General features: G+C 37.8%; 10 protein-coding genes across 10 annotated transcripts; 6 read left to right on the forward strand and 4 right to left on the reverse strand.

The window, feature by feature from the left end:
• Positions 1-1,290: 1,290 nt before the first annotated feature.
• Positions 1,291-2,584, reverse strand: PG994_009773 (uncharacterized protein; the record flags this gene model as incomplete). Its single annotated transcript, XM_066861182.1, has 3 exons — positions 1,291-1,630; positions 1,674-1,701; positions 2,044-2,584. 3 exons carry the CDS (start codon positions 2,582-2,584, stop codon positions 1,291-1,293), a joined length of 909 nt encoding a protein of 302 aa, XP_066713352.1.
• A 7,740-nt stretch (positions 2,585-10,324) lies between these two features.
• On the forward strand, positions 10,325-11,681 carry PG994_009774 (uncharacterized protein; the record flags this gene model as incomplete). Its single annotated transcript, XM_066861183.1, has 3 exons — positions 10,325-10,504; positions 10,610-10,844; positions 10,930-11,681. 3 exons carry the CDS (start codon positions 10,325-10,327, stop codon positions 11,679-11,681), a joined length of 1,167 nt encoding a protein of 388 aa, XP_066713353.1.
• Positions 11,682-13,733: 2,052 nt separating this feature from the next.
• PG994_009775 (Methylphloroacetophenone synthase) lies at positions 13,734-21,642 on the forward strand (the record flags this gene model as incomplete). The annotated part of the gene is made up of 5 exons (XM_066861184.1): positions 13,734-14,366; positions 14,424-15,401; positions 15,461-15,889; positions 16,053-20,607; positions 20,672-21,642. The coding sequence occupies 5 exons, from the start codon at positions 13,734-13,736 to the stop codon at positions 21,640-21,642; spliced, it is 7,566 nt and encodes a 2,521-aa protein (XP_066713354.1).
• Positions 21,643-22,050: 408 nt separating this feature from the next.
• PG994_009776 (uncharacterized protein) lies at positions 22,051-22,719 on the forward strand (the record flags this gene model as incomplete). The annotated part of the gene is made up of 1 exon (XM_066861185.1): positions 22,051-22,719. One exon carries the CDS (start codon positions 22,051-22,053, stop codon positions 22,717-22,719), a length of 669 nt encoding a protein of 222 aa, XP_066713355.1.
• A 957-nt stretch (positions 22,720-23,676) lies between these two features.
• On the forward strand, positions 23,677-24,922 carry PG994_009777 (uncharacterized protein; the record flags this gene model as incomplete). Its single annotated transcript, XM_066861186.1, has 4 exons — positions 23,677-23,687; positions 23,789-24,066; positions 24,229-24,605; positions 24,686-24,922. 4 exons carry the CDS (start codon positions 23,677-23,679, stop codon positions 24,920-24,922), a joined length of 903 nt encoding a protein of 300 aa, XP_066713356.1.
• A 518-nt stretch (positions 24,923-25,440) lies between these two features.
• Positions 25,441-25,924, reverse strand: PG994_009778 (uncharacterized protein; the record flags this gene model as incomplete). Its single annotated transcript, XM_066861187.1, has 2 exons — positions 25,441-25,703; positions 25,873-25,924. 2 exons carry the CDS (start codon positions 25,922-25,924, stop codon positions 25,441-25,443), a joined length of 315 nt encoding a protein of 104 aa, XP_066713357.1.
• Positions 25,925-27,292: 1,368 nt separating this feature from the next.
• PG994_009779 (BAG domain-containing protein) lies at positions 27,293-29,356 on the forward strand (the record flags this gene model as incomplete). Its single annotated transcript, XM_066861188.1, has 2 exons — positions 27,293-27,418; positions 28,169-29,356. The coding sequence occupies 2 exons, from the start codon at positions 27,293-27,295 to the stop codon at positions 29,354-29,356; spliced, it is 1,314 nt and encodes a 437-aa protein (XP_066713358.1).
• An 806-nt stretch (positions 29,357-30,162) lies between these two features.
• PG994_009780 (60S ribosomal protein uL13) lies at positions 30,163-31,668 on the forward strand. Its single transcript, XM_066861189.1, has 5 exons — positions 30,163-30,455; positions 30,711-30,846; positions 31,021-31,074; positions 31,190-31,448; positions 31,526-31,668. Exons 1-5 carry the CDS (start codon positions 30,435-30,437, stop codon positions 31,662-31,664), a joined length of 609 nt encoding a protein of 202 aa, XP_066713359.1. The 5' UTR covers positions 30,163-30,434; the 3' UTR covers positions 31,665-31,668.
• Positions 31,669-51,388: 19,720 nt separating this feature from the next.
• Positions 51,389-51,681, reverse strand: PG994_009781 (GMC oxidoreductase; the record flags this gene model as incomplete). Its single annotated transcript, XM_066861190.1, has 2 exons — positions 51,389-51,615; positions 51,672-51,681. 2 exons carry the CDS (start codon positions 51,679-51,681, stop codon positions 51,389-51,391), a joined length of 237 nt encoding a protein of 78 aa, XP_066713360.1.
• A 13,167-nt stretch (positions 51,682-64,848) lies between these two features.
• PG994_009782 (uncharacterized protein) lies at positions 64,849-66,759 on the reverse strand (the record flags this gene model as incomplete). Its single annotated transcript, XM_066861191.1, has 1 exon — positions 64,849-66,759. The coding sequence occupies one exon, from the start codon at positions 66,757-66,759 to the stop codon at positions 64,849-64,851; it is 1,911 nt and encodes a 636-aa protein (XP_066713361.1).
• Positions 66,760-72,089: the final 5,330 nt, after the last annotated feature.

Below are 72,089 nucleotides of genomic sequence, written 5' to 3' on the forward strand. Positions count from 1 at the left end.
CAGCTCTTACTTCCTCGCTTTTCCAGCTGCAAAGCAACCAGCTACACACATTTCTGATCAACCTGTTCGCTATTAGCAAGGAAATTCACCGCAATGCCTCATCCTCCTAGACCTCCGACCCCCGGCCCCCAACCACGTCCGGGACCTCTTGGGCCGCCTAGACCCCCTGAGCCAACTCCCCCACCTTCTCCTCGTAGATAGGTCACCCCCTTCGAGTACTGTGGCGTGCCGAGACGCCTTCACTTTACTTAAGACGAGCAGATGGCCAATGCAGGTTCTAATGGCAATGCTCACCCAAATGGGGGTCTGCTAAGTGATAGCAGAGATGATAGAGAAAATGTCTGGGCGGCGAGGTGGGCGGATGAAGCGCTCCAATGGGCATCTCTATCTAACTCAAGCCCAGAGCTAGGATGGCTAATCAATAAACACACCGTTGACCGCCCAGTTTGATAATTTCTTCCATCGAGACTCGTGATCGTTTCTTATATCTAAAGTCCGACTTCCTATCTCGATGCTGAAGTAGTTAAGCAAAGATGAGGCATTGCGAACACGGTTATCTCACATGGCAATTATCCATACTGTCGTTATGAGAAGGAAAGGCCCACGCATGGTCATCGTTATTCGAAGAATCTCCCTCAGTCTCCCCTTCCCCTGGCTGGGTCGATCATTAGGCCCCTATAGGGCTGACTGCCTTGCTTTCATGGTTCAAAGATATGAGTCCTAGAAGGAAATCTGCACCTGTGTCAACTCATCGTATGAGTAGCCTGTGTTTGTGATGGTGGAATTTCTGACGCCTGCAGGCTCGTCACCAGGTGAGTCAACCCGCTGAGATTTCTCGATTCCGTGTGGGTTTGTTTAACCGAACATCAATTAAAGGGCATTGAAGAGGATTCAACCTTGACTGCAGGGTCACAATGGCGATGGGAAAGGGGTTATTGTGTCAGAAAATTATAAGCCTTGCAACTTGCAGTCGGTTACGTGCTGCTCGGGTAAAATTCCATTGACTCCCAGTTCGACTAGCGAGCATATCTGTCACCTCTCGCGGGGAGGTAATAGAACAGTGGGCGGCCACTGGACTCACAGTCATCGGTTGAGCACTCATACCACAATGGCATATGCAGTCAACGTTTATATTTATCTGCCGCTTGGTCCCCCACTCTTCTTATAATTAACGTATCAGCAATCGACAACTTACTCTCAACACGTCTGGCTACTTGACCCTTCATACTGATTTGGGCTATCCGAATAGGGCTCTATTCCAACTCAAACTTCCATCGCCTGTTCAATATGCTACTTCTCGGCGTGACCGTGGACTTGGTGAATCGCAGCGAACCCCGTGTGGTGATCGGATTCCCGAATGAGAGGTTCGCTGCGACGTATCTGGCTTGCATCACGACACGATCGATTCACACAACGGCGCGTATCGACGGCAGACAGTATGCCAACTGGGTCAGTCTGCGCTTGCCGAGCGAGGTACGCAGTGTGGCGGCTAGCGATGACCCGGCGGGCTTCTACTTCACCTTTACGGACAGGGACATGGCGCTCAAGTGGGTCGACAGCTTCTTGATCTGGGAGTTGATCAAGGTAGTGGGAGCAAGGTGTTTGTGACGAGGGGATGGACCAGAGATCCCTACAGAGGTCCCTAGAATCCAAACTCGGTATGCCCACCTTACCGGTAGCTAGCCAGGTCCTGCATGGTCCCTGGGTCCGAGTATATGGCTGAGATAGGTGGGATATACCCACAAGCCCGATGGTAAACCGACTTTGAGGACCTGAGTCACGCGTATCACCTTTGAACGGAAATCAACACAACAACTTTTACTACCATCTATATAACATTCCGTAACATAACCAAATACAGTTCTCAATAAGTGAAATATAGCTAGAAACCTTTTCTATTAGGCTCCACAGACTGTCCTCTCCCCACGCATAATCCTGTCGACCTCAGCCTTCCAGAAACCCAAAGATGTAATCTGGGTCGCCGTGATCTCTTTGCGACCACTCCTATTGACCGCATTATTCGTCAGAGGGCCCCTGCCATACGATCCCTAGCTCCCAGGTGCGCTCTATCAATATCAAGATCCTCATCTGGCTCGACCGTTATCTCTTGTTCCATCCGCTTCACCCAGTTCGTCTTGATGTATTCTTGCGCAGCGCCAATGTCGAATCCAGACCTGCCGGTAACTATTTTGAGTTCCCCGACGAGTGTGCTGAAACGGGTCGCCAGTTCGCTGGCGCCACCGTCGTGAGCAGGGATGTTTGTAAGAAACCTTTTTAAGGCTGTGATGAGGGGAGAACATCCATTTGGTGAGCACTCACAAGAGCAATCATCCATCACATCCGCAATAATGATCGGCGTCATAGCCTTTGCAGCGCTGTAATAGCCGTGTTTTAGGGCATTGTTGACTGCACAATGCATAGAAATCCCGATTCGAAAAGCAATATGGTGAGCAGTAGTGGAGCCGGGAATCAGATCACGGATACCACATCTCTTCATATCTTCAGAAGCCTCGTTCGATTGAAAGTCAATTTGTCCATAAGTTTCGATACCATGCTGATAAAGCCAAAGGAAGTAGTGCCACATTCTGTCATGCCACACCCAATGAGACAGGAGGAGGCTATTGCAAGCCGACAAGTCCCTGAAACCGAGACTGTACAACAACTCTGCGTCTTTAGTGTTACAGACAGAGTAGTGAACAGACTCGCCGTCAAAGCTGGTTCTCGCCAATGTTATTTTGAATTCGAGGGGATATGTATCGCTTGGAGGGCCGCTATAGCCTTGCCAGAGTTTGCATCAAGAACTGCTGAGGAGTTCAGACCCAGGTCATTGCATTGGGCATCAGTTAGGTAAAGAATAGCGATCCGCTTTAGCTCCGTGCGCCACCGCAATAATGTATGTGCATAGACTTCGACAGCTGGCGGAGTAGGATCTTCAGGCCTGGCATTGTAGGGGGAAAAGATGTCATGCAGCTAATGTGGGCAGCCGGCTTCAAGAAGGATCTCGAGGGACTCTGCGCAAGGACACAACGTCCTTGCTGTGGTACCATAAGCCCTTGAGCATCTCCTGTCGCAGCACATACTGATAGCGAGCTGGCATGGCGATCGACCTCCGCGGTCACTCTTCTCCAATATGTGCGGCTTGGCGTATCGGACAAGTATACGCAAGAGTCTTGGTCGGCCTATTGCCCAGTGAATGGCGGTGAACCCCCCAGCTATCAACTCGTCCTAGATGTAAGATGGGTTATGACACAGCAAATTTATCACTCGTGTCTCATCACCGAGTAGTATTGCTTTGAAAAGGGGGTTACATTCGCATGCTGTGTCGATCAGTCAGTGGCTTCAAGGGCTAGGGGAAGGGGGTTTGCAGGATTTTGCCCACCTTCAGCTAACGCTGGAATATCTGCAAGCCTCTGAAATGCCATTTCGGGTTCTATAGGAAACTGCCCCAAATGAATAAGTGACATAACTTCACCATCTTTTGTCGAAGTAAGAAGATAGTGAAAGCTCGTGCGCTTTCAAAGGACCAAAACTCTAATTACTACGAGGTTGAGCGGTGTTCTGAGAGGAAATTAGCAATATGCAAAGGATTATTGCCAAACCTGTTCAGTTGAGCAAGGGTGCGTTACCCTGAACGGTTGACTGTCGTTATCGGTACTTTGCAAGCTAGCAGAGACTGAAGTAAGGTAACCATACTCCGTAAATGCTGGTCATTCACAATAGGCCTTATCTGTGCAACTTAGTGGCCGCGAACTCGCCAACGTGAATGTAATTAGGATTCTCACCATATATGCGACATGATGAATCAGGGACGAATGAAATTGGTCAACGTCTGTCGGGTGGCTTCTCTCCTGATGGAATAATCCCAATAGGGTTGAGAAGCAGTAGCAGACAAGGTGGTCCAAATATCCAACGTCTGTTCGATGGGATGATTCTTCCTCTCGAGAAAAGCTACTCACATAATGCAACCAATACCAAAGAATCCTCAATAGCCTGAAAGCAGGAGCCTGGTGGTCGTCTACTATGGCATACATAGTATTGTATAGCTGGGCCGATGCTAGCCGCGCCCACTCTAGAGTACAGATGGATTGAAACCTGCACTGCTTTTCGTATAATGCGCTGGAATCCGCCAAAGGTAATACCATAGGTGCGAGAGCTCTCATTAGAGATGATATGTGGAATTTGCAACCCGGCAGGCGATGCCTGATCTCCTCAATTTGAGTGAAGAATGTAGTTGATCCCCAATGTCTCTGAGTTTGCCGGCGTCTTTTGGAAACGGAACAAGTGCATGGATTTAGCTCTTCGTACTGCTCAGCTTCTCTGGCAAGTGATCTGAGGCTTTCTGGCTTCGAGACAAGCCGACCCACGATCAAGTCAGGCAATGGCTATACCGAGTAAATGGGTCAGCCCTGAAGTTCGCGATTTTTCAAGTTGCTTACCACGTGGCGAGTGCTCATGTATGAGTTTAGCAGGCCATGTTCTTCTATTGTGCTTCCCAGTCTGGTTCCCTGAGCCAGTTCCCCAATGTATGTCGAGATAGCTTGCAGTTGCTGAGCTTGTGTGTCATGGTATGACTGGAGCAGCCCCTCAATCAGGGGCCGAATACTTGCTATGTCTGTTTTCAGTCCAGACACAGAATGTTGGATCGCGTGCGGGGACAGCGAGATTGCCTGGGTTCCAGTCCGAGTATAGGCGACATCCGCCTGCACTCTATCTACAGACTGCGCTGTAGATAACAACAGGTCGCTGTGACACTTTGAGCTATGTTCTTCACTTTGGGTCAGACATTCAAACTAACAGTATCGCCTCCTGTAATGAGGAGTGAAGATTCTCGCGCAGCTTTTGTAACCGAATCTCGAGCTTCCGGACTTTTGGTCGATGTTTCAATGGGTATAGGAACTGGTGTTGTGTTCCTTTCAACCTCTTGGAGAAGTCGGCGACTGGGTCTTGTGTGTTGCTAGACGGGCTCTGTGGATCTTGGGACGTGATACATGCTAGAATGTCGCCAAAGCTGCCCAATTCGACGCGGCATGCTTCGATGCGGCGCTTCAATCTCGTGCTTGCAGGGTATTGCAAGGCTGTCAATGCACCAACCGAAACCACCATGATTAGCAACCAACCAACCATACAGCCTTGGTGAGCCACTGACCAAGAGCCTTTTGGTGTATCACACCAATCAACCAAGAGATTGCCTTGGTGAGCCACCTAGTGGTTTGGGTGTATTAGGTTAATGTAAGGCTTTTTTTTATTGAATTTAGTTATATATTATAATAAGTATAGGATATAAAAAAAGGATATATATAATTTCGATAAAACTAGGTTTTTTATAAGTTAAATCTCGTTCGAAATAGTCGTAACCACCTCCGATCGATGCGGAAAGCTTAAAGTAATATAATAAAAGAACCGGGAAGAGGTTATAATTATTTAAAGCGTCGGATCGTACGGTTACGCTATCCCTCCGTATATTATATTTATCGAGAAAACGCACCTCTTTTCTTAATATAAAAACAGCTCATTACTAAAGGACTAAGTAATCGTAATTACTAAAAACGGCTAAATTACGAACGAGAGAAGCGAGGACTAAATTCGATATTTCGATAAATATACGAAGTCTCGTACGAAAAGTATTTATCGCCTATTAGTTCTTAACGGCTATAAGAGTTATTATTCGATAACTTTTGAGCTTTATTATAAAAAAAACTCGATTATTATATTTTATATATTTTTTTATTCATCTTATAAGTTTTAACCTTTTAATATTAGCTGTTTTTATACGTTAAAAAAGTCGTACGAGAAAGAAATCGAGGGTTTTATACGGGCGTATATTACTTATATCTTAAAGGAGGATTTCTTACTAACGTTTTTAAAAGCGTTCTAAGCAGCTTCTACCGTTTTAAATATTTAGGGAGGTTTCCGAAAGGCAGGACTTATACCGTACGATCCGGAACATATTATTTTATAATTAAATATGAAACTATATACGCCGACGCTTCCGGCGACCTTTTCTAGCCTATTTATATTTTAAGAATTAAAAACCTTAAATAATTTAATTAAAACTTAATTTTAAACCGAATACGTAAGAAATCGAATCGCGCGGTATTAAAATAACTCTTCGATATTAATTTTTATTAAATTTAATTAAATTACGAAAAGTATAATATAAATTATACACCGGCTCGCTTTTTTAAAAGGTGAGGTAACCGTATTACGAGAAGTAAATAAAATACTTAGCCGGCGCCGCCGTACGAAAAAAAACGGCTATAAAATAAAGGATTATTTCGTATATAAGCTAAAAAAGACTTATAGTTTTAAAAAGATATTAATAAATAGTTATAAAACGAATCGCGGAGGAGGAGTAATTATACGAGGACGTTTAAGACGCGCTCACAACGCTATAGAATCTACGGAGAGCCCGGGCATAATGCTCGTACTTATTAAAATAATATAGAAACGTTTAACGAAAACGATTTTAAATAGTTTTAATTAATTTTAAGCGTAATAATTAAATAAATTTATATTTCATTATACGAGGTCTTAAAAAGTGTTTAATTAAATTATATATTTAATTAAACCGTGGACTACGTTACGTTAATAATTTAAATAATAATATAATAATAAAATTTATTAAGCGAATTTACGCTTTTAAAAAGAAAAAAATATTATCATCATTATTTAACTATTCACGTATAAAAAACGAACTTATAGACCGCTTAAAAAAAGCGAAAACCACGACACGGTTAAATATTAAACTAAGGATTAAAATAATAGAAATAAAATTAATAATATTAAACTTAATATAAATTAACAGGGTATTTTAATTAAATTATTAAAAGTTATTAAAAACACTTTAAACGCGATAGTATAACTCTTTTAAGAAAATATACGAGGTAGTTATATAATCGACTTTTATAAAAAAAAGCTAGCGAGGTTAAACAAATACTTATATTAAATTAAAGTAATATCGATTAATTAATATAATTATAAATAAGCCAGCTAACGGTGCTACGGTCACCCCATACAACGGCGACCCCTAAATTTAAATAGCCCCTAATAGTACCACATATAAATCAATATATAAACTAGTCAGCTTTTGATTTATAATTAATTAAATAATACTATCGTTTTCCTTTCTTTTCCTCTTTCTAATAGGCCGTAAACTTAACGAGTTAGTACTGTAACGCGCGATTTAAGATATTATAAATAGCTCGTTAATAAAACAAGCCGCCGAGAAGTATAATATCCCTAGAATAACTTTAAAGGCTCGGATTCACGGCCGCAAAACTATAAAATAACGGAATAAGTCCTTCCAAGCCTTAATAATAGCGGAAGAGTCTTAGATCGTAATTTAGTGCCTTATATAATATGATCTAGGCTGCTTACCGGCGCACGTTATTTTTTAAATATTCGCTTAACCGATTTTTTAAGTTAACGGGATTAATATAATCCTTAGTAAATATTAAGTTAAAAGATTTATTACTCGCTATCTATCTATTAGTACTACTTTTTCTAAAAGGATAAATTTTTTAAGGCTTAACGTAACTTCCGTAAAAAAAATTATCGAGTTTTTCGAACGGCTTAATAATCTTATTCTAGAATTGATCCCTTTAAAGTTTCGGTTTAACGTTAACGAGATCGGTAACTAGCTCGGTTATAGAATAAATATAATAATTATTAGACCTACTAAAATAAAGAGAATATTAATTATAGACTCTTTTAACCGAAAATAGGCTTTTATGGTCGAATATAATAACGCTTTAAGCCGAGCTTTACCTCCTTTTATTATATTTAAAAATTAATAAGTCTAGTAGTAATAGTTTTTAGAAAAAGAGGACTCGTTAACGGATACTATAGAGGATTAGGTTTTTACGGTATCCCTTAAAAGCTAGACTAATAAGGAGCTAGCCCTGGTATAATTAAATAAGGTTTTCATCCTTTATATAAAGCTTAAAAATAAAGATTAATAGCGGCTTATTATCCTAAATAATTACGTTAGCTACGTAAATAAAGACTTTATTATAACGTATTTAAAGTATAAAATATAACTTCTCTTTTTTCCGGCATACTCGTCGCACTTATTATAACCTTTAAATCTTAATCTTTTTAATATATTAAAAAATACTTACCACTAAAAAATAACCCTATACTATATAAAGCTTAATAATATAAATATAAATAAAAGAGATTTCTTTTAATATTATAAACTAATTAAAAGGTTTACTTTTCGGCCGTATATAATAATTAACGGCTAAGCCGTAACTAATATATTCCCTCGCGATATTAATAAGCCTCTTAATAACCGGAACCGGAGGATAAAAGACCAGGTAGAGGCAGGACTATCTAAGCCTCCCCCTCGACGTTTTTAATAAATAATTCTCCTCTATAGCATTATTAATACCTACAACCAGCCGCCAAATTAAAGAGTTAGCGGATACGCTTAATAGTAATAATATTATTTTCGATAGCGCGACGCGCCGGGTTTTATTCCGGAAGCTTTAAAAGAGTTTAAATATTTTAAACGGCTAGATCGGCTAATTAGAGCACGAGAAGTTAGTTTTAAAAAGTAATTTAAAGAAAAAAAGAAATAAAAAGAGAAAAAGAGTAATACCTAACCTTAACCAGAAATTTACGCATATATAAGATGCTATAGCAATTAAAAAGGAGATAAATAGCGTTGTACCGGAACCCTAAACTATTACTCCTCTATCGTCGACGCCGGAAGCCGTTATAATTAAATCTGACTCTAAATCTGAAATTAAGAGTGTTATAAAAGCGTTTCGGGACTAAAATAATATTTTTAAGATTTTATATTAATTTTTAATTAAATTATTCGTATTATTATTATATAATATTATTATTAGTTTTTAAGGTCGCCGTTACATGGGGTGACCGTAGCACCGTTAGCTAGCTTACGTATAAAAACATTTCTTTTTTAATATAATAAATAAATAATATATTAAATAAATAATAAATTAAATAAAAATATTATAATATATAAACATTTATAAAAGTAGCTTGTTTTTTTATTTAAATAATAATACGATTTATTATAGCGATTAGTTCATTAAATATACACTAGTCCTTTTATTAATATAATATTAATTACTTTATACTTTATATTATAAACGCCGCTTTAATTACTAAGGATAAAAGATTAAACATTTAAAAAAAAGCCTTTAAGTTAATTTATAAAAAAACACTATTAGTATAAGAGATCTCGAATAAAAACTTATTAATAAAAGTAGATAACTAATTAAAAATAAAATATATAAAGGCTTAAGGTAATAAGTAAGCGACTTAAGAATATATAATAAATTAGCGTTAGTTACCCTTTCGGCTTCGCCGCCCGGGCGTTAATAAATTATGTGTGTATACTCTACCTTCGTGGAACAACGGAGCCCTCATTTCGTTGGTCCGTAGAAACCGGCAGGGGTGGGTGACCCCTATGCAAGGTGCCGTGGCCTGATTTCCTTTTCTCTCGATTTCGAACCATTATCCCGGGACATCCCTTACATATGTACTGGTATAATTCGGGCGCAAGGAATCACTTCCCCTTCGAAAGAATGAGAATCCCAGTAAACTGTCTCGGTCAGGTGTATAATACAGCATACTAGATCAACATTCTACCGAGTAAGTGTAGCGGACACTTTACATATCCCTAGGGACGTGAGCGCCAGCCGCGGCGCGGCGACGTTACATATTCCCAAGCAAACAAACGGGGGTGCGCCATTTTGATGGCAAGTTGAACTTGACAGATGGGTGTCCATGGACCACGAGGTAAGGAAACTCTACATACATCCTCGGCTACACACTGTCAGACATGGGGTACAAGGCGAACTTACCAGGGTCTGTGTAGCAGTTTGCGCATTCTCATCCACTCTGTTCTGGACGATATTAGCTACCAAAAGCCGTAGCGGATAGAAATAGAAGACCAGTATAACTCACTTGTTTTGAGCTGCTATTCGGGATTCTCCACCCCGCCTTGCCCCGAAATATATTTCGCGAGGTTACGATACTTGCCAAGTTGCCAACATTCGATCCCGACCAGAATGTTTCCGTAAATGGTAGGTGATTGTTGTAGCGATGCTTCGAGCGCACAGAAACCCCTGCAGTTCCACGTCGGATGAACAAGATGGAGGCCTGGATACTTGGTTCACTGGGAAGACATTGTGCATACACCTGCCCACGAGGTCTAAGCAGGATATATGAACAGTAGTGTTCTCCCCCGCGGGTCGTAACCGACACCCTATATCGTAATGGTCTGCGTGGTCTCGTGGAATTTCATCCTTACATTCGATACTTTCCACCACTTGCTCTTCAGCCTGCAAACATGTCGTCCAGAAAGCCCATTGACCCAGCCCGCGCAGCGGAGAGCAACCTGGGTTGGATCATGGGGGTCACCGCTGCGTTCCATGGCCTAGCGCTAATATTTGTTGGCTTCCGCATCTACATCAGGCTAGCCATCGTGAGGTCGTTCGGGAAAGACGATGCCATGATATTGATGTCTGCAGTAAGCAAGCGAACCGTTCTTTTTTGCCAGAGCCCCCGAGTCTGCTTTCATCCTCGCCATGAATAGTCACTGCCAGCGGCGATGTTGCTAACTCATGGGTGCTAGTTATGCGCCCTCCTTGGCGGCATGGTTACGTACATCATCGCCGCCTTCCACGGACTAGGGCGGCACGCGGACACGGTACCGAAAGAAGACTACAAAGAGTACATGAAGATGAAATTTATACAAGCCGTCGTGTCCACTATCGGCTCGCTTGCATGTCTGAAGATCTCCATCGGTTTCACGCTCCTTAGACTCAGCCACTCTCGCCGGTACTCGCAGATAATCTGGGGAATGATAGGTGTGTATTACTCTGTCAAACATCTTATTCACCACGAAGTGCAGCAACACGACTTACATGCACCTTCACTCGGGGAATCTTACAGGGTTCGTATGTGTCTACGCAACCGTCTCGTGGATCGAATGGCTCGTCAACTGCGACCCGATCGCAGGCTTCTGGGACAAGTCGCTGCCCGGCGTCCGGTGCCTACCCGTCGCGACGCACAAGGGCTTCGCCCTGATGAACACGGCCTGCAATATCCTGACCGACGTCGTCTTCGCAACGCTACCCGTCTCCATCATCTGGCGCCTGCAGATGGCGCGCCGCGCGCGCGTTTATCTGGTTAGCATCCTGAGTCTGGGCTACGCCGCCGTGCTCCTCGGCGTCGCCAAGGTCGTCTGCCAGAACGTCTTCCGCGGCGACCCGGACCAGTCCTTCACCAACTGGATCCAGTTCTTCGGCTTCCTGCAGGTCAATGTCGGCATCATGGCCGCGTGTGCGCCCAGCCACAAGCCCCTGGTCGGCGGCGCCCTGCGCCTGAACTCGACGATGAGGTCGGGGGCGAGGTACGGCCGGAGCGGCAGCGGCGGCCTGGGCTCTAAGTACGGCCCCGGCGCACAGCCTTCGGACCGCCGGGCTTCACGAGGGATGGTCATCAGTGGCGCGGCGGGTGGTCCCACTCGGAAGGGGTGGCTCAAGTCCAAGAACGAAACCGACGAGTTCGAGATGACGACCGATATGTTCGGAGCACTGCATGAACAAAAGGGATACCATGGGGTGAGAGCAACGGCCGTCAGCCCATCGGGAAGCGAGGACGATGACTGGGCTGCCAAACCCGCGGGCGCCAGCATCGGCTAGGTTCCATTCCAGGGGCTTACACTTGCAGGGGGATGCTAGAAGACCGGTGGATTTGCAATCCACCGCATCTCACATCATCATCCGTTGAGAGTATTACACCCCATTGCGGGAAGTATCCCGGTGCCAACACTACTGTCTCTATCTCGAGCACATGTGGTGACGGATCCAGAGCTCAAACTCGGCGCTCGCTAGAATAAAGGCTCTGTAATACCGCTCGTCTTGCGATCGCTGCCAGGATGGGAATTTGAGATACCGTCGATCGAAGCCGACCTGTCAACGCTGCGTAAGGCAAGGCAAGGAGTGTGTCTACAGCCCGCCCAGAATCACACCATGCAAGCCAGAGGCACCGAATCTCTGCAACTCCGGTCTGTCGTTCAATCTGACTTTAGTCCGCAGAGATGACACCTGCACTTATAATCGGATGAAACTGGATTGGTCCAATCGTAACGCACCTTTGTCAACCGCCAAGAAAAACGAAACATCAGCTGAAGTTTCCGGCATGAGCGCAACACACGATTCAATGCAAGCCCCAAGTCCGGACGGAACGGACTTATCGGCTCAACTCGCTCACCGGCGAGGTGATTCCGTTCCATGTAAGACACTTAGACAAGAAGCTCATATATATACGGCCGTAGATGAGTAAAAGTCGTCGCCTTTTCATAGGCAATTCTACCAACATCAAGGTTCTTAAACCCCTGACTTTGGTTATTATTACGACGACTTCGAACATCCGTACAAGACTCTTAGGAACGCGTAGAGCAACGAATGATCAGACTTTGATCGGCATGCCGACACGTCTGTATTATACCAGATATCACAATCGCAAGCGTGTCTGTAGATGATGCCGCAGTAGAGAAGAATCTGGAGTTGCCGCACCCGGCTCCAGGGTGCGCCTATCATCTTCAACGGCTACTTTAGTCTAGGTAAAGTAGCTAGCTTGCCGCTAGTATGCGGCGCGGCGGCGGTAGCTTCAAGGGATGGCGCGTTTCGCAAACTGCACGCCCCGAAGCAGCTAGTTAATCCCGGCGGCGACAATAGCCTTGCATGGCCCAGCATGCTACTGCATCACAAAATATGGCCACATATCTGACCCCGAGCACTAGTCGGGCGAGAGGGCTAGGAGTTGTACAGACACAAGGTGACAGTCGGGGAGGACATTCTATTTTCTTGGGGACGAACCAGACAGTATGGTATCATGCGCCTGGTGTTGGCCCAAGATGCTCAGATCGGCTACCAGATCAATTTATCCAGTTTACCCAGTTTCGACAATACCACGATGCATCCTGTTCTAGGCGGTTCTTGATCCTCTCACGATGCTTCATACAAAGGCTGAAGGTGCCGAGTTCAAATTCCGTGGCATCTAGCTTACCAGCTAGTCCATGTGATCAGGAAAATGTCTTACATGAACCTGTTCTCGTCATACTATGGTGTTATGCATGGCTCCGGGCTAAGGATCAAACGGGCGACTCCGTCTCCACAACACAGTTCTATAGACTATCGTGGCTTCTTTTGATTCGGCCGTGACTAGTAGCAGGTTTGTCTGCCCCGAAAACCTGCATGGGACTGAGCAACGTCGTTACAGATTTGGCTAGAGCAGGCAAAGGTGTGATGTGAATGGTCCCCAACCGGCCCGAACAACTGGAAAGGGAAGACACCGCGGTTCTTGGGGTCTCACGTCCGGTCCATACGTCCGACCAGATATCGGCATTAGCCGAACGTTGAAAGAAACGGGCCTCTGCAGGAAAGACTGAAGTCTAATGTGGTTTTTTCTCAGCAGATCTTGCCATTTGCATAGTCATCTACATAAACGAGTAGCATCGTAGTCTTGTCGTATCCCTTTGCATATTTCATCATGCACGTCGGTGGGTTCTCCTGCACCTCCTTGCGTTCTCATTTTACCGGGACAAGCCACAATAACATTTATTTATAAGACTCCGTGGTTTCTCGTTCCGGTGACAGTCGAGGTTCTCAATCAACTTAGGGCCTGGAAGTCCAAGCCGTTTTGCAACCCACCCAACATCTACTTTATTCCGGTCTGTGACCGTGAGTGCTATGACCGGTACTCTTCCATCCCTTCTGGTCTTCGGGCCGCAGGGTGACATTGCCCTGGAAAAGGCCCACCAGAGTTTACATTTGGAGCTCAGTAGCAGTACTCGGCTGTCAGCTCTCCGGGAAGCGGTAGATGACCTCCCTCAGTTCTGGGAAACTCTGGTTGACTTCGATCCGAGTCTTCGTCAGGTCCCCGGCGCTAAGTACCTTGGCCAGCTCAAACAATGGCTCAATGGCGCAGGCCCGATCCCACATTCACAACAGGCTGATCTGCCTAACCACTACGCTCTTGCCATCTCCGTGCTTCTGCAAATTACACAGTACACCCGCTACCTTGACCATCTCGGCCACGACTCGCACCGCAGACTTCTGGACAGCACGAAATCCGGAGGAGTGCAGGGCTTCTGTGTCGGTTTCCTGAGCGCTGTCGCCGTGGTAACGTCAAAAGCCGAAGCTGACATTGGCGCTTCCGCTGCCACGGCCCTTTGCCTTGCGGTGTGCATTGGGGCCTACGTCGACTTGGACGGCGCATGTTACTCGACCCCCACAGAATACCGAGCAACTGCTCTGCGCTGGAGAGCAGGAAATGCCGAGGACAAGGCCGAGGTGGTTGCAGTCCTGGAAACAACGCCTCACGTGAGTTACATATAGCCATGTGCCCTCTTGTGGCAGCACTGACCATTTCTCCATCAGGCATATATTTCCAGCGTCAATGATGTCGCGAGTGTCACTATCACCACCACAGCCGCCGACGCCAAGGGTCTCATTGACAGGGCACGCAAGAGCCATCTGCGTACCAGCGCTGTCCATGTACACGGTCGCTACCACACGCCCGACCATGCCCATGCAGTTGATAAGCTGATGAAGTTTGCTTCACTCTGCAAAGCTGTTCAATTCCCGGAAGTTCAGGAGGTTCACATCCCGATATGCGACACTGCTACGGGCGAAATAGTATCAGGTGGCTCGTTGACTCGATTAGCTCTGGAAAACACCCTACTGCACGTGGCCAACTGGTACAAAACACTGCAGTCGGCCATCAAGCAGCTCCCTGAGTCCCATCACACTATTGCATCCGCTGGCTTGGGTAATCCAATACCAGCATCCATATTGGCGGATGGCAATTTTGCCATAATTACTCTCAGCGACCTAGAGGACTTGAATCCGATAGCAGGGAATATGCCCTCCAACGGTCGTGTGAACAGTCATGTAAATGGAGAGAGTGGAAATAATGCTACCAATGGCGCCCATGATGTTTCCAGCATTGACGGGTACGTCGACTTGGATCAATATCCTCCTCACTCCATCGCCATTGTCGGCATGGCGGGCAGGTTCCCGGGCGCCGACTCTGTTGATGAGCTATGGGACCTAATCATGGAGGGAAAGTCAACGGTCGAGCCCGCGCCTCTTGGTCGCCTTAAACTGCCCCAGACGGGAGAGCACGCAAACACCAAGTGGTGGGGCAACTTCCTCAAAGACCCGGAGGCCTTCGATCACAAATTCTTCAAAAAGCCGTCCCGCGAAGCGCTGGCATGGGATCCCCAGATGCGGATCCTGCTCGAAGTGGTGTACGAGGCCCTGGAGTCGTCAGGCTATTTCGGCCCCACGGACGCCCCCGAAACCCTCGACTACGGCTGTTACATCGGCGCCGTCATGAACAACTACGAAGACAACGTCGCGTGCCAGCCCGCCACCGCCTACGCCACCGCCGGCACGCAGCGCTCCTTCTTCAGCGGCTGCATAAGCCACCACTTCGGCTGGACGGGGCCGGCGCTGACCCTCGACACCGCCTGCTCGTCGTCCTGGTCGCGCTGAATGCGGCCTGCCGCGCCATCTGGACGGGCGAGTGCGCCCGCGCCGTCGCGGGCGGCACCAACGTCATCACCAGCCCGTACGACTACCGCAACCTGGCCGCCGCGGGGTTCTTGAGCCCGTCGGGCCAGTGCAAGCCCTTCGACGCCGGCGCCGACGGCTACTGCCGCGCCGAGGCCGTGTCGGTCGTCGTCCTCAAGCCGCTGGCGGACGCGATCAAGGAAAACGATAATATCCTGGGCGTCGTGGTAGCGTCGGCGGCCAACCAGAACCACAATCGCGGCCATATCGCGGCGCCGCAGGCGGACTCTCAGCTCGACCTTTTCCAGAAGGTGATCAAGCTGGGTGGTGTGAGCCCAGAAGCTGTAACCTACGTCGAGGCGCATGGGACCGGAAGTGAGTATCTCCTCAGCCCCCCTCACCTTCTCTTTCCTATTTTAGAGTAAATTAGGAGAGGGAACCCCGTCGCTACAGCATACACTGACTTGCAATTTACCCCTATAGCTAGTGTAGGTGACCCAATCGAGGTGCAGAGCTTACGTGACGCCTTCGGCGGCCCGCAGCGAGACTCGCTTCTCCACTTCGGGGTCTATCAAGGGCAACATCGGCCACCCCGAGGCGACCGCCGGGGTAGCCGGCCTCGTCAAGGTGCTGCTGATGATAAGGCACCGGAAGATTACGCCGCAAGCCGGGCTCACCTCTCTGAACCCGAAGCTGCCCGAGTTCGGCAAGCACCAGATGGCCATAGCCCGGCAGGCCATGCCCTGGGCGGCGCCGTCGCTTCTGGCGTGCGTCAACAGTTACGGTGCGGCCGGCAGCAACTCGGCCGCGCTGATCCGTCAGGGGCCGTCGTACGCCAAGCCCACGGTGCTCGCGCGGTGGGCGCAGTATCCGGTCTTCATCTCCGCGGGCTCGCTTGGTGGTCTCTCCCGGTTCAGCAGGAAACTTCTGTCGTGGGTGCGGAACGCTAAGGCCGAGGGCCGTCCGGATCTACTGGCCCAATTAACGTTCAACCTTGCAGATAGGGGTAACCACTTGCTGCCCCACTGCCTGGCCACGACCGTGAGCACAGTGCGGGATCTGGAGGCTAGCCTGGAGGCGGCCGCAAGCGGATCAGGCTTTAGCCAATCGCCAAAGCAGCCAAAGCCTATCATACTCGTGTTTGGGGGTCAGGAGAGCGACTTCATCGGCCTCTCGGAAGATGTGTACCGGTCATCGAAAATATTCCGCACGCATCTGGACTCCGTCAACGATCTCATGGTCGCCGACGGCCGGGAAAGCCTATACCCCTCTGTATTCCAATCAACGCCGGTCCGGGATCTGGTGACCTTACACTCGGCCCTTTTCGGCGTCCAGTACGCCTCCGCAAAGGCCTGGCTCGACTGCGGGCTCAAGGTCGATGCGGCTATTGGACATAGCTTCGGCCAGCTCACGGCGTTATGCGTTTCGGGCGTCCTTTCGCTCCCCGACGCCTTGAAGCTGGTTTCAGGACGGGCCGCCCTCATGCAAAACCACTGGGGCCCGGAGCCAGGTTCCATGCTGTTTTTGCAAGCTGACCGTGCGACCGTGGACGAGATTCTTCGGGCCCTCGAGTCCAACAAGGGCGGTGAGCACTATGCCGAGATCGCATGTCATAACGGGCCTAAAAGCCATGTCGTGGTTGGGTCTTCCAAGTCGATCGAGTTCCTGCAGAACCACGTTGCGACCACGCGGCATCTTCGTGACTCGGTTCGCACCAAGAGACTCAACGTCACCAACGGGTTTCACTCCCGATTCACCGAGCCGATGCTGCCACATCTCGATGCACTGGCAAAGCAGCTGGAGTGGGAAAAGCCCCAGATCCATCTGGAGACGACGGACGAAGTTCAGAGCAATCCGGCGCCGGACCACAGAAGCGTGTCGGAGCACACGAGGGATCCAGTGTTCTTCCAGCGGGCTATAGAGAGAATCGCGGCGAAGCACTCACAGTGCACATGGATCGAGGCAGGGCGGGGCTCTTCGGTCATGCAGCTAGTCAAGGGTTGTGTCGCAGATTCTCACGCCGCCCATACATTCCACACGTCTCCGCTCACTTCGGCCAATGCGTTGGACCTGCTCACCGACGTCACGGTCGATTTGTGGAAGAGCGGATACAGCGTGGAGTACTGGCCCTTCCACCGGATTCAGAAGCTGGACTACGAATACATTAGTTTGCCTCCCATCCAATTTGAGAAGACGCGCCACTGGCTTGAATTGACGGAAAGGGGTCCCGCGGAGGCTGTCGATGCGAAAGTTGTGCCGGACGAGGAAGAAAACACACGAGCTTCTCCGTTTCGTCGATTTCAAAGACGCCTCCAAGAGCGAGGCTGTCTTCCGGATCGATCCGCAGTCGGACCGCTTCCGGGACTTGCTCGGCGGGCATGTCATGGCCGGACAGAGCTTGGCGCCAGCATCCCTATACTTCGAGGTGGTGGCCCGCGCTGCTCTGTTTCTGGGGATGATACTCAAGCGACCAACTACGTGCCAACCGTCGAGGATTTGTTCATGAAGTCTCCCATCGGTCATACTATCACCAAACACATTACCCTCGTCCTCAAAAAAATCGGGGGTGAGCCGCATCCTTCGTGGTCATTCTCCGTCACGACCCATGACACAGAAGGCCCCGAAGCGCAACCACTCGAACATTCCACCGGCACGGTCTGCCTGAAGAGACGGGATGACACTGCGGCCGCTAGAGAGTTCAGGCGTTCTGAGACTCTCATAGGCCCACGCCGTTGCGAAGAGATCCTGGGCCACCCAGATGCCGAAAAGATGCGAGGCAACCACCTCTATCGGGCCTTCAACACCGTCGTGCACTACGGCGAAGCATTCCACGGCATCAAAGAAATATCCTGTCTCGGCCTGGAATCGGCGGGCAAGGTAAGAATCGCGCCGGGAGCACCCGAAGATCCGGTGGACCAGCGCCTTTGCGACACCCCTATGACCGACAGCTTCATGCAGGTCGCCGGCCTGATGGTGAACTACTTCAACAACCCGAGCATGGACGATGTCTTCGTCTGCATGAAGATCGAGCAAATCCAAATCGGCGGAGGTTTCGATCCCGATGCCGAGGAGTGGCTTGTCTACGCCACCATGAGCAACACGGGCGAGAGCGACGTTGTGGCGGATGCGTACGTATTTGGCGTCAGGACCAGAAAGATGGTCATGGCCGTGTTCGGGCTCCGTTTTGCCAAGATGTCGCAGAGTCTGCTGGGCCGGATGCTGAAGAGCGTCAACAAAGTTGCGAACACCAAACCCCCTGTGGTCATAACGGAAGAGAAGAAGAGCACGGAAGATTACAATCCCCTCCCTAGTACCCCACAACGGCCGACTGCGTCGCCGACGCAGAAGACGTCTGGAAAGCGACGGGAGGTGCTGCAGATCCTGTCTAATATTAGTGATGTCCCAATCGACGAAATCACAGACGATATATCCTTGGACGATCTTGGAGTCGATTCCCTGATGGCGACCGAGATGCTCAACGACGTTCGGTCGGTGTTGGGTATCATCATTGACTTGTCAACCTTCCTGTTCTTTCCCAATGTCCAAGCCCTCGTCAAACATGTCGAGGAGAAACTTGGCATTGTTGGTAGTGTGGAGGAAGACGGCGAACCAGATACAGATTCTGGAGTTAGTGATATTGGCACACCCAGCGACAGACCCGGGACCGCCACATCGGCAGATGATATGATAGAAAGAACGAAAGCTGCTGGTGCGATTGCTGCTGTTGCTTCTGTTACTTTTGCTGATACCCCGGCCATCTCGGCGCTGGAGGCATTCCAAAAAACGCGTATGAACTTCGACCGGCGGGCCGAGATGACGCAGGCGGTCGGCTTCTGGGACAAGGCGTACCCGTACCAGGCACGACTGGTTCTGGCCTACGTCGTCGAGGCATTTGCCGAGCTGGGGTGTTCCATGAAGCAGCTGCGAAGCGGCGAGGTGGCGCCGCAGATCAAGATTGTCGGCAACCACAAGCGGCTAGTGCGTCAGCTCTGGCGCGTGCTCGAGGACGGGGGCCTCGTCACCATGTCGACTTCGCCTTCCGGAGCCGACCGAGAAGAGTTCATTCGGACAGATAGACCAGTGGATCCTGCCGAGGCCGAGTCCATCTACCACAGCATCATTGACCTGTACCCGCAGCACGCCATGGTGAACAGGCTGGTGCGCGCGGCTGGGTCCCAGATGGCCGCGTGCCTGCGCGGCGACAAGGTGGGGATGCAGGTGCTCTTCGGCGACCGCGACGTCAAGAAGATGCTGCAGGAGTTCTACGAGCATTGGCCGCTCCTAAGAACAGCCACTCTCGCTCTAGGCGACTTTCTGTCCGAGGCATTCTCTTCTGCCACAGCAGCGACCGGCGGAAGAAGCGGCGGCAAGTTCCGCATCCTCGAGATCGGCGGCGGGACAGGCGGCACGACCCGCCATATTGTCGAGCGTCTCCGGAGCCGGGGGGTCAACTTCGATTACGTCTTCACCGACGTCAGCGCCTCGCTCGTGCACAGCATGGCGCGACAATGCAAGGACGTGCCGGAGCTGTCTTTTGACGTCCTGGACGTCGAACAGCCGCCCAAGCCCGAGTACGCGGGCGCCTTCCACTGCGTCATCGCCACCAACTGCATCCACGCCACGCGGGATCTCGAGGCGTCGCTGCGGAACGTGCGCCCGCTGCTGCGCGAGAAGGACGGCGTGCTGGCGCTGGTCGAGGTCACGCGGAACATGTTCTGGTTCGATGTCGTGTTCGGCCTGTTCGACGGCTGGTGGCTGTACGATGACGGGCGCGCGCACGCGGTCGTCGACGAGCGGCATTGGGAGCGCAGGCTTAAGGCGGCCGGGTTCGAGGCCGTGGCGTGGAGTGACGGCGATACGCCCGAGTCCAAGTCGGTCCGCGTCATCGCTGCGTTCCCGACTGGGGATGTGATTGCTACCCCTGAGCGGACAGTCAAGGCGGCGATGGAAACCTTGACGTACAAGACGGTCGAAGATCTGGAAGTTCAGGCCGATGTCTATTATCCCCTGGAGGACCAGGTAGTAGCTAGCAGCAAATTGCCGGTTGGTTCGTAAACGAGGTCATTCTTCTACAAATACAAGAAGCCCAGCTACTAATACCAAGCACGCAGCTCTCATGATCCACGGGGGCAGTCACATTCTATTCAGCCGAAAGGATGTGAGACCCGCGCAGACTCGCTTGCTACTCAAGAAGGGATTCCTGCCAGTCAGTCTAGACTACCGGCTCTGTCCCGAGGTCCCCCTGATGGAGGGCGCCATGGTGGACGTGTGCGACGCCCTCGACTGGGCCCGCCACCAGCTGCCCAAGATAACGCTCCAGCACAACCCCGGCCTCCAGATCGACGGAGAGCGCGTCGTGGTCGTGGGCTGGTCGTCGGGCGGCCAGCTGGCCATGTCCCTGGCGTGGACGGCGCCGGCGCGCGGCCTGCGCGCCCCGGAGGCCGTGCTGGCCTTCTACGCCCCGACCAACTACGAGGACGGGTGGTGGCAGCACCCGATCGAGCCCGCGGGCGCGCCGTACAAGCCGGGTGAGCAGCAGTGCTACGACGTCCTCGAGGGGGTCCGGGACCGGCCTATCGCCAAGTACGAGATGGTCGGGGCGTGGGAGGAGCCCGTGGCCGACCCGCGCAGCCACAGCGATCCGCGCATTAGGATCGTGCTGCACATCAACTGGAAGGCGCAGACCTTGCCCGTGATCCTCGGGGGCCTGCCCAGCCGTAAAGCAGCCGCAGCTGCGGATTCTTCTTCTTCGGACGTCGTCGACGTCGACTGGAACGCGCTCCCGCAGCCGTCGCTAGAGACTATCCGGGCGGCCAGTCCGTATGCGCACATAGACCGGGGCACGTATCGCGTCCCGACCTACTTCATCCACGGTACTGCGGATGATCTCATTCCGTGGCAGCAAAGCCAATGCACGTACAAGTTGATGAAAGAGGCGGGTATCGAAACTGGGATGGTGCTTGTGGACGGCGCTCCTCACATCTGCGACCTGAGCGGTGACCCTAGGTCGGAGGCTTGGAAGGCCGTCGTGGAAGGTTATGATTTCATTTGCTCTTTCGCATCTGGAGGGATGGGAAAATAGTGAAATCACTGTATTATAGAGAATGAATTAGTAGTGGATAGTGCCTAGTAAAGTACGAATTGATATATTTAGATGCTATACATACTTGGGGGCACCTATGCTTTTGTAAGCACGCTCTAATAGGGGCTGCACATCGGGCTAGGCAAATCATGGATGCCACTTCCGGCAATTTGGAATGGGCTGCCCTAGCGGATTGTGGACATGATTACTGCCTTTTCTGAGGAATTGTGTCATATCATTGTAACCTACACCCAGCAGAGACCCACGAACCAGTTAAGCCTTCGGTGAGCCTTCTTGAGATGCAGTCTTACCAGGATGTGCCTGGGTAAGGAATAACCTGCCCTAGCCCCCAATCTCAAGATCTTTATAGACTTCCACGCGAGGCTTGAAGATTAGATTGGGACCATCATGTCCCGCAACAAAGATTTCATACAGCTGATACTCGTTCGGCCGCCCTCTGCCATCAGAGCGGCCCCGCTTTCCAGCACCATAACTGCCGAGACCGAGCTATATCGCCGCAACCGGAACGTAGCCCAGGACATGAGCCCCGCAGACACCGTAGACATCCTCGCTTTTCTGGACCTCTACTATGACCCCACGATGGCGTGTAAAGAGGCACAATGCCGGTATAACCAAGTGTTGGTCGGCCCCGTTACCTCCCTGGATCTGCCCGACAGTGAAGAGCTTCGTGTGGACCTCAAGCACTTTCCCATGCTCTCCGGTTTCGCATTCGCGGCCGCCCAAGTGAAGAGTGCCCAAGGACCACACAGCGCCGCGAGTGGGGCAAGTCAACCGGCCGTGCTATTCCGGCAAGCTGTGGATCCCAGGGCACGCGCGAGCATCGTCGTCAATGCCTTGGTAGCAAAGTTGGCGCGCGCATTGAGTGTTGCGGAGGATGATATTTACAAGCGGCGTCCGCTGTCCGAGTGCAGTGTGGACTCTCTGATGGCTATCGAGCTGCGAAACTGGTTCAAGCACGACTTTGGGGCCGCCGTGGCGGTATTCGAGATCATGGATAGCGGCGTACCATTCATGGGCATTGGTAAGCTGGTTGCGGACAGGGCTGCTTCTACATGAGTATCTTATGCTGCAACATTGGCTTAGAAGTGTATAACCGTCTCCTTCTCGCCTAACGGCTAAACATTAGCGTCTATTCTGCGGATCACAGTGACACTGGAAAAGGAGTGCGTCGTTGTAGGTATGCTTGTGAGGGCTATAACATACAGCCACGTTTTACTTGCCACCCTCAACTAGAAGACAATGATCCAATAGGAGCTCAAGGCACTGTTCGGGCCTGTGTGAGAGTACCACATATACCTGCTATTTTCCCTTTGGGTAAAATGTCGAGTCCGTTCAACGTCAGCCCTAGTATCTCATGCGCCCACTACAATTTCAGCTTCTTACTAGGTATCCCTTACCACGTGCACGTAACTATATAGTTTATCAGGCAAATAAAACCTAGGGCAGCGGCACCTTGGCATTGCGTAACCACTTCCTCCCCGCGCCTTACGACCATATTCCTTTACGGTGTATGCGTAACTACACAAGAGATGAGCCAATATGGCATCATCATAGATTACAGGGTTACTACCTAGGTACGAGACATTTTCCTGACGCAAAACCGAGGGCGGAGGCCAAGGCGCCAATGCAGGTTTGAAGAGGTATAAGTATCGATAGCTTCCACAGGAAGATGTTGGTTTGGCATAAATGTCCATCAACTAAAGCTTCAAATAAATAGTTCTTCGCGAAATCCGAAATTCAAGCAAAGCATGTATCATTTCTTCTTGAGGGCAGCGACGGTGGCGTCTTTGATGTCTGTGCTTCCTCTGCTTTCCAATGTCGCTGCCGAGCCTTTACCTCATCCAGTCGAACAGTTGCTGAGGAGACAACTCCTGCCAGCCCCAAGGGTGTCAAGACAATCACAACACCAAATAACGTGACAGTTAGATATAAAGCACCGGGCCCGGAGGGTGTCTGCGAGACAACCCCGGGTGTCAAGTCCTATTCGGGATATGGTGGCTCATTCATAGTGTTATGACTAACACGTCTACCAGCCATCGGCCCTTGCAACGTCACCGCAAACGGCACCTCGATCTTAAACCCCTACTCATGGACTGAAGAAAGCAACATGCTCTTCCTCTCGCAGCCGGTCGCGCCGCTTCCACCTCTGGACCGAGAGCTACGGCGGCCACTGGGGCCCCGGCTTCTTCCGCCACTTCTGGGAGCAGAACGAGCGCATCCGGAACGGGACCACCGGCGGTCGCGGCGTGCAGCTCGAGATGGGGTCGCTCGGCATCATCAACGGGCTCGTTTCGGCGCGCGTCCAGTACCCCTTCTACCCCGAGTTCGGGCGCAACAACACGTACGGCATCGCGGTCAACGAGTTCACCTATAAGCTGATGAAGTTAAACATGGAAATGACGGGTGAGTTGCACTGTGTTGCTCATCCCATTCAACCGTCCAAGCTTGAGCCAATCCTTAGAACATATATCAACATCATTAGTCAACTTACTTTACCTCCCCCCCCCTAATTAATCGTGCACTTCCAATCTGCATACCAGCTAACAACCTCGTCTCATCCTCTAGGCGGTTGCAAGACTGCCGTCGACAACTGCATCCTCACGGACCACCTGCCGCAAGGGGAGACTCTGTGCGCCCACGCGCACATGGTGTGCACGAATCTAGTGGTGGGCCCCTTCACCACCCTGGGCGGGCGCGACAACTACGACATCCGGGCCGCGGCGAACGCGGACATCCCGCGGAGCCGGTACTGGATGGACTACGTCAACACGGCGCGCGTCCAGGACGCCCTGGGCGTCGACCTCAACTACACGAACAAGTCTAGCATCGGCGTCAACCTCACGTTCGCGCTCCAGGGCGACCAGGTCCGCGATACCACGTTCCACGACCTCGAGTGGCTCCTGGCCAAGGGCGTGCGGGTTGCGTTGATCTACGGCGATGCTGTGAGTTCCTTCTTCTAACTTTTGGCTCGATGTTCTAGATTTAGGCGATGACGAAATACTAACTAACCTGAAAAACACAGGACTTCCTCTGCAACTGGGTAGGCGGCGAAGCCGTCTCGCTGGCGCTGAAGTGGCCCAATGTGTCTGCGTTCGCCAATGCGGACTACGCGCCCTTCACCGTCGCCGGAAGCAATACCAACAAGACGTACGGCGAGACGCGGCAGTACGGCGGGCTGTCATTCACGCGCGTCTACGACGCCGACCTTCGAGAGCCACGGGGCGGCCAACGCGACTGCTACGAACGCTGGGTGGGATAAGGGGGCGATGTTCACTGGGAGACCGGGGGACTGGAAGAAGAGGAGGGGGGTTTGGTCTGAAAGAAGGGGACGGACGGACAGGACGGGCGGATCTTGGCGCAATGCTTGGTTACTTATGTAGATAGAGTTAGTAGTTTTACGGAAGGTCTTGGGAATTTCTATGCTCTACATATTGTCCACTGTCCCTGGCGTCTAGTGCGCTGTTGGTTTGGAACGAACAACTAGTTCCTTGGATAAAGGGTCACAGGCCTTCGTATCACTACTAAGTGCATGTATGTAAAACTTTACGTATGACAACGGGAAACATTGAAGACGCCTATGATAGGTTGGTATATCTTTAGTATTCATGTAATCTCTATCAGGACCCCAGGGCTATGGGTACTTAATGCAATTCGATTGGTGTATGAGACCAAGAACATCTCTGCTGCACCGGGTGGAAGAGCATCGAGTGTGTAAACAACTTGCGCATTTCAACAACTCCAGCAAATTTGCAGTCGCCCCTTGGTTCTTTGTCCCTTCTATGCCTTGACAGCGCCGACGCTGGACAGCAGCGACTTGAGCTCCTTAGCCTTGGCCTGGAGATCGCTGTTGCCGCCGATGTGCTTCTGACCAATGAAGACGTTGGGAACGGTGCGCTGGCCGGTCAGCTTCTCGAGAGCGTCCTGTATGGCAGAGCCATCTTCCTCCTGGTCGAGCTCGAGGGCGTAGAAGTCGGCGTTGTTGTCCCTGAGGAGCTTCTTGGTCTGGTTGCAGTAGGGGCAGTACGACTTGGAGAACACCGCTAAAACGAACGAATATGTCAGTGCCAAAGGACTACATGTGTAGAATCAAAGGCGAATTGGGAGTGGAAACTGCTGCCCGCCACGAGCGCATGCGCCGGGTCGAATGCGACGGACAGCGGTGGGCGCTCAATGAGGGGAAGAGAGAGAAAGGATTCGAGATTGACGTACCGACGGCGTTTCCGTCGATGATGGACTGGGCCTTTTGAGTAGCGGCAGACATGGCTTCGGCTGTGACTGGTGATGAGAATAATCGGCGGATGAAAGATAAAGACATATGGTGTTTTATTCAAGTCAAAGGAATGAATGGCTCTCTCTCTCTCTCGTTTTCTGTTCTGGAGTAGACGTGGTGTCACAAGCTGGCTGGCCAAGTGGGGGCTTTGAAACGGAGGGGCACTTTGCAGCCCCAGCGGGTTTTTTATAATCGACGTCAGAGATAATCTACCGAGCGAGGTGGCTTCTACAAATTAGGCAGTTCGTGATTTGTCAGTCCAATGGCGCAAGAGGCAGCGGGATGTTCGGCGTCCAAGCCCCAAAGCAGCTCATCGATTGATGACCTGTGTAGGTACGGATACGGAGTACATCTAATGGCCTATCCTGGCGGCTCATGGATGCTTCCATTGTTGTCAGCTTCCTTTCCATGGAAGACGCAAAATCGGACTCTGACGTGAGATGCCTTGGGGCTTGGTTATTAGGCACTATCAGTACTCGCTAATGTGATCTCGCATCAAACTCAAATCGTATCTTGGGGACTACGAATGCCCCGAGTGCCACCAAGCTGGTAGTACGGCGGGATGACGCCATTCAGACGGGAGGACTTTTGTCGGGGATAAGGATTGTTGTTTGTGGAATCGTTGCGCCATGTGGCAGTTCGTACAGGTTGATAAACGCAATGCTATGGTCGTGGTCGCATACCCATTCCCGCAGTACGTCGCGTGCCGCGCGGCGACCTGGTAGGTAATCATCAAGGCATCCATGCCTGTACTATCAGATCAGAGTCATCCGTCAAGTACTAAGTGGTGTATTCAATGCTCTCGGTTCAAATTAGGTCTAATAAGTACGCTTCTATCCAGGGCATCATAACCAATACGCTTCATGCATATGTTGACTGTTAAGACAGTGCGATAGATTATCGCATCGACCAACGAGTCTCTTCGGTTTTTTTTTGAACGCAGATGATTGTTGCTCGATCGACTTGCTACATAATCTGGCAATCCCAGTAGTCCGGCTAGCTGGGGCCGTTGAGACCCCAGGGGTCCAACAGAGGGAGGGTGTGTGCAGATCGAATCCTTGTTTCCTTCATTTTTCTGCCACCTCCCGCCCAGATACAGGTATCACTGTTCAACAAGGGGACATTGCCATAGATCCGGACCCGTCTGCTCGATGCAATCAAGCGCTTCGTAGGGAACCCCAAATATCGCAGTGGGAATGGTCCAATGCATGGAAGCTTTTGCGACAAGTGCCGCTAAAGATGAGGAATAAGGACCAGAAGTTATTATTCATTATCGATACGTGAAAGGATCGCTGGGGTCGCAGGTAGGTCGATGTCACATTGAAAAATTCAGAGGTACCAAGTAGCTGTCAACCCAACATGTGGCTTCAACTCCGAAGTGCCTATCATCAATCAGTTCTTTCCTTGCCATTGAAAAAGTTCCTGAAGCCGACTCCAACTCCAGGATATATCAACAACAAAACAACCCGCGCATCGCTGATACTCGTATGCTAACATTTATGTAAGTACGTTCCATGCCTTTTTTATGACAAGGCGCCAGACCTTGCGGTGTGTCATGCTATCTTGCTTTTGCAATCCACCTCGTCAGCCCTGCTTCCTCTCGTAACTATTTGTGAGCTGTTGGACCACTACTGTGGAACAAGACTCTCTACCTGGCCAATTAGCAGACCAGTCTGCGATGAACTTTGGCCTGATCGCCTTTGCGGAGTGCCTTGACCAACAGCTGCATTGTTCGCCGCCGGGCACTCCTCGCCTTGGTTTTCTTTAGATGCAGCAGCTGACTTGCCTTGCAGCTCTGACAACACATCACCCGTACATCCCTTAGTCGAGGTCGAACCATCTCACCGAACGTCCAACGACCGACGACGAAATAAAGCACCGGGAAATTCCATTCGGCTGAGCATCCAGGGCTTTGCCGATCTCTCAGCAATTGTTGGCCCAACCCCCGATATCCTGAAAGAAGGGCGACGAGTTATAGCCACGATATTCCGCTCCGGGGCGCACTGGCAGAGTCGGCCTTGTATTGTATCATCACCAAAAAACTGGGATCTTGAGACGAGACTAAACGGCCCCACGGCAGACGGTCCGCCGTCATCATCAGACTAAGCAGCGCCGCACCGCCGGATTGCTCCCCTCCTCACATATCTCTCAAAACCACAACCCCTCTATTTATTTCCATTTGGGATTGTCCCCGCGAGGACAGCCCGATCCCACGCCAAAGTGGCTTCATCTCAGACACTCCTGGCATCATCTGGTGCCTTCCAGAACCTGACCCAATTGTTGCCCCCGTCCTTAGCGACCTACGTCGATACCACCATCAGTCAGCTTTCGGAAGCACTCGCCGGCTCCAACGAGTACATCGCTGCCCAGGGCATATCACCCGCCGTCCTCTACGCTACCCTCGCTTGCGCCGCTTTGGCGATACCCCTCGGCATGTCTCGATTTCCAGGTTGGCCGTCGGGTCGAGATGGGCTTTCGCCTTTCGCTTCGCAGAATTCAGACGGCATCCCTCGCGTCACCGAGGACGACTTCAGTTACATCACATCAGAAGACCTTGAACAATCACTCCGTTCGCCATCGCGGACCTACGATCCCCATGGCCGAAATCCACCGGCCAGTGCAGATATCGAGGACGACATACTTTTAATCAAGAACAAGGGTGTCACCTACCCCGTTCACTTCCCAGCCTACTCGATCGGAGATGGAAAGTTATATGTGCACGATGTCCGGGAACGCGTTGCATGGCTCATGAAGATCAGCGAGCAGCGCAGCCACAGAATCAAGATGCTCTACAAGGGAAGGAATCTCAAGGTGGATCCCAGCAGACCTGTTCCTGTCCGGGAGTACGGTGTCAAGAATAATAGCGAGATTCTTGTCGTTCTTTCTGAGGGCAACGAGTCGGATGACGATTCCAGCGAGTCCTCGGAGGAGATCATTGTCACAGACCCCCGCGACGAACAGAAGCCCAAGAAATCCAAGAAGTCTAAGAAGGGTGGCAAGAAGAAGAAGAACAAGAGCCCCCGCGACAGCGCGTCCAATCTGGATGTGCCAAACTCGGCCGAAGCAGAGAGAAGATCATCTGCCGATGGGTCGAAGCACCCGAGTCGGGTATCGTCTCCCGCAGTGCCCGCGGGCCCTATGGAGAAGCTCGACTCTATCAGCTCGCACTTCAGTACCCAATTCCTACCTCTGTGTGTCGAATTCTCTGCCAATCCCCCCAAGGACTACAAGAAGTGCGTCGATGAGCACCGGAAACTCAGCGAAAGCATCATGCAACAGGTGCTGCTGAAACTGGATGAGGTGGATACAGGTGGTGATCCGGATGTTCGGGCCAGGAGGAAACAGCTGGTCAATCAGGTGCATGACGTGCTCAAGGGCATCGATGATCATCTACCGGAAGGTGCGACGAAGTCCAACTGGTAAGGACAGGTCAGGGCTGTATGTTAGACTGTTGTATTACTGCAACCAGGATGGGGATATCAGAAGGGAGAGAAATCGGATAATCCCTCCTATCCAGCTACGCTTACGATGAAGTAACATGGGTGCGACCAGAACCTGCTGAGATTGTTTATTCACAGAGACCTTCGTTTTTGACAGGGCGTAGATTGGGTCATGATTTGGCGTCTAAACGGAGAGGGCAGCACTGCAACACTGAAGTATTCCATTTGATATCATCCGATTGATACGCTTTTATGTTGTAGTGTACACTACGATTTTCCCCGCATGGATTTGTAGGTGGTCAGATCGGATCATAAGGCATCTAGCAGACGCCCAACACCTGAAGATACTAGGCACAAGATTTATCACCTAAAATAATGGACGTCCGTTGACACTGCAATTGAAAATATTTGGGGTGATGCGTTAAAAACTGATTACATTAGCTAGTAGGTTACCTGTGATCGATGCATGGGTTGCAGTTGATATCCATTGTCTTCCTTCATCGATGTGCACGCGACTTTGTATGTGCATGTCTTGACAGACCAGTCGGTCTGTCTGATGACTGGATCGACAATAGACGGCAGATCTAACCTAGCACGTAGGACTGGCAATGATGACTGATCTGCCCCACTACCTTTTGTTCTGCCGGTGGCTTATCAATCTTCTTATCGCACCTCTGCACACTTTGCCCAAAGGCTAAAGGCTGTAGGTCAAAAACCCTAGAGTGTGGCATTGTGTGGTCTGGGACCACGATCAAGCCCCACCAGCCCCCAATCGGCTTAGCTCATCTTTGCCTGCGCACTTGCCCCAGCCTGCCAACAGGACCGCTCCAAAAATTCTACGCACATTTGATATTGTCTAGTTGCGACCATCAACAAATCACTTCCCCAAGGTGAACATTACGGCAATTACATCGCCCAGCGAGGAATAACATTTCCCGGCTCTCAAGGTAAGACACAGGCTTCTGGAAAGGATCACTATCTTTCTTTGAAGTGTGCACTGCGAGCAGATTCCTCTTTTCTTTCTATTCTTTCCACAAATCCCCCATACCTGACCGGAAAAGATGTCGTCCTTTGAGTCTGTCGTAAGTTATCCTCCCCTCTATCAACCCCCCCGCGCTTGGCCTCTATCGCGATCGAGTTTTGGAACGCGAAGAATTGCAATCGACACGAATGGGATGGGAACGGACGGGACAGATCCGAGCCGGATATCTACCGCGCCACACAAAATCGAATCACGGCGGAACCAGGGAAGCAAGAGATGGACGATCGCGATACTGGGCCAAGCAGAACACCATGGGCGAAACAGGATAGACCACTGACATGCTTCACTTCTACAGGTCGTCATTGATGGCAAGGGCCATCTCCTTGGCCGTCTGGCCTCGATCGTCGCCAAGCAGCTTCTGAGCGGTCAGAAGATTGTTGTCGTCCGCTGCGAGGCCCTCAACATCTCGGGCGAGTTCTTCCGCGCTAAGCGTACGTCTCTCCAACTCCTCAATCATCCTTGATGGTTTCCTCGATTGTCCGCGGATGGTCTGGAGACAAGATACACATGCCGCTATGATCATGGTCAATGGCACATTCTATCAAAGAGGAAAAACAAATACGAAAGGAATACAAATTCTGAAGCTAACTCAAATCCTACTGCAGTCAAGTACGCCGCCTACCTCCGCAAGATGACGCGATACAACCCTACTCGTGGTGGTACGTTTACTCCGACGACAATCCCATCCCAGGAGCAGTGGCACCTGAATGTGTTCTTTGCTCTGGGATGACGAGCTGTTGCTCCCTATAAGACGACCGTCTAACTCGATCCCAGGTCCCTTCCACTTCCGTGCCCCGTCGCGTATCTTCTACAAGGCTGTCCGTGGCATGATTCCCCACAAGACCGCCCGCGGTGCCGCCGCTCTCCAGAGACTCAAGGTCTTTGAGGGTGTTCCCCCTCCCTACGACCTCCAGAAGAAGATGGTCGTCCCCCAGGCTCTGCGTGTCCTGCGCCTGCAGCCCGGCCGCAAGTACTGCCTTGTCGGCCGTCTCAGCCACGAGAACGGCTGGAAGTACCAGGATGTTGTTGAGAGGTATGTTTTATTGTTTTACTGGTGGCCTTTTGGCTAGGATTCGAAGGTGCGCATGACTGACTTTTGATGTTGCACAGACTGGAGGAGCGCCGCAAGGCCAAGTCCGCCGCTTACTACGAGCGCAAGAAGCTTGCCCAGCGACAACTGTCCGAGGCCAAGAAGAACGCCAAGGTCGACGACAAGACTGCCGAGGCTCTCACGAACTACGGCTACTAATTTCTCGCTGTTCTGACACCTTGTTTGTTCTTCGTACTTCTTGCATTTCCGGGGGGTAAGGGCAATATCCACAATCACACATCACCAAAACGAGAGTCACCTTCGCAAACTAGATCTGGCGTGAAGGGCATGGGAAAGACATTCATCCACATCTTTTACCTCTTTGTCAGCAACACACCTTGCGAGCCTAACGGTTCCCCGGAGTGGATAACAGACAGAAGAGCCGGGTTCGCATCGACAGGGGTTGGGGATTTGGTTCACCGGCTTCAGGAGAAAGGACCTGTGTTCATTGTCAGATTCGTCGTCTAGGAAGTCTAGGATTCCGAAATGTGAAATGAACCAAAAAACTTGAACGAAAGCTAGCTGCACAGGGGTTTTGTGTGTCTTGGGTCAATGCATGTGATGGTAACGACGGTATCGGCGTAATTTGGTTTGGCGAAAATAGAGAGAACAGCAGTAACACCCCTTCCATTTTACTTGCAGCTCGATGTGATGTCGCCCCGAGTGATGTCATTCATGTGCTTCTTGTTGTCAGCTGCCGCCAACCTACTACACATGCCATGGTCTTCATCCAGTTCAGCCGTATGAATCCTGTAAGCCACTACCAGTGGCCCCATTAAGGTTACGGAGATAACTTCCAACTTCAGCAATTGCTATCTTATCCAAACAGGTAGCTTCTTCAGGTGAACTGCTACCGTGTTGCAGTGTCGGGCTTCCGCCCATTCGGAGTCTCGCTGATACACCCTTTGATCCCCATCCCCAACATTCTCCAGTTTGCAAACCTCATCCTACGAAAATCATCATGTCATCTGCTACCCTGGGCAACAACTGGGACCTTGAGGCCTCGGACGGAGAGTTATAAGCCGTGGTTCAGAAGGTCCATATATGTGCCCTGCGCAACGAGCTCAATGAAGCCGAAGGTGACCAACACCCGACAAACCACTGGGTCGTATGTTTCCAGACGTCGCCCGAGTCTTCCATCATGCTCGACATGGCGCCTGGGTGCGGTGAGGATGGCTTGCATGGGAAGATACTCGTCACCGCACTCGGCCACTCATACACCGATGAGACGCTGCGAAACTTCACGTACACTCCAAATCGCCGTTTCGAGCTGATATCTGTCGTGATAGAGGACCTTGAGGGTGAAAACATTTTTAGCGATGCCTCAAAGAACGCATTCAGCAAGTTGAGTATGCACTGTATATGTCCACAAGGACAAGAGCGGAGGGAAATGTGGAAGGGAAGGTTTCCAGAATCTATAACTTTTGTTAATTGAAAAAGGCCCGTTAAACAACCCTCAAAGTAGCTTACCATTTGCATTCTCGTCCAACTCTTCCTCTCCATTGTAGACTCCGATCATATCCAGTAGAGGCATTCCGTATTTGTTGGCCTTATAGGTGCAGTCCAGGATTAAAGTGTCTCGGTAAGCCTGAAGTTAGGCATTCTCGGTCAAGTTGGTTTGCAAGTACGTTTATTGTACTCTGCCCTTCACAAGTGCTTCGCTTAGCATCTGCAATCCGGTTATAGATATCCTGCTGAGTTGCAACAGAAGTTTAAGTTGTATTTTGGCGTATATATGTTCTGATATCCTTCGGGCTTATACCGGCATTCGAAAGGCTTATTAGCCGAGACAATTCTTCTTTTTCTGATGGATGGTGACTCGGCTCGTGGTTATGTAATAATGAGAATCATATATCCGGACGATTTCGTAAGGTCCAACTTCTTTTATCTAGTGACTCTTTTGCTAGTATCAAGAACTCACAGCCTGTACCTCGGCTTGTTGTTTTCCGTCGTCGTTCTTTCATCGCGCTGGGAGGACGGCAGCATCGATCTATAAGTATGTTACCGTCCTCCTACCAGTATTTATGGTTCTTGACTTCCCAGTAGTAAAAGCGTAGTCTCTAGGTGATGCCCAAGCGGTGATCGACTTGAATAGCAAATCTCGAGGGTCGTATTCGCCTTCGGGAGTGAGACAATCATCAGGAAAAGCCCTGACTTGATTTTGAGCTAGATCCATTTGACGTAAATCACTTGAGTAAGTTGTTTTTTGGGATAATCGTAAGAAAAAATTGGATTGAAAGTTGGATTTATTGCTACTGTGAAGCAAAAGGAGGACAGTGTGACAACCTGTATATTGGCGCTAGCTCTTGATCATGAAAGTAGTGACTAGATGAAGCCATATAGGCTTCTAGAGGTGCTCTAGATACATTAAATAAAGGAATGTTTTCGAAATAGGGGTGACGTATAACGTACCCTATAAGCGAGCTGCGTATATAAGCGAGCTGCGCACTTTTTATTATTAAGCCTTATAAGTTATAAATTAATTCGATTATAACGCTTAAAACTAATTAAATATATTAATAATTATTATTTTTAAAGGTTTTTATATTATTTTAATAAGTGCGCGTATTATACCCGGGCTTTCCGTAGATTTTATAGCGTTATAAGCGTGTCTTAAACGGCCTTATATAATTATTCCTCCGACGCGATTTGTTTTATAACTATTTATTAATATCTTTTTAAAACTATAAATATTTTTTAGCTTATATACGAATGTTACAACCCGACCTAACCATGCGGCCAAAAGGACCCCACTTACCGGCACGGAACTACCATGCCCCGAACAGGCTACGATACCACAGCCACGGACCGCACCGCCAGCTATACCAACACAAAGCCAGGTTTTCCTTAATAACGAGCAATCCCACTACCGCGCCCGGCGATGGGGCGAATACGCCTATAAAGTGGCGGCGACCGTTAGTAAGTTACGTGGCACGAATAAACGACCAGGCGAGACTATTAAGTAACGCAGAGCGTGATTAGGAGAAACTATTAAGTAATACCGAGCGTGATCAGGAGAAATTACTAAGTAATACTGAGCGTAATTAAGAGAAACTATTAAGTAATACCAAGCATAATTAAAAGAGATTACTAAGCTATAATAAATTAATAAAAAAGGGATTAGATATATAATAATAAATATCCTTTATATATTTTATATAAATACTTTTTATTTTAATAATTAATTTAAGTATTAATCTTAACTTATTAATAAAGTAAACAGTTTTAATAAAACTATTATAAATACTTTTAAACTTACGCACCTTAATTACCTTTATTCTTATAAACTATTACTTATTATATTAATAAAAGCGATTTTTATTACACGTTCGGATACTCTTTTATATTATTAATATAAACTTTAATATATCTTATTAGGTTTTTTTTAAAACTTAAATAACGTTTATTATATTTTAATTACTTTTATTCTTACGAATTATTATTTAAACTTTTAAATAATAATATTATAAGAACTATATCTATACCTGGCCTTAATAACACCGTCCGATAAAAAAAGACTCCTATCGCCACCTTTAGCACCTCTTAACGAGACCGTGCTATAGATATTAATAACGACGATAATAATAACGAGCCTACATAATAAGTATTAGCCGAGCGAATTAAGAAATTCGAGTAAAAAAGCGCTAATTATTAATATTATTATATTAAACTTAAAAAAGAGCGTAACGAGCTCTTAATTAAAGGCACCTTAAAATAAACACCTTATAATATTAATAAGTTACGTAAAAAAATACGTCTCCTCTATATAGCTATTAATATTATCTAAACCCTTATTATATTAAAAAAAGGTATAAAGATTAATATATTAATACCTTTTAACGAAATAAGCGAAAACTTCCGAAGCTTTTTTATTTAAATTAAAACCTATTAATAGTTTTATAAAAAAATATTCTAAAACTTTACCTAGCGAGTTATCTACGTTATTTTATTTTTTAAAAGTAAAATACTCGTTTAATTCGAAACTTATTTAAATAAATTCGTAAAAAACGATTAATAAATTAAGCTATACTGCACAGAAATATAACATATCTTCGAAAATTACAATAGTTTCGAACAAACCTTTAAGTTACTTTTTTAAAACTTTAATAAAAAGCGACAGGCGGAGAGGGAACTTAAGACCTTTAAGTAAAAAAGATTAGCCGCTTTTTATATAGCCGAGTTCCGGCGTATTATAACTCGATTAAATTATACCAAAACTATAAAAATTATAATATATTATTAAAAATTAAAAGATAATATTAAAAACGAACTCAGCCGGCTCGACGCCCTTAGTAATTTTTTTTATATATAAAGTTTATTATTAAAATTAATACTCGTATATATAAATAACGCCGTAAAAAATAAGGCGGACTTTAACGGTAAATTAATTAAATTTAAATTAATACGAAATAATTATAATAATATAATTATATATTATTTAAAAATATCACGGCGTATAATTATTATAATAAACTTATAAACCTTAACGTTATTAAATATAATAAATAGGATAAAAAACTACGTAATATTTATTATAATTATTAAAAATTAAGATATTATATTTAAAAATATTAAATATTAAAAAAAGATTTTTAACGAGTTTTAAAAAAATAATATATTAATATTATTAAAATAAAAAATACTTTTATAATAATTATTAAAAATAATAACGTTATTATTAAATACGGCAGTTTATTTTAAATAACCTACTATAATAATAAATACACCTCTTATTTAATAAATAAAGAAAATACCGGATAATTCTTTAAAACCCTGAAAAATAAAAAGAACTATAGCCGAAACGTTACGATATATGAAAGGGAGTAACCCCTTTTTTATAATAAAAATAGTAATTTAATAAATATATTAATAAATAAATTAATAAACGAGATCGCTAAACTTAGAAACCTTAAGACCGATAAATAGTTAACCGTTTTTAATATTCCTTATCCCGACTCGAAATACTTATACTAAATATTTATTACGGCCGGTTTTAATTAAAAAATTTACGGTAATTATATAATAAGGAACGATTTATAAATCTTTTTTATATATAAAAAACATTTTATATTTTTATAGATTTTATATATATATAACGCTTATATAAAATACCTCGCGAAAAAATTCGAATATAAATAGTTTCTTTAAAAGATTAGTAAGCGACCTATTACGTAATTATACCTAGATTATATTTTTAAAAAAATCTGAACATTAATCCTAAACGAATAACGCGTATACCTATTAATATAAAAAGATTTATAATAGTTATAATAATATTACTTAAAAGAATAAAATTAAAAAGAATATTTCGAGGACTAATACCTTAAGTACGCCTAGGAAAAATTACGAGCTTATAAACGTTTAAAGGAAAACGCTTAATATTTTTAAAACGTATAAGTATATATTTAATAAAAAAACCCTTTTATTATATTAAAAAATTTATAAAGCGTTTATAAATTACCGTAAATTTAATAAACCTTCGAATTATTAAAAAAACCCAACTTTAAATATTAAGGATAGTATTTTATACGGGGAAAAGTATAAAAACACCTTTATTAATATATTAAAAAGCGCTTTATAAAAAACGAAGAGAATAATAACAACGATACGAGGATCGATTATAAGATATTATTAATAACGTATAAACGTAGCGTTTAGGAAATAAACGCCGCTTATTATAAAAAAACGATAATAGGCGGACTAAGATAGGTCCCTATGCTAAATAATAAATAATCGAGCTATTTATAAGTATATTATATTAATATTAAATATAAAAAGAGTTTATATTAAAACGTTATTTAATAGCGGAGCGTAAAAAAACTATATTTTATTACGAATCGTTAATTGCTTTAAATTTAAATAATAATAAAAAAACGCCTTATATTGATTTAAAACCGTTAATAAAGGATTTATAATTTATAACGATAGAGAAGTATAGAAGGAAGTTATAAACCTTTTAATTAATATCGGAGAACGTTATAAACGAATTACGTGTGATATTATGGATATCGCAAGATACGATATAATTTTAAAGATACCTTAATTACGGGTAAATAATTTTAAAATTAATTAAAAAATAGGTTAATTTTAATAAGATATATTAAAAAGAGGTTTAATCAATAAGTAGCGGTTTAAAAAGTAACCTTTTAATAAATTTAAAATTTTTAGGGTATATATTATTATTAAAGAGCTTAAGTTAAATATTATAACGATTATATTAAAAAAGTATTAGTAATTCGAAATATTTTTTAGTAAGAAATTAGAAATAGGCTTACCGTTTTATATATAGTAAAATTATAAGATACCTTTTAAAAATAAAAAGGAACCTTTATTTATATTTATATATAAATTTAACCAGGAGTACGAATAAGTTTTAAAAAAATATATTACAGAAAATCTTAAAAAAAGAGTTATTTAACTATTTATATTACTAGCAGGCTTCCTTATCCTTTTCGTTTTAAAAAAGAGTAAAAATAAAAAATCTAAATAACGTATATATATTAATTATTAAAAGTTTAATAAAATTATTATTAAAAACCGGTACCCTTTACTTTTAATTAGCGATTTACGGAATAAATTATTATACGTTAAAATCTTTATAATATTCGATTTTTTTAATATATATAACCTAATTTAAATTAAAAAAAAAAGAATAGAAAACCGCGTTCCGAATTAAGTATAATTATTTTAAATATTAAGTTATGCCGTTTAACTTAATTAACGTATTAATTAATTTTTAAACTATAATTAATTATATTTTATAAAAATACCTTAATAAGTTTATTATAATATACTTTAACGATACCTTTATTTATTCCGAGAATAACGAATAATACTAAAAATATATAAAATTAATACTTTAAAAACTATAAAACGCTAACCTATTAGTTAATTTAAAAAAGAGCGAATTTTATTAACGATCCGTTATTTTTATAAATACGTAATATCCCCAGGCAAAATCCGAATAGAACCTTTAAAAATCTTAATAATTAAAGAATAATTTATACCTATAAACGTTATAAAAGTTAAATCTTTTTTAAAATTAATTAATTATTACCGGATTTTTATTTCCGGATTTAATAGGATAACGATACTTTTAATAAACCTAATAAAAAAAGATAAACTATTTTAATAAACGGAAAAAAAAACAAAACTTTTTATAATATTAAAGAACGAATCCTTAACAAACTAATATTTCGCGTAATAAACCCGTTTAAACCTTTTAAGGTTAAAACCGACGTATTAAACTATGCGATCAGAAGGTAACTAAGTTAACGAAACGATAACAGAAAGTCGCACCCCGTCATATTTTTCTCGAAAAAGTTTAACGGACTAGAATTAAACTATTAAATTTATAATAAAGAGCTAATAATTATTATTAAAACTTATAAAAAATAAAAATATTATTTTAATAGAATAATAAAACTAATTAAAGTTTATATTAATTATAAAAACCTTATAACGTTTATTATTATAAAGGAATTAAATAAATAATAAGTATAATAGTTTAAATTCCTATTAAGATTTAACCTTACTATTATCTACCGGAAGGGTAACGAGAACGGTCGCGCTAACGCACTGAGCTAATAACCGGACTATCAAGAGGAAGTCCCGTTCGAAACGCGGACCATCCTTACTTATAACCAGGATAATAACCTTATACCGTTAAAATAATTAAACGTTACGAACTACGTTTAATATAATAATAATTAAGTTATAAAGTTCTAATAACTTAACTAAACCCCCGACCTCGTAAATTATTTTAAAGATTACTTTAAAGACCGCGGTGGTCTCACCTTTTACCGAAACAAGATCTATATCCCTAAGCGGTATCGCGAAAACTTTATTAAAGAATTTTATAAACATCCTATACACGGATACTAAGGGATATTTAAAACCTAGAAAAGGATTACTAAATAATTTAATTATAAAAACCTTAAACTAATCGTGACGAAAATAATCGGTAAATACAACCTTTATAACAAAGTAAAAGCTACCCGATACCGGCCGTATAGAGAGCTACAGCCGATCCTATTACCGGATAAAGCATAGAAAGCTATTATATTTAATTTCGTTATTAAGCTACCCCTATTAAAAAAACCCTTAATTAAGGTTAATTACGATAATATCCTAGTAATTATAGATAAATTTACGAAATATATTTATTTCTTACCGTATAAAAAATTTAACGATATTAATAACTTAATATATATATTCCTCCGAATAATTATTAATTAGTACGGATTACCCGAAATAATTATTTTTAATAAAAATAAATTATTTACCGCTAAATTTTAAAAATCACTTATAGTATAACTTAGAATTAAATATAAATTATTTACGGCTTACTACCTCTAAACGAATAAATAAACTAAGCGGATAAATTAAACTTTAAAATAATACTTACACTATTATATTAATTATAAATAAAATAATTAAGTATAACTATTATTTATAACTTAATTCGTTTATAATAACATAAATAATGAAACTATACGCATTTTATTATTCCGAACGAACTATAGGTACGACCTAGAAATTATTAAAAAAACCCTTAAAAAGAGAATTAGTACTAATCGCGACCATATAAGTTGAAAAATTAAAAGAACTCTAGATTATATTATAATAAAACCTTACCTTTTTTTAATAACGGATAAAAGGATACGCTGACCGGATAAAATTAAAGGGACTAATTTTTAAAAAAGGAGAAAAAGTTTACCCCTTACGACGAAATATTAAAACTAAGCGACTAACTAATAAATTAAACTTTAAAAAGATTAAATTATTTAAAATTATAGAAGTTATTTTAAAAACTAATTACCGATTATTACTACTTAAAATAATACGGATATACCCTATATTTCATATTTTATTACTCGAACTAACGGCCGAAAAAAGCTTAATTAATATATAACTAAAAATTAAAATAAATTAATACAAATATAAAATCGATAGAATTATTAATAAAAAAAAGAAAAAATAGAACTTTTAATACTTTATTTAATAGAAAAGCTATTTATTAAAAAATAATACTTAAAAGCTTAAAAAACACTTAATAAATACTATTAAAGAACTATAGACGTTTAAATAATAACCTCGGGAATTAGCTTAAAGAAAAAGTCGGTTATATTTTAGTTAATAATACCAAAACTTTCTTAAGTTTAAACGGCTATAACGGCCTTAAATTCCCGACGCTCCTGCTCCTTTAGCTCGTTTAAAAAGCGTAAGCTACGCTGTACTAACTTGACCCCTTAGGTACGAGCTATCTCTTTTTATTTACGAAGACGAATAAAGCGAGTAACGGCCTCGTTAATTTAGCGCTAGAGCTTTAGGAAATAAGCCTTTACGGCGAACTCTTTCCGAGACAGGCGGTCGTGCTTATCCTGTATACGCCGTAAAAAAAATAATAAAACCCCGGTACTATTATAGGTATAGCTAGTACGAGTATACTTTTTATATTTATTAACGCCTTTTATTATTATATAAGACTACTTTTTTATAAAATAGCGATTATAAGGTATAATTTCAAAACTAAATTTAAAAAAGGCTTTAACAAAGTCCGTATAACGAATAGTAAAAGAACGATTAAGTTTAATTCGAGATTTTTCGACGTAATTATTTATAATAAATATATATTATAATAAAAGTAATAAAAAAAAAGAACTTATTATAAATTATAATAAATAAATAATTAAAGTATTTATAAAATTAATACTTTAAGAATAAAGTAGTTAAAAAAAAAAGGATAGTATTATAACCCGACCTAATTATATAGCTAAAAAGACCCTATTTACTAACACGGAATTATTATACCCTAAACAGGTTATAATATTACAGCTACGGACCGTACCGCTAATTATATTAATACGAAGCCAGGTTTTTTTTAATAACGAGTAATCTTATTACCGCGCCCGGCGATAAGGCGAATACGCCTATAAAATAGCGCCGACCATTAGTAAATTACGTAGTATAAATAAACGATTAAGCGAAACTATTAAGTAATATAAAACGTGATTAAAAAAGATTATTAAGTAATATTAAACGTAATTAAGAGAAACTATTAAGTAATACTGAGCGTGATTAAGAGAGATTATTAAATAATATCAAGCATAATTAAAAAAGATTACTAAGCTATAATAAATTAATAAAGGAAGGATTAAATATATAATAATAAATATTCCTCATATATTTTATATAAATACTCTTTATTTTAATAATTAATTTAAATATTAATCTTAACTTATTAATAAAGTAAATAATTTTAACGAAACTATTATAAATACCTTTAAACTTACGTACCTTAATTACCTTCGTTCTTATAAGCTATTACCTATTATATCGATAAAAGCGACTTCTATCGCACGTCCGGATACTTTCTTATATTATTAATATAAACCCTAGTACGTTTTACTAGGTTTCTTTTAGAACCTAGATAGCGTTCGTTATAACGAAGTGATCCTCTATTTTATAGCCGTTTTTTTTCGTACGGCGGCGTCGGCTAAGTATTTTATTTACTTTTTAAAGTATCGCGTTTTTATTTTTTAAAAGAGTAACTCAGTATATAACCTATATTATAACCTTTACGATTTAATTAAAACTAATTAAATTAAACGTCGGAAAGTTATTTTAATATTATACGATACGGTTTCGAACATATTCGGTTTGAGACTAGGCTTTAATCGAGTTGTTTAAGGTTTTTAATTCTTAAAGGATAAGTAAGCCGAAAAACGTCCCCGGAGGTATTAAAATATGTAGCTTTATATTTAATTATAAAATAATATATTCCGGATTATACGAAACGAGTCTTATTTTTTAAAAGCTTTTTTATATATTCGAAATAATAAAAGTCGCTTAGAACGCTTTTAAAAACACTAGTAGGAAGTCCTCCTTAAAGATATAAGTAATATACGCTCGTATAAAACCTTTAATTTCTTTTTTATACGCCTTTTTTAATATACGAAAATAGCTAATATTAAGAAGCTAGAGCTTATATAATAAATAAAAAGGTATGTAAAATATAATAATCGAGTTTTTATAATAAAGCTTAAAAGCTATCGAGTAGTAGCTTTTATAGTCGTTTAAAACTAAGAGGCGATAATAACCCTTCGTACGAAACCTAATATATTAATTAAAATATTAAATCTAGTCCTCGCCTTTTTTATTCGTAGTTTAATTATTTCTAATAATTATAATTACTTAATCCTTTAATAATAAGCTATTCTTATATTAAAAAAGAGGTGCGTTTTCTTAATAAAGATAATATACGGAGGGATGGCGTAACCGTTTAATCTAACGCCCTAGATAATTATAACCTATTCCTAGTTCCTTTACTATATTACTTTAGGCTTTTCGCATCGATTAAAAGTGGTTACGACTATTTCGAACGAGATTTAATTTATAAAAAACCCGGTCTCGTTAAAGTTATATATATCCTCTTTTTATATCTTATATTTATTAATTATATTTCGTACGAGAGTAAACTACGCGCGATACGCGTTAAGATCTTTATAAAAGACTCTTTAATAATCGATTCTTCGATTAAAACGTGTCCGGAGGTTTAGTTATCGTCGTATGAAATTAAAGGCTTAATTAACGCCGACACGTCTCGCGTTATATAAATTAAATAATCGATTCGCTATATCTTTTATATTACTATTACGACCTGACCTAATCATGCGGCTAAGACCCATAAAACCACCGGGCCGGATTTACGATACCCCGCCCAAGGTACGATATCACGGCCACCGACCGCGCCGCCAGCTATACTAATATAAGCGTATTAATATTATAAAAGCGCACGGCGACCACGACGACAATATCCTAAACCGCAGTAGGTTAAATACGGCTTAAAGAAGTAGTAAAAATAACGTCACGTAATAGATCACGGGGATTACCGGGAACGGCGAAATAAGTTAATAATTTAACCTATAAGGGGATCACCCGGATTACTAAAATACGAAGGTAAGCTAAGTAATTTAACCGATTAATAAAAAAAGGGATTAAATATATAATAATAAACGTTCCCTATATATTTTATATAAATACTTTTTATTTTAATAATTAATTTAAGTATTAATTTTAATTTATTAATAAAGTAAATAGTTTTAACGAAATTATTACGAATACTTTTAAACTTATATATTTTAATTATTATTTATTTTTATTAATTATTATTTATTATATTAATAAAAGCGATCTTTATTACACGTTTAAATACTTTTTTATATTATTAATATAAACCTTAATACGTTTTATTAAGTTTTTTTTAAAACCTAAATAGCGTTCGTTATATTTTAATTATTTTTATTTTTACTAATTATTATTTAAACCTTTAAATAATAATATTATAAAAACTATATTTATACCTAGCCTTAATAATACCGTTTAATAAAAAAAGACTCTTATTATTACCTCTAACACCTCTTAACGGGACCTTGCTATAAATATCGATAATAATAATAATAATAACGAGCTTATACGATAAGCGCTAGTTAAACGAATTAAAGAATTCGAATAAAAGAGCGCTAATTATTAATATTATTATATTAAGCTTGAAAAAGAGCGTAACGAGCTTTTAACTAAAAACACTTTAAAATAAATACTTTATAATATTAATAAACTATGTAAAAAGATACGTTTTTTTTATATAACTATTAATATTATTTAAACCTTTATTATATTAAAAAAGGGTATAAAGATTAGTATATAAACCCCTTTTAACGGAATAAGCGGAAACTTCCGAAACTTTTTTATTTAAATTAAAACTTATTAACGATTTTATAAAAAGACGTTCTAAAACGCTACTTAATAAGTTATCTACGCCGCCTTGTTTTTTAAAAATAAAGTACTCGTTTAATTCGAACTTTATTTAAACGAACTTATAAAAAACGATTAATAAATTAAGCTATACCGTATAAAAGTATAACGTATTTTCGAAAGTTATAACGGCTTTAAATAAGCCTTTAAATCGCTTTTTTAAAACCCCGATAAAAAGCGATAAGCGGAAAGGGAGCTTAAAACCTTTAAATAAAAAGGGTTAACCGCTTCTTATATAGCCGAGTTCTAATGTATTATAACTCGATTAAATTATATCGAAGTTATAAAAATTATAATATATTATTAAAAATTAAAGGATAACATTAAAAACGAACTTAGCCGGCTTAACGTTCTTAATAATTTTTTTTCGTATATAGAATTTATTATTAAGATTAATATTTATATATACGAATAACGCCGTAAGAAATAAAGCGGACCTTAATAATAAATTAATTAAATTTAAATTAATACGGGGCGATTATATTAATATAATTATATATCGCTTAAAAATATTACGGTATATAATTATTATAATAAGTTTATAGATTTTAATATTATTAAATATAATAAATAAAATAAAAAGTTATATAATATTTATTATAATTATTAAAAATTAGGATATTATGTTCAAAAATATCGAATATCGAGAAAGGATTTTTAATAAGTTTTAAAAAAACGATACGTTAATATTATTAAAATAAAAAATATTTTTATAATAATTATTAAAAATAATAACGTTATTATTAAATACGGTAGTTTACCTTAAATAGCTTATTATAATAATAGGTATATTTCTTATTTAATAAATAAGGAAGGTATTGGATAATTCTTTAAAGCTTTAAAAGGTAAGGAGGACTATAGCCGAAGCGTTGCGATAATATAAAAGGAATAACTTTTTTTTTATAATAAAAATAATAATTTAATAAATAATATTATAAACTAATTAGAATAATTAATAAATTATAAATATTTAATAAGTATATTAATAAACGAGTTAATAAACGAGATTATTAAATTTAGAAACCTTAAAACCGATAAGTGGTTAGCTATCCCTAGTATTTTTTACCCCGACTTAAAATATTTACGTTAAATATTTATTACGGCCGGTTTTAATTAAAAATTTTACGGTAATTATATAATAAAGAACGATTTATAAATCTCTTTTATATATAAAAAATATTTTACGTTTTTATAGATCTCGTATATATACGACGTTTATACGGAATACTTCGCGGAGAAATTCGAGTATGAATAGTTTCTTTAAAGGATCGGTAAACGACCTATTACATAACTATACCCGGATTATATTATTAAAAAAATCCGAACGTTAATCCTAAATAGACGACGCGCGTACTTATTAATATAAAAAGATTTATAATAATTACCATAATATTACTTAAAAGGACGAAATTAAAAAAAGTACTTTAAGAACTAATACTTTAAATACGTTTAAAAAAAATCGCGAGCTTATAAACGTTTAAAAGAAAGCGTTTAATACTTTTAAAATATATAAATATATATTTAATAAAAAAAACCCTTTATTATATTAAAAATTTATAAAACGTTTATAAATTATTACGAACTTAATAAACTTTCGAATTATTAAAAAAACCTAAAACTTTAAGTATTAAGAATAGTATTTTATACGAAAAAGAGTATAAAAACACTCTTATTAATATATTAAAAAACGCTTTATAAAAAACGGAGAGAATAATAATAACGATACGAGGATCGATCGTAAGATATTATTAATAACCTATAAACGCAGCGTTTGAAAAATAGACGCCGCTTATTATAAAAGGATAATAATAAGCGGACCAAGATAGGTCTTTATATTAAATAACGGATAATCGAGTTATTTATAAGTATATTATATTAATATTAAATATAAAAAGAGTTTATATTAAAGTGTTATTTAATAATAAAGCGTAAAGAAACTATATTTTATTACGAATTATTAATTACTTTAAATTCGAATAATAAGAGAAAAACGTTTTATATTGATTTAAAACCGTTAATAAAGGATTTATAACCTATAACGATAAAGAAATACGGAAAGAAGTTATAAACCTTCTGGTCGATATTAGAGAACGTTATAAACGAATTATATGTAATATTATAGACGTTATAAAATACGATATAATTTTAAAAATACTTTAATTACGGGTAAATAATTTTAAAATTAATTAAAAAATAGGTTAATTTTAATAAAATATATTAAGAAGAGGTTTAATTAATAAATAGCGGTTTAAAAAATAACCCTTTAATAAATTTAAAATTTTTAAAGTATATATTATTATTAAAAAGCTTAAGTTAAATGTTATAACGATTATATTAAAAAAGTATTAGTAATTCGAAATATTTTTTCATAAAAAACTAGAAATAGGCTTACCGTTCTATATATAATAGGATTATAAAATACCCTTTAAAAATAAAAAGGAACCCCTATTTATATTTATATATAAACTTAATTAGAAATATAAATAAACTTTAAAAGAATATATTACGGAAAATCTTAAAAAAGGAGTTATTTAATCATCTATATTATTAATAGGCTTCCCTATCCTCTTCGTTTTAAAAAAGAGTAAGGACGGGAAACTTAAATAGCGTATATATATTAATTATTAGAAGTTTAATAAAATTATTATTAAGAACCGGTACCCTTTACTTTTAATCGGCGATTTATAAAATAAATTATTATATGTTAAAATCTTTATAATATTCGACCTTTTTAATATATATAACCTAATTTAAATTAAAAAAGGAAAGGAGTAAAAGACCGCGTTCCGGATTAAATACGGCTATTTTAAATATTAAGTTATATTATTTAATTTAATTAACGTATTAATTAATTTTTAAATTATAATTAATTATATTTTATAAAAATATTTTAATAAGTTTATTATAATATACCTTAATAATATTTTTATTTATTCTGAGAATAATAAGTAATACCGAGAATATATAAAATTAATACTTTAGAAACTATAGAACGTTAACCTATTGGTTAATTTAGAAAAAAGCGAATTTTATTAACGATCCGTTACCTTCGTAGGATATATAATATCCCCGGGCGAAATTTGAATAGAATTTTTAAAAATTTTAGTAATTAAAGAGTAGTTTACGCCTATAAACGCTATAGAAGTTAAATCATTTTTAAGATTAGTTAATTATTACCGGATTTTCGTCCCCGGATTTAATAGGATAGCGATACCTTTAACGAACTTAATAAAAAAAGACGAATTATTTTAATAAATAGAAAAAAAAGACGAGGCTTTTTATAATATTAAAGAACGAATTTTTAATAAATTAATACTTCGCGTAATAAACCCGTTTAAACTTTTTAAGGTTGAAACCGATGTATTAAATTATACGATCGGAGGGTAATTAAGTTAACGAAACGATAATAGAAAATCGCACCCCGTTATATTTTTTTCGAAAAAGCTTAACGGATTAGAACTAAACTATTAAATTTATAATAAAGAGTTAATAGTTATTATTAAAGCTTATAAAAAATGGAGATATTATTTTAACGGAATAGTAAAGCCGGTTAAGGTTTATACCGATTATAAGAACCTTATAATATTTATTATTATAAAGGAATTAAATAAACGATAAGTATTATGGTTTAAATTTTTATTAAGATTTAATCTTATTATTATCTATCGAAGAAATAACGAGAACGGTCGCGTCGACGTATTAAGCCGACAACCGGACTACTAGGAGGAAGTCCCGCCCGAAACGCGAATAATCCTTATTTACAATTAAAACGGTAACCTTGTACCTTTAAAATAACTAAACGTTATAAACTATATTTAATATAATAATAAATGAGTTATTAAATTCTAATAATTTAATTAAAACCTTAACCTTACGAATTATTTTAAAGATCACCTCGAAAACCATAACGGTCTCGTTTTTTACCAAAGCAAGATCTATATCCTTAAGTAATACCGCAAAGATTTTATCTAAGAATTTTACGAGTACTTTATATACGGATATTAAGGAATATTTAAAACCTAAAGAAAGATTACTAGATAATTTGATTATAAAAACCTTAAGCCGATTATAGCTAAAGTAATTAATAAGTACAATTTTTATAATAAAGCTAAAGCCGCTAAATATCGATTATACGGAAAATTATAGCCGATCCCATTATTAAATAAAGTATAAAAAACTATTATACTTAATTTCGTTATTAAGCTGCCCTTATTAAAAAAAATTTTAACTAAGGTTAATTACGATAACATCTTAGTAATTACGGATAAATTCACGAAATATACTTACTTTTTACCGTATAAAAAATTGAGCGATATTAACGACCTAATATATACGTTCCTTCGAATAATTATTAATTAGTACGGGTTACCTGAGATAATTATTTCTAATAAAGATAAACTATTTATTACTAAGTTTTAAAAATTCTTAATAATATAATTCGGTATTAAATATAAGTTATCTATAGTTTACCATTTTTAAATAAACGAATAAACCGAGCGAATAAATTAAACCTTAAAATAGTACCTACGTTATTATATTAATTATAAATAAAATAATTAGGTATAATTACTATTAATAATTTAATTTGTTTATAATAACGCGAATAATAAAGTTATATATATATTATTCTTTTAAATAAATTACGGATATAATTTAGAAATTATTAAAAAATTAATAAAAAAAAGAGTTAATATTAATCGCGATTATTTAAACTAAAAAATTAAATTTTTTTTAAATTACGCTATAATAAGACCTTACTTTCTTTTAATAATAAATAAGGGGATACGCCGATTAAATAAGGTTAAAAGGACTAATTTTTAAAAAAGGAAAAAAAGTTTACTTCTTATAATAAAATATTAAAATAAAATAATTAAGTAATAAATTAAATTTTAAAAAAATAAAACTATTTAAAATTATAAAAGTTATTTTAAAAATTAATTACTAATTATTATTATTTAAAATAATACGGATATATTTTATATTTTATATTTTATTATTCGAATTAACGGTTAAAAAAACTTTAATTAATATATATTTAAAAATTGAAACGGATTAATACGAGTATAAAATTAATAAAATTATTAATAAAAAAATAAGGTTTTTAATACCTCGTTTAATAAAAAGGTTACCCGTTAAAAAATAATACTTAAGAATTTAAGAAATATTTAGCGAACGCCGCGGAAGAATTATAGGCGTTTAAAGTAAAACAAGGTTAAAGTTTATCGCGTTTTAATTTATTATTTTAAACGTTTCGAAAAATTACGCTTTAATAACCGCTTCGGACTTAACGTGCTCAGCCGCCTTTAATTCGTTTAAAAAATAAAAACTACGCCTAATTATTTCTACGCTACGCGTTATTAAAAAGTTCCGCTATTACTGAATTCGCTCTAAGCGTTAAAAGGCTTTTTAAGCCTCTTAATAAGCCTTTTTTAGAGCCGCGCTCGCCTCGCGTAAAAAGTCGCTAGCCGCTTATTTTTTAAAGCGTAAGCGACAGGACTTATTAATAATTTAAGATATTATAAAAACTAATAAACCGGAATTATTATAAGACTAACCATAACGAATATATTTTTTATAACGAGAAATATCATTTAATATAATATATTTTTACTTTTTTTTTAAATAAAAAGAGTACGGTATAATTTCGAAATTAAACTCGTTAAAAAAGGTAATTAAGTTATAACGCTATTCGGTTTTTTTAAATTTTATATAAAAAATAGATTTTTTAACTCGATTTAATATAATAAATAAATATTATAATAAAAAGTATAACGGAAAAGAGGAAAGAACTTATTAAAGACCGATATAATAAGTAGGTAAGGATATTTAAAGAACTTAACGCTTTGGAAATAAAATAATTAAAAAAAAGAAGGTAATATTACGACCTAACCTAATTATACGGCTAAAACTTATAAAATTATCGGGCCGGATTTATAATACCCTGTTTAAAGTATAATATTACGGTTACCGACCGCGCCGCTACTTATATTAATATAAGCGTACTAATACTATAAAAGCGTACGGCGACTATAACGACAGTATCCTAAACCGTAGTAGGCTGGACACGGCCTAAAGAAGTAGTAAAAATAACGTTACGTAATAGATTACGGGGATTACCGGGAACGGCGAAATGAGTCAATAATTTAACTTATAAAGGAATTACCCGGATTATTAAAATATAAAGGTAAACTAAATGATTTAATTAATTAATAAAGAAGGGGATTAAATATATAACGACGGATATTTTTTATATATTTTATATAAATATTTTTTATTTTAATAATTAATTTAAATATTAATCTTAATTTATTAATAAAATAAACAGTTTTAATAAAACTATTATAAATACTTTTAAACTTACGCACCTTAATTATTATTTATTTTTATTAATTATTACCTATTATATCGATAGAAGCGATCTTTATCGCACGTTTAAATACTCTCTCGTATTATTAATATAAACCTTAGTACGGCTTACTAGGTTTTTTTTAAAACCTAGATAGCGTTCGTTATAATTATTTAGTTAAGGAAAAAAAAGATTACGTATTTAAATTAATAATATATCGAATAATTAATTCTTTTTTAAAATTAAAAAGCTTTTAAAAATTTATAAAGATTTCGAATCGTAATCGAATTCCGCGTCGTCGGCTACGTAACGTTGATTTTAAGATATAATATATCGTTATAATTTTTTATACACTTAATTTCGAGTTATTTTAAAGCGCTTAAAGCGTTAAATTAAACCTTTTTTCGTTATTTTTTAATTCTATACTTATTAAAAAAAAGTTAATATAAAGTTAATTATAAGAAAATTAATTAAAAGTGCGCAGCTCGCTTATGTGCGCAGCTCGCTTGTGGGGTACGTTACAGTGCTTTTAAAGAGTTCTCTGGTAGCGATGTGCCCTAGCGGTTATTACGTGACTGGAACAAAGGGAATTTTATCTATCTTTGACTTGTTGTAACTACCACAATTACTGTGCCCCTGAATTGGCAAAGATACGCGCGGCGTGCCCATGGGCAGCATCCTACATTAGCCCGAATTTCATGGCAAATCGTACTCGCCAAGTCTACGACTTCTTGCAAGCCAATTCCCTGATGAAGATGCCCGCCGCCTTCTCCGCGACCGCCATGGCCGTGTTGGCCGTATTGGCAGCCACGTTCCGGGGTGGGATGCTCAGATCGGCGACCCGGAGGTTCTGGACCCCGTGGACGGCCAGGCGCGCGTCGACGACGCCGCCCTGGCCCAAGGGGGCCATGCTGCAGATGCCCAGGAATGCCACGTGGTGCCGACGTTCTCGCGCAGTGTTGCTTTTCAACCAACCATTTCAACTAATATTTTAACCAACTAACCAACCCTCATATTAATTAATTAACCACGGCTTATTAATAAGTATTATAAATTAATTAAATAGTTTAAGTAGTTATTAATTAGTTAATATAATTAATTTACGGTTAATATTAAATTAAAATATCCTCGATTTTTAATATATTTTAAAACCTTTAATTAAAATATTTTATTTAAAATTAATAAAGATTAAAAACCGGCTCAAATATTATAATTTAACATTAATAAGTTAAAAAATATTTTTAACGCGAAGTATTATTTTTAATATTCTTTTAAGTAATAAATAACGCGTTTTTTAAATTTATTTTTATTAGCTTTTTTAATTAATTATTTTAATAAATTTATTATTAATACTATTATTATAATATTTATTTATTAATTTTATAAGCAGTCGATTAGTGTGATAAGTCTTAAAAGGCGAGGGTTTAAAGCCTTAGGTTTCGCATTTACCCACTTGGTTTATATTATATTATATATATAAGTCCTTAGTGTCTAAGCGTATACTAATTCATCTCTTCTAAACATGCGCTCACTACATGAGGCACATAAGGCCTACTTAAACCTTAATATGCCTTTATCTCGTATTAAACTATGCTATAGCGTGCTGCTATATTAAATTAATTACTTATAAATTTAGCCTCGATTTTTAACATTTATATATTTTATATAAGTAATTAAATTAATATAATAGCACGCTATAATATGTTTTAATGCGATGAAATACTATATTAAAGTTTAAAAAAGCTTTATATACCTTATATAATAAGCTTATATTTAAAAAGAATAAATTAATATATACTTAAATATTAAAGACTTATAACGTACTTTATAAATAAATTAAATATATAAATGAATTAAATATTTCTTAAGACTTAATATAATTAAGTATAAATTAATCGGAATCTTTATCTTTAAATACTTTTATATTATTTTAATAGGTATAAATATTATGCTTAAGCTCTTTATAAATTTTATAGCGTTATAAACGCGTTTTAAACGTTTTTATATAACCACTCCTTTAACGCGATTCGTTTTATAATTATTTATTAACGTTTTTTAAAAAATATAAATCTTTTTTAACTTATATACGAAATAATTTTCTATTTTATAGCCGTTTTTTTTCGTATAGCGGCGTCGGCTAAGTATTTTATTCGCTTTTTATAGTGCGGTTATTTTACTTTTTAATAAAGCGAGCCGGTATATAACTTACGTTATATTTTTCGTAATTTAATTACGCTTAATTAAAATTAATATTAAAAAGTTATTTTAATATCGCGCGATTCGATTTTTAATATACTCGGTTTAAAATTAAGCTTTAATTAAGTTATTTAAAGTCTTTAATTTTTAAAATATAAGTAAGCCGGGAAAAGTATTACGATCGGCGGGTTAGTCCCCCGGGGGTAACACTTAAGGCATAAAATTAGACAGAAATGACCGTCTAGTCATTTCAGAAGCTTTTACTTTGTAACGCAGTGGTTAGTCTAAACGTACTGTAATAAAAAGGTCGCCGGAGGCGTTAACGTACGTAGCTTTATATCTAATTATAAAATAATATATTCCGGGTTATACGGTATAAGTCCTACCTTTTAAACCCTCTTTAAATATTTAAAACTCGCTTAAAACGCTTTTAAAAACGTTAATAAAAAGTCTTTCTTTAAAATATAAATAAAATACGCTTATATAAAACGTTCGATTTCTTTTTTATATAACTTTTTTAACGTATAAAAACAGCCGATATTAAAAAGTTAAAGATTATATAATAAATAAGAAAATATATAGAGTATAATAATCGAATTCTTTTTATAATAAAGCTTAAAAGTTATTAAGTAATAGCTTTTATAGCCGTTAAAAACTAATAAGCGATAAATATTTTTCGTATAAAACTTTATATATTTATTAAAATATTAAATCTAGTTTTTGCCTTTTTTATTCATAATTTAACAGTTTTTAATAATTATAATTATTTAATCCTTTAATAATAAGCTATTTTTATATTAAAAAAAGAGGTACGTTTTTTTAATAAATATAATATATAAAAAGATAGCGTAACTATATAATCCGACGACTTAAATAATTATAACTTATTCTCGGTTTTTTTTTTATTAAATTACCCTAAACTTCTCGTATCGATCGAAGGTTATAACGATTATTTCGAACGAGATTTAGTTTATAAAAAAGCCGGTTTTATTAAAATTATAAATATCCTCCTCTTAAATCTTATATTTATTAATTATATTTTATATAAAAACAAATTATATGCGATACTCGTCGAGATTTTTATAAAGAATTCTTTAATAATTAATTTTTCGATTAAAACGTATCTAGAAGTCTAGTCATTATTATTAAATGAGCTTTTATACGTATGTATAGGTTCCGGGTTTAATCGAGGTTTAATTATTATATTTTATTATTTATATTTATTTTTAATACGAGCTACGAGGGGTATCGTATACCCCTCTTAATAAAATAAGAAAGGGGTTCGTACGCGTAGGTATGTAATTTTTTTTTTTACAGTAATATAAAAAACTTTAATTCTTATTATTTTAATATTAGTAGTCTTTATTTTAATAATAAATTTAGGTAGCTCTTTTTTTTAAAACGAGTCTTTTTTTATAAAGGTTTCGTACGAATAGGTTACGCTAATCCGGTATTCGGTGCTTACTTAAGCCGTATCGGTAATACTATATCTTCTTAACGTTAATTTAATTAAATAACAGGTCCTTAATAATAATAATAATAGGGAAAATTATTATATATTAACGTATATTATTTCCCCGTTATTAATTAAAAATAATAATAAAAGTAATAATAATAATAATAAAAGTAATAATAATAATAAAAGTAATAATAATAATAATAAAAGTAATAATAATAATAATAAAAGTAATAATAATAATAATAAAAGTAATAATAATAATAATAAAAGTAATAATAATAATAAGGGCGTTATTATATATCGCGATACGTTATACCTCGTTAGGGAAAAAGATATCTCTCTTTTTCCTCTCTTTTTACTCGCCGTACAAGTCTAGTTTCTCGACGTACGCTTTTATGCGTACGGTTAACCTATTAATTAATACTAGTTATTCGAGGGCTTTATTTAAAGATTTCTTAGTGAAGGCGTTTATAAGGTTATTTCGGCCGTCGACCTAGTAGATTTTTAAGATCTCCCTTTTTTTATATAATTCTTAGAGTAATATAATATCGATTATCGGTCTTTTTTTATTCGTTATTCCTAATTTAATTAAGTATTTATAAAATAAATATCTTCGCTAATAAGTTAATAATAAAACGCGGCGTCCGTTAAGTAAGTAATACTTTATTATGTGTTTTCCGGATTAAGATAGTTATACTCCTTTTTATCGTTTTTTAGCTCTTCTTTTTTCCCTTCCTAGTTTCGGACGAAATCTTTATATTCTTTTTAAGTAAAGAGATCTTGTTTAACGTTATTATACGTTTAAAGGTATTAGGTTATTATACGGGTTCGCTTTTCGGCTAGGTGGTTTATTAATTAATAGCCTTATTTATAATAGATTCGACAGGTTCCTCGTTTAAACTGCCGGTTCTTATATAATAGTTTTAATTAAAAGGTATTAACGGGTCGCTAGCTACCTTTTTATTTTAATAATCGGTTATTATATAATAATTTATTATTATAAATTAGTCGGTTTTTTTTATATAGTTATTTATAAACCGTTTATTATTTAAGTATATATTTATAACTAAGTTTTAATATAATTCTTTTATTAAGTATCGTTTTAAGATTTTTTAATCCGTTATTATATTTAATAATATAAGAAGGTTCGAAAATAATGTTTTATATATTAGTTTTTAATAGATAAGGGTTAATAAAAGTTTTAAGACTTTTTAATAAGTTTTAATAACGGAGGTATAAAAAGTAATCTTTTTTTCGAATTCTTTTTTAAAGGCTCGTTATATAAATTAGAGCTTATTTAATAAGATTTTTAAGATTTTAATAAGTTATTTTTTAACGGTTTTACTTTTTATTTATATAAAAATAGTTATAATTTAATTTATAAAATATTATATATAATTTATTATTATATTAAAATACGAGTTTATTAAGTAATATATCTCGTTTTATTTTTTTTAAATTTAATATAATTAAAATAAAATACTTCCGCACGGCCGGAAAAAATATCCGGAAAGATCGTATAATATTAGTCTTTTAATATATTTAGCCGTCGGTATGTTTTAATAAATATTTATACTTTATTATAAAAGATATCGTACGGCTTGCCGATATAGTTTTTTTTTATACCTTCGAGAAGGTAACGACTTTATTTTAATCGATTTTATTATTATAAATAGCTCGGCTTAGAAAGATATCGTACTTTATAACGTATACTAGACTAGATAATCGTACGGTCTAGTCCGGCGGTACCGGAGTTAAAAAAAGAAAAGGGACGATATCTTATAACGTTTAGGTACTTAGGAATCTAGGGTTAGACGTCGGGCCTAAAGTGTCCCGTAGTGTCGCGAACGATTGCTCCGTACGGAGACCGGGTGTCTCTCGTTTAGGCGGCGGTTGTTCGACTATTTATTCTGGGGAAGAGTATGGAATATCTTTTTTCGGGTTTCCGAAGTCGGTTCTGCCGGTCGGTCCTATTAGTGTACGAAAGCGGCCGATAGTATTAGTTATGCGAGCTTATTTTTAAAAGATCCGCCTATCGGTATATTAATTCCGTTTCTTTTAAGGTAATAATATAGTTTTTTTTTAAAATATATGGTTAATTTAATCGAATTAGTATTTAATTTATTCTTCGAATTTTATATTAAACGCTTTTTAAAAGAATATTTTTTTTATTTTTTATATATAATATTTTAAGAAGTATTATACGAGGTATATTATAAATAGTTCGGGTATTATCTCTTTAAAAAATATTTTTAAAAATTCGAATTCTTAAAAAGTAAGGTTAACGTTCTTTTTTTAAACTGTTAAAGGGATCCTAATATTTTAAAAAACTTTTTCGTACGTAAATAGTTCGGGGTTTAAGGTCGTCGGTTTATCTAAGTTCGGTACGTCCGGGCTCTATTTCGATTCGCCGACCGTAATTAATTCTATTTTAATAAGGGTTATTACTTTATAAATTATATAATAAGGTTATTTAAATATATAATTATATATAGCTTAGCTAGTTTCGCGTATAATTTAGAACCTGGTCTCTTTTTTATAATATATATTCGAGAAAAGAGGTTCCTCCTCGTACGGTTAATTCAGTTCGGCTCTTCTTTCGAATTTCTAACGGGCGGAAATTCTTAAGGCTCTTTAGTACAGTCGCCCTTACGTCGGTAAGGGCGTAAAACCGTCTCTTTACTCTTATTAATCTATAATCGCTACGGGTAATTATTAATTAATATTAAATAAACTTTCGTATATATATATAAATTCCGGGTTTAATTATTATATTTTATTATTTATTTTTATTTTTAATACGAACTACGAGGGGTATCGTATACCCCTCTTAATGAAATAAGAAAGGGGTTCGTGCGCGTAGGTACGTAATACCTTTTTTAAAGTAATATAGAAAACCTTAGTTCCTACTATTCTAATAATTATCGTATAAAGTTCGAAGCTTAATTAATGCCGACACGTCCCGCGTCGCGTTAATAAAATAATCGATTCGTTATATCTTTTATACCGCTAAATTAAAAAAGAAACGATCGCGAATTTAAATTAATTATATATCTTATAGTGGCCCTTTTTTTAAACCCGTTAACTTTTAATATTTCGTAAAAATTTCACGTCTTATATAAAAAACCGAGCCGTCGGTTACGAAGGGTTATATAAAAAACTTTATATATTAAAACTACACGTCGAAAACTTAATTTTAAATTATTTTAAAGCGTTTAAAGAGTTAAAAGCATTCACTTCTCTTTTTAAATACCGACTATATTATATTATAAAGGAAACCAGGTATAAAAATGTTTAAATAAAATATAGCGAAAGTATTTAATTTACTTATATATTTAATTCACGTTTAAGGTACGTTAACGTATCCCATAAACTAATATCCTATATAAGCGAATATCTCATTTTTTACACCCTTTTTAATAAAATATACATTAATTTTATTATAACGTATTTAATATATTAAAATTAATCGGAATCCTTATCTTTAAATACTTCTATATTATTCTAATAAGTATACGTATTATATCCGGGCTTTCCGCAGATTTTATAACGTTATAAGCGTATTTTAAACGTTTTTATATAATTACTCCTCTAACGCGATTCGTTTTATAACTATTTATTAACGTTTTTTTAAAATTATAAATCTTTTTTAATTTATATACGAAATAATCTTCTATTTTATAGCCGTTTCTTTTTCGTACGGCGGCGCCGGTTAAGTATTTTATTTACTTTTCGAAATATCGCGTTCTTACTTTTTAAAAAAATAACTCGGTATATAATATACGTTATAACCTTTACGATCTGGTTAAGGCTAGCTAAAATAGACGTTAAAAAGTTATTTTAATGTTGTACGATACGGTTTCGAACGTATTCGGTTTAAGATTAAGCTTTAATCGAGTTATTTAAAATCTTTAATTTTTAAGGAATAAGTAGGCCGGAAAACGTCCCCGGAAGTATTAAAATATATAGCTTTATATTTAATTATAAAATAATATATTCCGGATCGTATAAAACGAGTTTTATTTTTTGAAAGCCTCCTCGTATATTCGAAATAATAAAAATCGCTTAGAACGCTTTTAAAAACGTTAATAAGAAATCTTCTTTTAAAATATAAATAATATACGCCGATATAAAATATTTAATTCTTTCCCGTACACCCTTTTTAATATATAAAAATAGTTAATATTAAAAGGTTAAAATTTATACGATAAATAAGAAAATATATAAAGTATAATAATCGAGTTCTTTTTATAATAAAGCTCGAAAATTATTAAGTAATAACTTTCGTAGCCGTTTAAAACTAAAAGGTAATAACAACCCTTTATACGAAACTTAATATATTAATTAAAATATCGAATCTAGTCCTCGCTTCTTTTATTTATAATTTAATTATTTTTAATAACTACGATCACCTAATCCTTTAATAATAGGCTATTTTCGTACTAAAAAAAGAGGTACGTTTTCCCGGTAAAAATAATATATAGAAGGATAACGTAACCGTATAATCCGACGCTTTAAATAATTATAACTTATTCTTAATTCCTTTACTATATTACCCTAGGCTTTCCGTATCGATTAGAAATAGTTACAATTATTTCGAACGAGATTTAGCCTATAAAAAAGCCGGTCTCGTTAAAGTTATAAATATCCTCCTTTTAAATCCTATACTTATAAATTATATTCCGTACCAAAATAAACTACGCGCAATACGCGTCGGGATCTTCGTAAAAAACTCTCTAATAATCGATTCTTCGATTAAAACGCGTCTAAAGGTTTAATTATTATCGTACGAAATTAAAGGCCTAATTAATACCGACGCGTCCCGCGTCGCGTAAATTAAATAATCGATTCGCTATATCTTCTATACTACTTAGCCGGGAAAGAAACGATCGCGCATCTAAATTAATAATATATCGAATAATCGCATTTTTTTTAAAATTTAAAAGCTTTCGAAAATTTGTAAATATTTCGTATCGTATAGGTTAATTATTTCGTTTACGCTATAAAGTTTTCAATAAAACGTAATAAATTAATATAGCCTTTTATACATTTAAAATTAAATCTTTTTAAAACGTTTAAAGCACTAGAATTATATTATTTTTTTTTTAAAGTTATAACATTTTCGGACGTAAAAAAATATAAAAAAAGGTTAAAGCTATAAAGAAATTTATAAAAATAAGACATTCGCTTATATAAAATATTCGCTTATAGGATATATTATATATAATATAAAATAAACTTAATAAATAAATACGAAAATTAAAGCTTTAAACCCTCGTTTTTTAAAAATTATTAAGTTAATTAAATACTTATATTTTATATAATAAAATAACTACTTTAACTATATAAACTTATTAATAATAAATTATTTATATATATATTATTATATTAAAACGTTTATTAATAATATAATTAAATTAAAATAATATTATATTATAATTTCATTTCATTTAATTATAATTTATTATACTGTTTTTAAACTTAAACTTTAAAAATTACGAGAATATAATAATAATATATAAGATTTATAATTTTAACCTATTTTTTATTATTTATTATTATTTAAATTTTAAAATATATAACGATTCGATTAAGCGTTATTAACGAATTTAATAGATATTATTAATATATTATTAAAATATTATAACACGCTTTTAATTAAATATATAAAAGTTAAAAAATATATAAACGTACCTTATAAATAAATTAAACACTACTTAAGACCTAATATAACGAAGTATAAATTAATTTTATTATAATATATTTAATATTTTAAAATTAATCGGAATTTTTATCTTTAAATATTTCTATATTATTCTAATAAATACAAGTATTATGCCCGGGCTTTCCGTAGATTTTACAGCGCTATAAATACGTTCTAAACGTCTTCGTACGACTACTCCTTTAACGCGATTCGTTTTATAACTATTTATTAATGTTATTTTAAAATTATAAGTCTTTTTTAGTTTATATATGAAATGATCTTTTATCTTATAGCCGTTTTATTTTCGTACGGCGGCGCCGGCTAAGCATTTTATTTACTTCTTATAATGTGGTTACTTTACTTTTTAATAAGACGAGCCGGTATATAATTTATATTATACTTTTTATAATTTAATTCAGTTTAATTAAAATTAATATCGGAAAGCTATTTTAATATCGCGCGATTCGATTTTTAACGTACTCGGTTTAAAATTAAACTTTAATTAAATTATTTAAGGTTTTTAATTCTTAAGGTATAAGTAAGCCGAAAAAGGTCGTTAAAAGCGTTAGCGTATATAGTTTTATATTTAACTATAAAATAATATATTCCGGGTTATATAATATAAGTCCCACTTTTTAAAAACCTCTTTAAATATTTAAAACGATAAAAATAGCTTAGAACGCTTCTAAGAACAATAGTAAAAAGTCCTCCTTTAAGATATAAATAAGATACGCTCGTATAAAACGCTTAATTTCTTTTTTATATAACCTTTTTAATATATAAAAACAGCCGATATTAAAAGCTTAAAGCTTATATAATAAATAAATAAAATATGTAAAACATAATAATTGAGCTTTTTTTATAATAAAGCTTAAAATTTATCGAATAATAACTCTTATAACTATTAAAGACTAATAAGCGATAAATATTTTTTATACGAGATTTCGTATACTTATCGAAATATCGAATTTAGTCCTCGTTTTTTTCTTTTATAATTTAGCCGTTTTTAGTAATTGCGATTACTTAATCCTTTAGTAATAAGTTATTTTCGTATTAAAAAAAAGGGGACGTTTTCTTAATAAATATAATATATAAAGGGATGGCGTAACTATATAATCCGACGCCTTAAATAATTATAACCTATTCCCGGTTCTTTTATTAAACTACCCTAGGCCTCTTATATTAATCGAAAGTTATAACGACTATTTTAAACGAGATTTAGCTTATAAAAAAGCCGGTCTTATCGAAGTTATAAATATCCTTTTAAATCCTATATTTATTAATTATATTTCGTACGAAGGTAAATTACGCTTAATACGCGTCGAGATCTTTATAAAAGACGCTTTAATAATCGATTTTTTAATTAAAACGCGTTCGGAGGTTTAATTATTATCGTACGAAGTTTAAAACCTAATTAATACCGACACGTCTCGCGTCGCGTTAACGGAATAATTAATTCGCTATATCTTTTATATCGTTAAACCGAGAAAGAAGCGATCGCGAATTTAAATTAATTATATATCTTATAATCGCCCTTTTTTAAATCCATTAATTTCCGAGATTTCGTAAAGATTTCGCGTTTTATAAAGAAACCAAGCCGTCGGTTATAAAGGGTTATATAAAAAACTTTATATATTAAAGCTATACGCCGGAAACTTAATTTTAAGTTATTTTAAAACGCTTAAAGAGCTAGAAACATTTACTTCTCTTCTTAAATACCGACTATATTATATTATAAAAGAAATCAGGTATAAAAATCATTTAAATAAATTATAGCGAAAGTGTTTAATTTATTTATATATTTAATTCATTTATAAAGTACGTATCGTATATAAGTTAACTTATTTCTTTTATAATCCCTTTAATATATTTAAAATAAAGAATAATTATAATAAAGTTACAGTTAACGCTATAATAATAAATTTATTTAATAAATATAAGATTAATAATAAAATAAAATACTTTACTTTTAATAATGTTATTAATATAAATATAGCGATAAACTTTATTAATAAAAGCGTGACTTCGATTATATTTTAAACTTAATAATAAAAGCTTTACTTAATCTCTTTTAATTAATAAATATAATACTTTAATTAAAACCTATTACGAGAATTAATATAAAAAAAGCTTATTAATAAACTTTATATTATTATAATCGCGATTAATTAAAGCGACCGTATTAATAGTTTATTTTAGTTTATTTAAAAAGCTAATTACGCCGCTTTTAATAAATTAAAAACGCTAATTTAATTTATGAAAAATAATTATATATAATAATTAAAACTATATTATCTAATAAAGTAAGTGATTTAATTATATTAATATATCGAAATAACGCGTATTAAATACCTTTATAAATAAATCGATTAAAATGTATTAATTATAATAAATAACCTTTATTTTTAATTTAACTTAAGATTAAATATAAATATTATCGAGGTAAGTTTAAATAAAACTTTAATTTTAAACTTTCTTTATTTTAATTAACGTAATTTAGCACTAAGTCGATTATATTATTAAATCGGCCACTTTTTTAATTTATATAATTAAACTTTAATAGGTAATATCTTTATAATTATAATACCGATTTAATTAAAAAAAGATCGTATTGTTTTAGTAATTTAAATGACGCGAAAAGGTTCGAATCGAATTAATTAAAAAGCTGCTACGAAAGTATACGACGTCCCCCGAGCTACTTTAAGCGACCGACTCCGCGTTATCGAACCTCGACGCGAAATCCGACATTTATAACATAAATTAAATCTAATTAAAAAAGAGGGGCTTCGTAATTATATAATTAATTTAAATATTTAAGGGACACCTTTTAATATTAATATTATAAGAGATATAGTTAATTTCTTTTTAAAGTCGCGCGGCGATAACCACGTTAATAAGTACTAAGTTAAACGCTTTATTAATCGTAACTTAAACTTTAAAACTTAAATAAACCGTTAATACGATTATTAAAAGGCTTTTTATAAAAATATAAGTATTATTTCCGGCTAGTTTATATTAATTATAAATATTAAAACTAAATATAATAATTTAAACGAAAATATATAAAATTTTAACGAAACCGGCTTTATAATAACTATAATCGAGTTAATACTCGTCGTAATACGCGCCGATCGTTATAAAAAAACGAAATTAATTTAGCTTATTAATTAAAAATAATTAACGGCTATTAAATATATTAATTTATAAAGCTAATATATTCCGCCGTTTTTAATCGTTTAAAACTAATATTACCTCGTAAACTAGTCTCGCGAATACGATCTATCGAGCGATTAAGTAATTAAGCCGACTTTTAACGGCTAAACTAATAACGAAACAAGCTTAAATTAAATTCGATACTTTAATAAATATATTACCATGCGGACGAAAAGCCCTTATGGCCTCTTAATCTTTAACGGTTATAAAAGCTATATTTCGGCTAAATTTGAGGAATATTATAAAAATAACGGCATTATTACGCTTAATATACCTCCTTATTTTTTTTACCTATTTTAACCTTTAAATATAGCACTTGATTCGCTATTAAAGCGTGCTTATTTAAAAAAAATCGAGCTATTTATTAAAGCGTTAATAAATTATACTATGAAATTAAAGGTTTTTATCGCTTTTAAAGCCGTATATTTTATTATTTTTATAAAAAATAACATTAAATTTAAATTTAACACATTTCATTTAATAATTTACTAGGTAAATAAAATAATTAATAAGTTAAATATAAGTTTTTAAACCCTTATACTTAACTCGTCGCGTTCGAGGACGACTATTACCTATAACCTTTAAACGTCGTTTAATGTTTAATAAACGATTAAATACTTTATTTTTATTAAAAAAGCTCTGCGATATTAATCTTAAATATTATAAATTAAATAGTAAAGAAATATATAAAATAACTTTTATAAAAAATTAATTTAATACTTTTTAAGCGCTGGAGAATTAAAAAATCGCGCGTTTAATTAAAAAAAAGCCTTTATTATATAAAAATCTTAAAAGTTATAAGACGAGAAAGTAAAAAGGAAGCGTTTAGCGACTAATAAATACGGAACGAGGGGTTTATTAAATCGGAGGGCGACTAGTAAAAGGCGCTATAATATTTACGGCGAAATAAGTTATAATACATAAACATATAAAAAGGATATAAAATTAATTTAAAGCGTTAAGATTAAATTAGTTTATATAGAAATAGTAAGATGTGAAAAGAGTGGCCGACTTAGTAATATAGCCGATTCAGTGGTAAACCACGTTATATATATTTAAATATACGGTCTCCTACTCGCCATTTACTAACTAGCCCTTCTTGAGAGCGGGTTTAATAAACTCTAAGGTGTTCAGGCACTGCTCACGGACAGGAAATATGCCATCTCAGCCAGCAAGATTTATTTGCATCCCCTTGGCCTTGGTGTTTACTAATTTGTTTTATCTAATTCGCTGTACATCCCCATGTTCTCGAGCATGAATTCCAGGTGGTTCATGTTATTGAGTGTGTCAGGATGCTCCTCTCCTAATACCTTTTTATGGCTCTCAAGTGCTTCGCGCTGCTGCTGTACCGCCTCTTCATATCTTCCTAGCTCATTGAGCACGACTGCCAGGCCGTACATATTGAGGAGTGTGAGAGGATGCTCCCCTCCCAAAACCTTTCTATAACCCTCAAGTGCTTGGCGTAACTGCTGTTCTGCCGCTTCGTATTTTCCTTGGTTATATGTTACGATCGGCGGGTTGGTCCCCCGCGGGGTAGCACTTTCGGCGTAGAATTGGACAGAAATGACCGTCCAGTCATTTCCGAAGCTTTTGCTTTGTGGCGCAGTGGTTAGTCCAAACGCACTGTAACATTATAGAGGTATAATGCCAGGTTGTACATGCAGTCGAGTGTGCGGCGATGCTCCTCTCCCAATACTTTTTTAAAACCCTTAAGTGCTTTGGGCTGTTGCTGTGTTGCCGCTTCTTGTTTTCCTTGGTGACTGAGCTCAAGGGCGTGGGAACCTCTGCTGTAGAGTGCGAAGGGGTGCTTGTAGCCCAGCCTCGCCTCCCTCAGAGCCAATATTTCCCGATGCATCTGCTCCGCCTCTGAGTACTTCCCCTGATCACTGAGCATGAGTGCCAGGCTATGCATACTATGCCATGTATCGGGATGGTCGTGGCCCAGTACCGTTTCGCGCAGCGCCAGTGCCTGCCAAGATATCGTCTCAACCTCCGAGTTCTTCCCTTGGCCGGAAAGCACAGCAACCAGATTGTTCATACTGTCGATTGTGTCGGAATGCTCGTGGCCTTGCAATATCTTCCTCATTTCGAATATTTCCCGATATTGAAACTCCGCCTCCGAGTATTTCCCCTGCTCACTAAGTACGCAAGCCAGGTTCTGCATCGTGCGGAGCGTACCAATATGCCCATGGCCTATAGTTATATTCATCACTTCCAGGACCTCCATAAAGATCTGCTCTGCCTTCGAGTATTTTCCAAGCAAGAAGTAGCAATATGCAACGTTAGACTGCGACGGAACGAACCTCTCCCTCTCGCTGCATTCGTCCATTAGCGGTAACACCGCTTGCACATGGGGCAAGTACAAAGCCCATTTGCTTCGGTTCTCGTGTTTCGGGGGTGGAAATTCCTTGGATAGTTGCTGTATTATGACCGTTACTTGCTGACTTTGCTTTCCCTGGGTTCTAACCCAATTTCGCATGACAAGATGCGCAAGCCGGTGGACATCAAACCGATCGGGTGTTCCACGATCCAAGATAAATACATACGCCCTCAATGTGCTTATTTCCTCGTCCCTCTGTACCTCGTCTGCTCCGGTAGGCAATAAAGATACAGGGATGTCCTTTTCTTCGAAGTAGCAAATAAACCCAAGAAAGCCCGCTGCGAGCGGATCGTCCCGCGAGATTTGCTCAAAGGAGATGAGCCATGTTGTAGCTACTGGGTTCCGGATCTCTTCGTATCGGTCTTGATCGTCAAAGTCCTTGCTAAGCATCTTTACCATTATCTGGTTACTAGATGTGCAGTATCCGAGATAATTTTCGATTGTCACGTTCATTCGACACGCCATATAGGCCGAGGCCTGCCTGATCGCTAAAGGCAGATGGACGAGGTATTTCAGCAGCTCGGTCGTACTCTGAGCGTCGTCTATCTGGCTTGGTTGGAGGCCCCGGTGCAGTAGCCGCTCGGACTCGGAGTCGCTCAGTTGATCCAGCCTGTGCACACCCTGCCGAGCCTCGACCCGGGCCGCTACGTGGTGGTTCCGGGTCGTAAAAAGGATTGAGCCATCTCGGCTGAAGGGCAGATGAGACATCAGTTGCCCCTCGTTCAGCAGAAGCATATCATCGGCGTTGTCGACGATGAGAAGCCAAGGCCCTGCCTCATCTCGATCCAGAGACTTCTTTACGAGCGCCTTGACGTCCGCTTTATCGTGCTCGATTCCCTCTATCTCCAGAGCTCGGCCGATCTCCCGGTAGGCACCTTCGAACATGGTCATGTCTACGGCCAGGACCCAGAAAACGGAGCAGTCGGGATGCGACTCACGGAAACGGTAGGCCGCCTCGATGGCCACCTGCGTCTTTCCGATGCCGCCGAGACCCTCGATGACCGTCCGCTGGCACGCATTTGGCTGAGTATTCGGAGGCAGCCTCTCCAAAAGCTGGCTAAGCATGCCTTCCCAGCCCACAAAGTTCTCGTTCAGGCTAACGGGACGAGGAAATGTGGTTTCCGACGAGCTAAGAAACATTACTCTTCATTAAACATGGCTTTCTAGATCTCGCATCGCTAGCTTACAATTCTCAGGCCCATCCAAATCGCCTGTTGCCAGCGGTGCAATGATAGATAGCAGCTCTTTGGTATAGGCTGCCGCCGTTGCCGCCGCGTACGGCTGCCACCGCTTATTCTTGTGCGCGTCCGCATAGTCGCAGATCCCGCGGACCACCAGGCAGGGAAAGCTGTTCATCAGCCCGGCGGCCTCCATCTCGAAGCACAGAGCACCTCCCAGCTCCTGGCTGTATCTGTCGCGCGTTGGCCCATCCTTGATTACTTGGTTTCCGGACGCGATCGTACCAAAGAAGAGCACCTATCGATTCTCGGCGTAAGCATTGTTCTTCTAGGAAATTAACTGTGTGTCTTAGGAGGGAGCACATGTGACTATAGAGCAATCCGTGCATTTAGGCCTCCTGAGATACTGGATGGAATAAGGAGGAATAAATACTAGGGTAAGTAGAAAGAAACACTGGGATAAGGACAGTGTTGCCGTTCAACCAACCAACCAACCAGCGGTACGCTGGTTGGTTGTTACTAAGCCAGCTAACGGTGCTACGGTCACCCTATACAACGGCGACCCCAAAAACTAACAATAATATTATATAATAATAATACGAATAATTTAATTAAAAATTAATATAAAATCTTAAAAACATTATTTTAGTCTCGAAACGCTTTTATAACACTTTTAATCTCAGATTTAGAGTTAGATTTAATTATAACGGCTTCCGGCGTCGATAATAAAGGAGTAACAGCTTAGGGTTCCGGTGTAACGCTATTTATTTCCCTTTTAATTACTATAATATCTCGTATACGCGTAAACTTTTAATTAAGGTTAAATATTACTCTTTTCCTCTTTTTACCTCTTTCTTTTTCTAAATTACTTTTTAAAACTAACTTCTCGTGTTCTAATTAACCGATCTAGCCGTTTAAAGTATTTAAACTCTTTTAGAACTTCCGGAATAAAACCCGGCGCGTCGCGCTATCGAAAATAATATTATTATTATTAAGCGTATTCGTTAACTTTTTAATTTAGCGGCTAATCGTAGGTATTAATAACGCTATAGAGGAGAATTATTTATTAAAAACGTTAAGAGGAGGCTTAAATAGTCTTATCTTTACTTAGTTTTTTATCCTCTAATTTCGGCTATTAAAAGACTTATTAATATCGCGAGGGGAATATACTAGTTACGGCTTAGCCGCTAGTTATTTATAATAAACGCTATCCGGGTTTTAAAAAAAACTTAGTAAGACGTACTAAGGTTTATATTAATAATACGAGAAAGTATTTAAACGTGCGATAAAAGTCCGCTTTTATCGATATAATAAGTAATAGTTTATAAAAACGAAGATAACTAAGGTGCGTAAACTTGAAAATATTTATAATAGAGTCGTTAAAACTGTTTACCTTATTAATAAATTAGATTAATATTTAAATTAATTACTAAAGTAAAGAATATTTATATAAAATACGTAGGGAGCGTTCGTCGTTATATATCTAGTCTCTTCTTTTACTAATCTATAAAATTACTTAGCTTACCCTCATATTTTAATAATTTTAGTAATCCTCGTTATTAGTCGGATTATGAGCTCACCTAGCTGTCCCTAATAATCCTAATAATCTATTACATAACGTTATCTTTATTACTTCTTTAGGTTGTATCTAGCCTGCTGCTGTCCAGGATTCTATTATCGTAGTTATCGCGCGCTTTTATAATATAGGGGAGTTCGTATTAATATAGCTAGTAACGCGGTCGGTAGCTGTGACGCCGTAGCCTAAGCGGGGCATTATAAATCCGGGCCGGTGCTTTATAGGTCTTGGCCGCATAATCAGGTCAGGTCGTAACACTATTATATACGGCCGAAAAATAAACTTTTTAATTAGCTCGTAATATTAAAAAAAGTCTCTTACTTATATTTATATTATTAAGCCTTATATAACATAGAGTTATTTTTTAATATATTAAAAAAATTAAAATCTAGGGGTTATAATAGGTGTAACGAGTGTGTCGGAAAAAAAAAGCTATATCTTATACTTTAAACACGTTATAATAAAGTTCTCGTTTACGTAGCTAGCGTAGCCATCTAGGATAATAAGCCGCTATTAGTCCTCGTTTTCACGCTTTATATAAGGGATAAAGACCTCATTTAGCTACACTAAAGCTAGCTCCTTATTAGTCCAGCCTTTAGGGAATATCGTAAAGACTTAATCCTCTATGGCATTCGTTAGCGAGTCCTCCTCCTCTGGAAACTATTACTACTGGACCTATTAACCCTTAAATATAATAAGAGGAGGCAAGGCTCGGCCTAAAGCGTTATTATATTCGACTATAAAAGCTTATTTTTAGTTAAAAGAATCTATAACTAATATTCTCTTTATTTTAATAAGTTTAATAATTATTATATTCGTTTTATAGCCGAGTTAATTACTAATCTTATCGATATTAAACCGAAACTTCGAAGGGATCGATTTTAAAATAAGATTATTAAGCCGCTCGAAAAACTCGATAATTTTCTCTACGGAAGTTACGTTAAGCCTTAAAAAATTTATCCTTTTAAAAAAAATAATACTAATAAACAAATAATAAGTAATAAATCTTTTAACTTAATATTTACCGAGTATTATATTAATTTTATTAATTTAAAAAATTCGTTAAGCGAATATTTAAAAAATAACGTACGCCGGTAAGTAGCTTAAATTATATTACGTAAAGTATTAAGTTACGATCTAAAACTCTTCCGTTATTATTAAAGCTTAGAAATACTTATTCTATTATTTTAAGGATATTATGCTTCTCGGCGGCTTATTATTACAACCCGACCTAACCATGCGGCCAAAAGACCCCACCTACCGGCACGGAACTACCATGCCCCGAACAGGCTACGATACTACAGTCACGGACCGCACTGCTAGCTATACTAATATAAAGCTAAACCTTCCTCGATAACGAGTAATAATACCGCCACGCCCGGTAATAAGACGAATACGCCTGTAAAGTAACGGCGATCGCTAATAAATTACGTAATACGGTAAACGCTTAGGCGAGATCACTAAGTACCGTAGAGCGTAATTAAGAGAGATTACTAAGTAGTGTAAAGCGTAATTAAGCGAGATCACTAAATAATATAAAGCGTAATTAAGAGAGATTATTAAACGATAATAAATTAATAAAAGAGGGATTAAATATATAATAACGAACGTTCTTTTTATATATTTTATATAAATATTCTTTATTTTAATAATTAATTTAAATATTAATTTTAATTTATTAATAAAATAAACAGCTTTAATAAAACTATTATAAATACCTTTAAATTTATATATCTTAATTACTTTCGTTTTTATAAAATTATTACTTATTATATTAATAAAAGCGACTTTTATTATATATTTAAATACTTTTTTATATTATTAATATAAACCTTAATATATTTTATTAGGTTTTTTTTAAAACTTAGATAATGTTTATTATATTTTAATTACTTTTATTTTTACGAGTTATTATTTAAACTTTTAAATAATAGTATTATAAGAACTATATTTATACTTAGCCTTAATAATACTATCCGATAAAGAAAGACTCCTGCCGCCACTTTTAGTACCTTTTAGCGGGACCCTGTTATAGATATTAATAATAATAATAGTAATAACGGGTTTATTTAATAAACGTTAATTAAGCGAATTAAAGAATTCGAATAAAAGAGTATTAATTATTAATATTATTACGTTAAGTTTAAAAAAGAACGTAACGAGCTCTTAATTAAAAGCATTTTAAAATAAATACTTTAAAATATTAATAAATTACGCAAGGAGGTACGCCTCTTTTATATAGTTATTAATATTATTTAAACCTTTATTATATTAAAAAAGGGTATAAAAATTAATACGTTAACCTTTTTTAACGGAATAAGCGGAAACTTCCGAGGTTTTTTTATTTAAATTAAAACTTATTAATAATTTTATAAAAAAAACGTTTTAAAACGTTACTTAATAAGTTATTTACGCCGCTTCGTTTTTTAAAAATAAAGTATTCGCTTAGTTCGAACCTTATTTAAACGAACTTGTAAAAAACGACTAATAAGTTAAACTATACCGCATAAAGGTATAACGTATTTTTAAAAGCTATAACGGCTTCGAATAAGCCTTTAAGTTATTTTTTTAAGACCCCGATAAAAAGCGATAGGTGGAGAGGGAACTTAAGACCCTTAAGTAAAAAGGATTAACCGCGTTTTATACGGCCGAGTTCCGGCGTATTATAACTTAACTAAACTATACCGAATTTATAAAGATTATGATATATTATTAAGAATTAAAAAATAATATTAAAGATAAACTTAGCTAGCTTAACGTTTTTAATAATTTTTTTTTATATATAAAATTTATTATTAAAATTAATATTTATATATATAAGCGGCGTTGTGAAAAATAGGGCGGATTTTAATAATAAATTAATTAAATTTAAATTAATACGGGGCGATTATATTAATATAATTATATACCGTTTAAAAATATTACGGCGTATAGTTATTATAATAAACTTATAAACTTTAATATTATTAAATATAATAAATAAAATAAAAAGTTACGCAATATTTATTATAATTATTAAAAACTAGGATATTACGTTTAAAAATATTAAGTATTAAAAAAAAACTTTTAATAAGTCTTAAAAAAATTATATATTAATATTATTAAAATAAAAAATACTTTTATAATAATTATTAAAAATAATAACGTTATTATTAAATACGGTAACTTATCCTAAATAGCCTGTTATAATAATAGGTATACCTTTTATTTAGTGAATAAAGAAGGTACCGAATAATTCTTTAAAGCTCCGAAAAGTAAGAAGGACTATAGCCGAAGTATCGTAATAATACGAAAAAATAACCCCTTTTTTATAACGAAAATAATAATTTAATAAATAATATTACGAGCTAGTTAAAATAATTTATAAATTACGGTTATTTAGTAAGTATATTTATAAACGAATTAATATACGAGATCGTTAAGTTTAAAAATTTAAAAACTAATAAATAATTAATTATCCTTAATATTTCTTACCCCGATTTTAAATATTTACACTAAATACTTATTACGGCCTGGTTTAATTAAAGAATTTATAATAATTACGCCGTAAAGAACGACTTACGAATTTCTTTTATATACGAAAAATATTTTATATTTTTATAAATTTCGTACGTATATAACGTTTATATAAAATACCTCGCGGAAAAACTCGAGTACCAATAGTTTTTTCGAAAGATTAGTAAACGATTTATTATGTAACTATACCTAAACTATAT

This window comes from Apiospora phragmitis, assembly GCF_038363925.1.
Source record: "Apiospora phragmitis strain CBS 135458 chromosome Unknown utg000009l:1.0-1189150.0:1.0-1190623.0, whole genome shotgun sequence".
Taxonomy (NCBI): Eukaryota; Fungi; Ascomycota; class Sordariomycetes; order Amphisphaeriales; family Apiosporaceae; genus Apiospora; species Apiospora phragmitis.

Coding starts and splice junctions, on each gene's coding strand:
- PG994_009780 (XM_066861189.1), top strand. CDS start 30,435: ATGTCGTCCTTTGAGTCTGTC. Junction 30,456..30,710: donor TGTCGTCCTTTGAGTCTGTC/GTAAGTTATCCT, acceptor TCACTTCTACAG/GTCGTCATTGATGGCAAGGG. Junction 31,075..31,189: donor ATACAACCCTACTCGTGGTG/GTACGTTTACTC, acceptor ACTCGATCCCAG/GTCCCTTCCACTTCCGTGCC.